Source organism: Bombina bombina, chromosome 6 (genome assembly GCF_027579735.1).
Source record: "Bombina bombina isolate aBomBom1 chromosome 6, aBomBom1.pri, whole genome shotgun sequence".
Taxonomy (NCBI): domain Eukaryota; kingdom Metazoa; phylum Chordata; class Amphibia; order Anura; family Bombinatoridae; genus Bombina; species Bombina bombina.
The window spans coordinates 495,817,724-495,884,956 of NC_069504.1; the positions used below are offsets into that span (position 1 = coordinate 495,817,724).

General features: G+C 40.6%; 1 protein-coding gene across 1 annotated transcript; it reads left to right on the forward strand.

The window, feature by feature from the left end:
• The first annotated feature begins 4,319 nt into the window (after positions 1–4,319).
• LOC128663158 (cytochrome c oxidase subunit 5A, mitochondrial) lies at positions 4,320–44,164 on the forward strand. Its single transcript, XM_053717352.1, has 5 exons — positions 4,320–4,571; positions 10,341–10,457; positions 22,505–22,626; positions 42,110–42,232; positions 43,999–44,164. The coding sequence occupies exons 1-4, from the start codon at positions 4,478–4,480 to the stop codon at positions 42,221–42,223; spliced, it is 447 nt and encodes a 148-aa protein (XP_053573327.1). The 5' UTR covers positions 4,320–4,477; the 3' UTR covers positions 42,224–42,232; positions 43,999–44,164.
• Positions 44,165–67,233: the final 23,069 nt, after the last annotated feature.

Genomic DNA, 67,233 nt, shown 5'->3' on the forward strand with positions numbered 1-67,233 from the left:
CTGAGGTGGTGGACAGCAATCAGCCCGATCGGATACGATCGGGTTGATTGACACCCCCTGCTAGCGGCCGATTGGACGCGAATCAGCAGGGGGCAGCATTGCACCAGCAGTTTACCAGATGTGCGGTGGACATGATACGATACACCGTATTATGTCCGTCCGCATCTTAATAAATTGACCCCTTAGACTCCACTAAGCCTATTACTGATAAGAGAGGGTCTGCATGTCCAGGTGCAGGATTGAGCATTGTGTGATTATGTTAAACGGAATATAGATGTTGTGCATTGTGTTATCCGGCATCCTGTAATTAATGTTTATGCATGAAGGGGGATTGTCCCTGAGAAAGAATAAAATATGTGTGCACAGTTTCATAAAATGTTATTCCTCTTGGTTTTACCTGAACTGGAGTTCTGTCTCTTGCTTTGCGTAAAGGGCTGGTGTTAGCTATCTGCTGGAGGGGCTTGGAGGGCAGGAGGCAGCTTTTGGCAGAGGTATCCAGTCAGGGGTACCAGGCGGTCCGTAACATATATATGTATATATATTGCAAAAGAGGGACTTGCACTCACACCTCAATAGACATCTGCCAGGGTGTCAGGAAAAATTGCTTTAATCCATGTAACATAGAATCCACACTCATTGGACTTGTACTAATAATAAAACTTTATTTAGGTAAATAAACTTTTATTATTAGTACAAGTCCAATGAGTGCAGTTTCTATGTTACATACAGTGCCTTCCACTAATATTGGCACCCTTGGTAAATATGAGCAAAGAAGGATGTGAAAAAGTGCCTTTATTGTTTAACCTTTTGATCTTTTGTTAACAAAAAATATACAAAAATGATCTGCTCTCATGGATATCAAACAATTGCAAACACAACACAGGTTAATAAAAAATAAAAAAAAATCTTTGTTAAATATATGTGTACCACAATTATTGGCACCCCTATGAATTAATATGAGAAAAATATATTTGAAGTATATTCCTCTTGATATTTTACATTTTTTAGTACACCTGGGTGACTAGGAACAGGAAATTGTTCAACCATGACTTCCTGTTTCACAGGGGTATAAATATGAGGTAACACATAGGCCAAATTCCCTTAGTCGTTCATCTTAATGGGAAAGACCAAGGAATATATCTGTGATGTGTGGCAAAAGTTCCAGTCAACTGGAAATGTTATGAATTATTCTGGAAGAGGACGCATGTATATATTGTCTTAACGCACTGTGAAGAGGATTGTTCGAGTGGCCAAAATATCTCCAAGGATCACAGCTGGAGAATTGCAGGTTAGTTGCATCTTTTAAACACCAGAGGTGGGTTTGGCGTACATAGAGAGGTAGCCATATGGAAAAGTACCTCATGCCCACGGTTAAATATGGTAGTGGTTCTTTAATGTTTTATAAAATAATAAAACTTTATTTAGGTAAATAAACTTTTATTATTAGTACAAGTCCAATGAGTGCAGTTTCTATGTTACATACAGTGCCTTCCACTAATATTGGCACCCTTGGTAAATATGAGCAAAGAAGGATGTGAAAAAGTGCCTTTATTGTTTAACCTTTTGATCTTTTGTTAACAAAAAATATACAAAAATGATCTGCTCTCATGGATATCAAACAATTGCAAACACAACACAGGTTAATAAAAAATAAAAAAAATCTTTGTTAAATATATGTGTACCACAATTATTGGCACCCCTATGAATTAATATGAGAAAAATATATTTGAAGTATATTCCTCTTGATATTTTACATTTTTTAGTACACCTGGGTGACTAGGAACAGGAAATTGTTCAACCATGACTTCCTGTTTCACAGGGGTATAAATATGAGGTAACACATAGGCCAAATTCCCTTAGTCGTTCATCTTAATGGGAAAGACCAAGGAATATATCTGTGATGTGTGGCAAAAGTTCCAGTCAACTGGAAATGTTATGAATTATTCTGGAAGAGGACGCATGTATATATTGTCTTAACGCACTGTGAAGAGGATTGTTCGAGTGGCCAAAATATCTCCAAGGATCACAGCTGGAGAATTGCAGGTTAGTTGCATCTTTTAAACACCAGAGGTGGGTTTGGCGTACATAGAGAGGTAGCCATATGGAAAAGTACCTCATGCCCACGGTTAAATATGGTAGTGGTTCTTTAATGTTTTGGGGCTGTTTTTCTGCCAGAGAACCTGGACAATTTGTTAGGATACATGGCATACTGTAACAAACAGTTAAGACCACACACAAATATGCTAACATTGCCCACGCTGACCCCCAGGTTTCAGTTTGATCTACTGAGAATACGGACCTTAATGAAGTCCTGGGGTTTCTTAGAGAACAAACTACGAGATTTTACCCCTGGGAATCACGATGGGAGACGAATCACCAACTGTACAAACCTCTTTCAGTACACTATAAGTGCTTACTTGAGGAACTGATCCCCCCCGAAAACGATACACATGGAGGCATGGGAGAGAGATCTACAACTGACATGCACGCCAGAAACATGGAACAGGGCAATTAGCCTAACAAAAAAAACTACTCACTGCATTACCCTCTACGAGCTGTATTTTAAAATAATCACAAGATGGCACCTATTGCCAACAAAACTACAGAAACTCTTCCCAGATCCCTCACCAATGTGCTGGAGAGGATGCGGAGAACTGGGGACCCCCCTTCATGTCTGGTGAACATGTCCAAAACTGGAAAGTTATTGGCGCAGAGTGGAAAAAGCCTGTAATGATTTAGACTTACTGGAAACACTAACCCCAGCCCTTGCAATATTACACTTATGGATAGACACACTCCCCAAACCCAAACAAAGTTTACTCCTATGCATTCTCACCTCCACCAAACTACTTATCGCTAGAAACTGGAAAAAGAGCCAACCCCTCAGATGGCAGGGAGTAGTGGACTGTGTAAACCATATTAAAAACATGAAAAACTATGTCTTTAGAGAGCACAAACAACTGACTGACTATTGTCTCATATGGGAACTGTGGGAATCACTTTGGATCCGTAAACTTCCATAGTCAGACCGACCAACTAGACTGAAGCAGTAGCCAGGGGAAGTGGTCCCCTTATTCCCTATTTCCCAAGCAGTTCCAGAATTTAGTTATCCCCTGATATGTGACCCTTAAACCCCCCTCCCCGCAAAGATGAGCCAGGTGCGGAGGCAGCTAGACAGCCTCTCTAAGTTAATACATTTAAGCAAAAGAGTGATTTGTCATCTCCCCCCCCCCCCCCCCCCCCCTAGAGTCTGTAATACTGAATTAACAAGGCACCCTAGTAAACAAAAAATGTAATTCAATGGTCATGACTTCAATGTCTATTGCAGAATAGTTAGAACGCCTAGTGAAAGAACATACTGTATGTAAACAAAAGGTGACCTCTGTAAAAACGAGGTTTTAAGGGCTGGGGTACTTTTCAACCTCCTCTCGCAAAGTTTATGTTCATCTGATTGCAGCACTATGTCTCTGTGTATTCTGTTTGCGTTGCATAAAATATATAGTATGTATATAACCTCAATAAAATTATTTTTTTTAAAAATTGACCTTCACTTTAATATCTGTTTGGCCTCTGTCTGGGGGGCCACCGCAGACCCTTTGGCATACCCCCTTGAACCCCCCAGGCGGAGGCAAAATAGTGACGAAAAAGATAGGCGATTACAGGGCCTATCTGATTGGTTATGAATCCTGTCACTCACTGGACACGGACCAATCAGATGTATGACGTCAGATTTGAGTTTTTGATGTATTGGAGTTCTCCACAGAACACACCGGGTGTCCGGTATTTTTAGGTCTCCTAGCAACCCTATCAGACCCCTCTCATAAAATCTGAGATTAAAGTTCTAAAATGTAAGGCAGAGAAAATTATTTAGAACGCTAAACTCAGATTTTACCCTGATATATGTGATATTAGACCAAGACACTAAATCATATAGAAAAAAGGAAAAGATGGTACATATGCAGGCTATACCTTTATTAGGAATATACCGTGTGTCACCTTTTACTTTCTACATAATTGTACCCAGAGGCCTAAAAAGGCAGGGTGGTCTCCTAGGTGTTGCACCGGACATTTATGATTGATATTTTAAAAACAATTGGGTGTGCTTGTGCGGATCCCAGCCTCTGCTGTCAGCCACCACAGTACCATCATATGAGTAAAGCCACTAATACTTGAAAAGTTGAAATTATTAACATTTCATTCACAGCACTAACAAGACAACTAATACATCCTCCAGAGCGTGGGGCTCGTCCATGGAAAGGACGCTCTAGTCTAACCTTGGCAAGTCTCTATGATACAGTTAAGTCACAGCACAAGGAGCCCGCCCCTCTTTCCCCTTGTGTGTCTCTTTCAGTGAACTGTGTTGGCGTGTGGTTGAGGGCGAGCGTGTAGTGTGCGCGTGCCTTTTGCTTCCGGTCTGCGTCCCCGGCTAACAGCTCACTTTCCCGTCACCACACAGAGACACCGGTACACCACCGCCATGTTGGGAGCTGCTCTTCTCCGGCGCTGCGCGTCCTCTGGTATCCGCAGTCTAGTTCGCTGCCGCCCGCAGCCTGCTCCTGTTTGCTCCCCAGGTGAGCCGCCAGTCTCATTGTATTATGCCCTTGAGCTGTAAGGGAGGGTAGGAGAATGACAGCGATGTGCCGGCTTCAATAGTGTTCCTAAGATCGTGTAGCTTGCTGCTTGGATTTTGGTTTTCCCATTAACCGACTCCTAGAGCTAGCAATGTTTTTTAAAATATCCGAGTCCTCCCCAGTATAACGCATACCGGTTGTGACCTCTCTGTCTCCTGGGAAGCACTACAACCCCGGCCTTGGCTGTGCCCTTGTAATGACCCGAGAGAGGCTTCACGTGAGGCCTACTCACTAGCTGTAGGTTGTAGTTCTGGACTAATCTAACAGCATATTAGGCGGAAGATTGCTGTGTGTAAGATAGATCATACTCGATAGTCGTCAGCATACACCTAGTAGCGTTAGTGAATGAGCTTTGCTATTCACTAGAGCTCTTGTATGTAAAAGTATTAATCAGCTGATGCCTTTAACCTCTTGTTATCAGAAAGCTGTTATCCATCATTCAGCGAAGTGGTTAAATACGAAAAGATCCCTACATTCCTTATGTCTTGATATATGCTGTAACACAGAAAACTCAGCATTGAAATGTGCATGGGTGCATTTAATTTTGAAACCTAAGAATTTTTGCAATATACTTCTATTGGCAAAAATGCGTCTAGTAATTATTACTGTTTTTCAGTAGCATATGCACGTATGCAGTGTGAGTCCCTGTATTAAAACACCTTCCCTCCACAGTGAGCCAGCAGTGGTGTGTACTGCTTCTGTAAAGACATTATTTGTGCCATAGAAGGCAGTGGCTTTGAGGTGGTGTGATATTTGAATGCAGGGGCCCTCAGAGTAATAACTTTTACTGGAATCTTTTTTTCTAATGGAAGTATATTTTAAAGATGCTTAAATGTCAAATTGAAATGCACCCATGCACACTACAATGTTGACCTTTCTACCCCTTTTAAAATGTATTCATACATTCATTTAGCATATCTAGTTATTGGCAGCAGTAGCAATGTCTTTCCTAAGTAAGTCCCATTATCTTTTGCTAAAAGGCAATGTAGGATGTGTTAAGACGTGAAGATCAAAATTAAACATTGATATATACATAGCATTCATTGTTTCAATCCTTACATGTACACGTACTTCGATAACCAAACTTTAATCTTTCTCTTGTTATTTGTTGAAGAGTACCTAAGTAGGCTTAGGAACGTGCATGTGTTTTGAGCGCTGGTTACAATGTTATACAACCTTGTATAATATTGTTGAATGTGATTTGTAGTTTAATGTTAAATATATGTAAATTACCTTGGTGTTGTCTAATATGACCTTGGAATGGTCTAAAATGAAATGTCACTAAAACTGTTTTGTTCCAGTCACCCTAGAGAGGTTAAAAAGCAAAATTGATTCATGCAAATTGTCCAAACAAGCTACATGATTTGCAGCATTTTTAAAACAAATGTTACAGAATTTGCTTTTGACCTCACTAGGATAATTGTTCACATAAAAACAAGGTGCTTAAAGGGACATGAAACACAATTCTTTTTTCTTTCATGATTTAGAAAAAAAACATGCAATTTTAAACAACTTTCTAATTTACTTCTATTAGCTAATTTGCTTCATTCTCTTGATATCCTTTGCTGCAAAGCATATCTAGATAGGCTTAGTAGCTGCCGATTGGTGGCTGCACATAGATGCCTCATGTGATTGGCTCCCCCATGTGCTTCACTATTTATTCAACATAGGATATATAAAGAATGAAGCAAAATAGCTAATAGAAGTAAATTGGAATGTTCTTTAAAATTTTATTCTCTACCTGAATCATGAAAGATTTTTGGGGGGTTTAGTGTCCCTTTAATGTCCCTTTAAGGCTTATTATACACATGCAATTACTAAAACTTTTTTTTATTAGTATTCATTTTAGTTTTAATGCAGTTTCTGTATACACATTAGGACCCACTCAATTCTGTAATGACCTTGTTTTGTGGTGGACCTAGGAGTTAAAGGGACAGTATACTGTAAAATAGTTTTTCCCTTAATGTGTTTACAATTGCTTTTTTTACCAACTGCAGAGTAAAAAATGTATGAAAATTAGCTTTTTAAGGTTTATTTCTGTATATTAAAGCTCTGATATTGTGTTTTGAAGCCACAGCCTAATAAAATAGGTTGAGCTTGTAGGTATAATCAGATCTCATTACTGTATCACATTGTGCACATATACCTGCTTCTTTATATTATATCTGTCCTTAAAGGATTACTTTATGTTATAATTTTTAAGACACACAACTAACATATTAAAGTTAATAAACATTAATTAAAACCTACTGACCTATATTTTCTCCAAAACAAAGTTTCATAACGTTCTAAAAGTTATATCTTTTATTCGCCGATGTCACGTTATCCTGCCCACTATTTTCAGCACTGCATGTTCAAAATACTTAAACCAATAACTTTGTGTTTAAAGCGCCATTTTGAAACCTAGGTATTGTAAACGGATTGGTACAGAGCAAAGGATACCCACGGAGTGGGTTTGGAAAACAATTAAATTTGCAGACAAGATTTCTGATATATGGTAGAGATATGTTAATGAAATGCTATTGATAAAAAGCGTATTTGGGGTAGTTAGTTAGTAACAGGCATAGAAAATATTTACTTACAGTGGCCCTTTAAAACAACCACCAATACTTTGAGAGAACAATGGAAAATCAACATTTTATTACCTTATCTCTGCTTTATCACACTGGGAGTGTAATTTCTTCTGCTGGCTGTGTTTACAAAGCTTATCTATAGCTGGTACGCGCGGCCACAAACTTTCAGAATAGGTGGGGATACCACATGCTAAATTAACAATTTCAAATGCCAATATAAGGGTAAAGGAGCTACTTGTAAACAATTTAATACACTGCAGCAGGTAAAGTGGATCATTGGGAACAAATTAAAGGGGAGAAAATTTTTGAGTAAACTGTCCCTTTAACTAGCAATATATACCTATTAGATGAAACTTCCAACTGCATTAAGTTGCTAATCACTTGCTACACTGCATCACATTACAGAAAAGATTTATTCCATAATGTGATGCAGCATACACCTGCTGATTGCCGCTTATAACAGTATATGTTTAAGAATACTTAAATTGTGTAAATCAGGAAATATAACATCTATGGGTGAAATGATGCCTAGCATTTTTTTTCTGAGTTTCAGCATGCTTATTTTTTTTTGTAGTTTGCAGCGTAGATGTTTAGTGCATGGATTCTTAAAGTGTAGCATTTATAACACATATCTGAAAATGGGGTCATCTTTTACTAGTGTTATTAATGTTAGGTTTTCTATACATTGCTGGCTGTGTAGAATTGTACTTCACAATATATCAGCAAGGGGATAGTATTTCTGCTTTTAACATTGCCAGTTGTACGTGTGTTAACAGAAGCAGCTGATGGAAACCCGGAAACAAGGTGACTTTGAGGAACTATAAAATGAAAGTGTGAGACTTGGTGATTGCTTTTGTGTTTTACTTCCTGGTTGCTTAGCAGTATCCTCATTGGCTTGTGCAATCAGTTCATTAATTTTATCTCTAGCTACGATTTGATTGGCTTTTCTGTTGGGAAATAGTTGTGATGTTAAAGGGACACTGAACCCAAATTTTTCTTTCATGATTCAGATACAGCATGCAATTTTATGCAACTTTCTAATTTACTCCTATTATTTTTTTTTTCATTCTCTTGCTATCTTTATTTGAAAAAGAAGGAATCTAAGTTTTGTTTTTTTTAGTTCAGTACTCTGGACAACACTTTTTTATTGGTGGCTGAATTTAACCACCAATCAGCAAGGGCAACTCATGTTGTTCACCAAAAATGGGCTGGCATCTAAACTTAAATTCTTGCATTTCAAATAAAGATACCAAGAGAGTAAATAATTTGATAATAGGAGTAAATTAGAAAGTTGTTTAAAATTCCATACTCTATCTGAATCACAAAAGAAAAAAAATGGGTTGTGTCCCTTTAAGAGATGACATGTTTCCTTTTAAGATTGTGAAATTATGGAAAATAGTGGGGGGGGGGGTGTTCTAGGCATGAACTTTTTTTTTTTTTTAAGTAATACATTTAAACCCCACTTTCTAATACCACAAAGGTTGCACACATTTACGTTCCTCCCGGAGATAATAGTGGGTCAGCAATATAAATTAATGTTAGATACAGAATTTAAGATTTATTGATTTATTTTTTTTGTGTCCCTTTTTCTCGTGTTCTTTTAATTTAAAATCTTATTACAAGAAAATAAAATGGGTATAAGCTTGGCTACACAGACCAATAAACCCACCTCTGCTGCCACACAATCCTATTAGAGACATCAGCATCATTTTCCTATGTGGTATTAAAAAGTGGGGTTTAATTTTATCTTTTTAAAATAGATGCTCCTGTCCAGAATAAAAGAGTTTTATGCATGTTCTAGAGAGACCATCTTTAGGGTGCACAGATGTTTCAGTAAAAACCAAAGGGAGTGTATGCTATGTGTGTATGTCATCAGCCTGCTTTATGATTTGAAGGTACCTTTTTAATGGGCGCACCGCCCATAAGATATTACTGACCACTCAACTAAAGCCAAATTAACCTTAAAAAGCTAATATTAAAATGTTTTGTTTCTTGCACAAATTATCAAATACATTTCTTAAATGATAAAATCAATATAAATTGTAAAATATCTTCATTTATTATTTTTATTTTAAATAGAGCTGTTTTTGTGATATTTTCTAGTTCATTTTTTATGGCTATGCTGCATCACTTTCAAGTGCTTCAACGTTTGGATATCCTGTTCCTTTACAGTAAAGTCATACTTAGACATTCATAATTTAGACAGAGCATACAGTTTTAAACAACGTTCCAATTTACTTCTATTGTTTAATTTGCTTCCTTCTTTTGCTATTCTTTGCTGAAAGGTTTATCTATGTAAGCTTAGAAGCAGCAAAGAACCTAGGTTCTAGCTGCTGATTGGTGGCTGCATATGTATACTGATTGTCATTGACTCAGCCATGTGTTTAGTTAGAAACCAGTAGTGCATTGCTGCTCCTTCAACAAATGATGCCAAGAGAATGAAACAAATGTGATAATAGAAGTAAACTGGAAAGTTTTTTTTAAAATTGTATGTTCTACCTAAATCATGAAAGAGAAATGTTGGGTTTCATTTCCCTTTAAATAAGCACACTTTATAATTATAGTATTTATAGCCTAATACTGGTATGTTGTTGTTACAAAAAATAAAAACATGATACAGCCTTTTCCTAATAGTTTTTATAAAAGTAAACTTTTTATAATTGAATTTTATTAGCACTGTCTATTTTGCTTTTAATTGGTTTATTGTACTAAACCTGAAGGTTTGAATAGTATGGCAACATATAATGACTAATAGGGGTTTATAAACCTATATATTGCTTTGTTGCTAGCTGTAACTTTTTAGAGTCAAGAAGTGGTGTAAAGTTTGTGTGGTTATATGTAAATTCCAAAAGCGAATTTAAAGTCTACATTTTATCAATCATCACATTCCAGATATGGCCAGAAGTAATGCAGCCGCTCTTATTCAGAGTGTATGCAATGCAAGTCTATCAGTTTATCCTCTTATGGCCAATTGAGGGTGGGAATAGCTACAATGCGTAATTCCGTTTTACAGCTTCATCTGTTTTTCTTGCCTTACCAGTCCTTTTTCTTGATGAAGATCAATGTTTTTATGTTGCCCTTAGCAAAGGAACTTGAGAGTAATATTTAATTAGTATCTCAATTCTTTATTGCACAGCTGCAGTAGCGGTTCGATGCTATTCCCATGCAAAACACGAGTCAGATGAAGAGTTTGATGCTCGCTGGGTGACTTACTTCAATAAACCAGACATTGATGCCTGGGAACTGAGAAAAGGTAAGATTAGGCTATATTAAGTTCATTACCTATTTTACATTGTGGCAATTTTCAAACGTGCTTGCTTTTTCAAATGCTTTATATATAATAGACTATTAAATCAAGGTAACTTTTTTTTTATTTATTTATTTTTTAAATATCTGCTCTAAGACTTAATAGTAAATCTAATGTCCATAATTTAAAACAATCCACCAAAGAATTTTAAGAACCCCCAGTTTCTTCCTTGCCCACATTCTAATGTAGGGCTGCACGATTAATCGCATATGCGACTAATCGCCGCGATTTTAAAACCGTGAGGAGTCGCGATTTTTTCCTACATAAAAAAATTTCTTTAGAAGTGGCTGTAATGCATTGATTTATTTGTGATTTCTTGCAAACCAGCTCCATCTAGTGGTTGCTTTTAGCACACATTTGTAAAATGGCTCTTTTTACTTTCACTTTCTGTTCTCATAAGCAGCCGATCAATCTAGAAATCTAAAAGCAGAGCCCATGCAGGAATGAAGAGCAGAGAAAGCCACTTACTTATATTTCCCCCTAGGGACGTCTGCAGTCTGAAACTTGGGGTATGTAAACATTATGGAACCTCCCACACAATTTCCTGCTCTCTGAGAAACGGCTCAAATGCATAGCCGATGCAGCTAACCCCACGGCTCCCAAAAAGGCTAAAACTGCAGTCTCCTCTGCTACTGGGTTAACTTAACTGCATCTACAAAGTATTTTATATCCGCAATGCACATCATTTCTGAAAGGAGCAGCCCCCCACCCCTACTGCTATATGCCTGTAATGGATTCCTGGACAGGAGCAGGGCTATAATATTTATATGTGGCTTACACTGCTTCATATGTTAATCATACCACTGTCCTCAGTTAGAATGACTGTCCAAGAAAACATGAGAATGTTGTGTGTCATAAGACCTAATAACTGGCTAGTGGCTACTATTTAATCACATCACAGGCAGCAAATTTTATTTTAACTATTTTGTGGTTTGTATTTTTATGCTCCAAGAGTGTATTGGACATTGAGAAACATGTACATTTGGATTCTGTACTGTTAAATAAACTTTATAATGCAAAATTAAGGTGTTATAGTCATTTATAAGAAAACCGCGATTAAATCGCAATCACTTTTTTTTGTCCATATAGTCCCTCCTAGGCTCCGCCCACCCCAGTCATTCTCTTTGCCGTTGCACAGGCAACATCTCCACGGAGATGGTGAAGAGTATGTGGTGATTAGTTGTAGTTTTTTATTCTACTATCAAGAGTTTGTTATTTTAAAATAGTGCTGGTATGTACTATTTACTCTGAAACAGAAAAAGATGAAGAATTCTGTTTGTGAGAGGAATATGATTTTAGCAGCAGTAACTAAAATCGTTTGCTGTTTCCACATAGGACTGTTGAGATGAAATAACTTCAGTTGGGGGAAACAGTTAGCAGACTTTTCTGCTTAAGGTATGACTAGCCATTTTTCTAACAAGACTGTAATGCTGGAAGGCTGTCATTCCCCTCATGGGGACCGGTAAGCCATTTTCTTAATCAAACAGAATAAAGGGCTTAATGTGGGCTATAAAACTGTTAGACATTTTTATGGGCAAGATCGATTGCTTTATTTGGGCTTTTTATAAAGATTGATGTTGATATTCACACTTATAAAATTTGGGGAACGTTTTTTAACGTCAGGCACTGGTTTAGACACCTTTTCAGTCAGGAAGGGCCTTCCCTGTAGTAGGCTGAGCCTCATTTTCGCGCCATTACTGCGCAGTTTCTTTTGAGAGCAGGACATGCAGCTGCATGTGTGTGGGTCTGAAAATATTTGAAAAGGTTCCTAGAAGGCTTCATTTGGTATCGTATACCCCCTGGGTTTGGTAAAGTCGCAGCAAAGGCTGTAGCTGGGACTGTAGAGGGGTTAAAACTTTAACCGGCTCCGGTTTCTTCATTTTAAGGGTTAAAGGTCTCAAATTTGGGGTGCAATGCTTTGAATGCTTTAAGACACTGTGGTGAAAATTAGGTTAAATTTGAACAATTCCTTCATAGTTTTTCACATATTCAGTAATAAAGTGTGCACTGTTTAAAATTTAAAGAGACAGTAACGGTTTTGTTTAAAAACGGTTTTTGTACTTTATTGATAAACATTCTGGAACTGAGAGCGATATTCAATACTCTCAGGGCTTGGCCTCAACTAGCAAAGGCCAGATTCATAAGATTCCAATCAGACAATATGACGACTATTGCTTACATCAACCATCAGGGGGGAACAAGGAGTTTCCTGGCGATGAGAGAAGTGACCAAAATCATAAAATGGGCGGAGGATCACTCCTGCCACCTATCTGCGATCCACATCCCAGGAGTGGAAAACTGAGGCGGATTATCCGAGTCGTCAGACATTCCATCCGGGGGAGTGGGAACTCCACTCAGAGATATTTGCCCAGTTGACTCAATTATGGGGCATTCCAGACATGGATCTGATGGCGTCTCGTCAGAACTTCAAGGTTCCCTGCTACGGGTCCAGATCCAGGGATCCCAAGGCGACTCTAGTGGATGCATTAGTAGCGCCTTGGACCTTCAACCTAGCTTATGCGTCTCCACTGTTTCCTCTCATTCCCAGGCTGGTAGCCAGGATCAAGCAGGAGAGGGCCTCAGTGATCTTGATAGCTCCTGCGTGGCCACGCAGGACTTGGTATGCAGGCCTGGTGAATATGTCATCGGCTCCACCATGGAAGCTACCTTTGAGACAGGATCTTCTAGTACAGGGTCCATTCGAACATCCAAATCTAGTTTCCCTCCAGCTAACGGCTTGGAAATTGAACGCTTGATTTCTTCTGTTATGTGTGATCAGTCCACGGGTCATCATTACTTCTGGGATATAACTCCTCCCCAACAGGAAATGCAAGAGGATTCACCCAGCAGAGCTGCATATAGCTCCTCCCCTCTACGTCAGTCCCAGTCATTCTCTTGCACCCAACGACTAGATAGGATGTGTGAGAGGACTATGGTGATTATACTTAGTTTTTATGACTTCAATCAAAAGTTTGTTATTTTAAAATAGCACCGGAGCGTGTTATTACTTCTCTGGCAGAGTTTGAGGAAGAATCTGACAGAGATTTTTTTACTATGATTTTAACCGGAGTCGTTAAGACCATATTGCTGTTCTCGACCATCTGAGGGAGGTAAAGGCTTCAGATCAGGGGACAGCGGGCAGATGAATCTGCATTGAGGTATGTGGCAGTTTTTATTTTCTGAATGGAATTGATGAGAAAAGCCTGCCATACCGTTAAAATGACATGTATGTATACACTTCAGTATTCTGGGGATGGTATTTCACCGGAACTACTGTGTTAAAGGTCACTAATCCTTTTAATAACTATTCTCATGTTAAACGTTTTTGCTGGAATGTAGAATCGTTTACATTGCTGAGGTACTGTGTGAATAAATGTTTGGGCATTATTTTCCACTTGGCAGTTTTTTGCTTTAATTGTGACAGTTTCGTTTCTCTTCACTGCTGTGTGGGAGAGGGAGGGGCCGTTTTTGGCGCTCTTTGCTACGCATCAAAAAATTCCAGTCAGCTACTTTTATATTTCCTGCATGATCCGGTTCATCTCTGACAGATCTCAGGGGTCTTCAAACTTCTTTGAAGGGAGGTAAATTCTCTCAGCAGAGCTGTGAGAATTCTTATAGTGACTGTGTATAAAAAACGTTGTTTTGTTTTCTTATGTACAAATTTAATTAGTGTTGTTTTTTACTAATGGGAACAAACCTTTGCTAAAAGTTGTGTTGTTTTAAAGTTTGATGCAATAACTGTTTTTTCAGTTCATTATTTCAACTGTCATTTAATCGTTAGTACCTCTTTGAGGCACAGTGCGTTTTTTTTGCTAAAAAAGATTATAACCAAGTTGTAAGTTTTTTTGCTAGTGTGTTAAACATGTCTGACTCAGAGGAAGATATCTGTGTCATTTGTTCCAATGCCAAGGTGGAGCCCAATAGAAATTTATGTACTAACTGTATTGATGCTACTTTAAATAAAAGTCAATCTGTACAATGTGAACAAATTTCACCAAACAGCGAGGGGAGAGTTATGCCGACTAACTCGCCTCACGCGACAGTACCTGCATCTCCCGCCCGGGAGGTGCGTGATATTTTGGCGCCTAGTACATCTGGGCGGCCATTACAGATAACATTACAAGATATGGCTACTGTTATGACTGAAGTTTTGTCTAAATTACCTGAACTAAGAGGCAAGCGTGATCACTCTGGGGTGAGAACAGAGTGCGCTGACAATGCTAGGGCCATGTCTGATACTGCGTCACAGCTCGCAGAGCATGAGGACGGAGAGCTTCATTCTGTGGGTGACGGTTCTGATCCAAACAGATTGGACTCAGATATTTCAAATTTTAAATTTAAATTGGAGAACCTCCGTGTACTACTAGGGGAGGTCTTAGCAGCTCTCAACGATTGTAACACTGTTGCAATACCAGAGAAACTGTGTAGGTTGGATAAATACTTTGCGGTACCGGCGAGTACTGACGTTTTTCCTATACCTAAGAGACTAACTGAAATTGTTACTAAGGAGTGGGATAGACCCGGTGTGCCGTTCTCACCCCCTCCAATATTTAGAAAGATGTTTCCAATAGACGCCACCACTCGGGACTTATGGCAAACGGTCCCCAAGGTGGAGGGAGCAGTTTCTACTTTAGCTAAGCGTACCACTATCCCGGTGGAGGATAGCTGTGCTTTCTCAGATCCAATGGATAAAAAATTAGAGGGTTACCTTAAGAAAATGTTTGTTCAACAAGGTTTTATATTGCAACCCCTTGCTTGTATCGCGCCGATTACGGCTGCGGCAGCATTTTGGATTGAGTCGCTTGAAGAGAACCTTAGTTCCTCTACGCTAGACGACATTACGGACAGGCTTAGAGTCCTTAAACTAGCTAATTCTTTCATTTCGGAGGCCGTAGTACATTTAACCAAACTTACGGCTAAGAACTCAGGATTCGCCATACAGGCACGCAGGGCACTGTGGCTAAAATCCTGGTCAGCTGATGTTACTTCTAAGTCCAAATTACTTAATATACCTTTCAAGGGGCAGTCCTTATTCGGGCCCGGTTTGAAAGAAATTATCGCTGACATTACGGGAGGTAAGGGCCACGCCCTACCTCAAGACAAGGCCAAAGCTAAGGCTAGACAGTCTAATTTTCGTCCCTTTCGGAATTTCAAAACAGGAGCAGCATCAACCTCCACTGCACCAAAACAGGAAGGAGCTGTTGCTCGTTACAGGCAAGGCTGGAAGCCTAACCAGTCCTGGAACAAAAGCAAGCAGGCCAGGAAACCTGCTGCTGCCCCAAAGACAGCATGAACCGAGAGCCCCCGATCCGGGACCGGATCTAGTAGGGGGCAGACTCTCTCTCTTCGCCCAGGCCTGGGCAAGAGATGTTCAGGATCCCTGGGCACTAGAGATCATATCTCAGGGATACCTTCTAGACTTCAAATTATCTCCCCCAAGAGGGAGATTTCATCTGTCAAGGTTGTCAACAAACCAGATAAAGAAAGAAGCGTTTCTACGCTGCGTACAAGATCTGTTAACAATGGGAGTGATCCATCCGGTTCCGTGGTCGGAACAAGGACAAGGGTTCTACTCAAACCTGTTTGTGGTTCCCAAAAAAGAGGGAACTTTCAGGCCAATCTTAGATTTAAAGACTCTAAACAAATTCCTAAGAGTTCCATCGTTCAAAATGGAAACTATTCGGACAATCTTACCCATGATCCAAGAGGGTCAGTACATGACCACAGTGGATTTAAAGGATGCTTACCTTCACATACCGATCCACAAAGATCATCACCGGTATCTAAGGTTTGCCTTCTTAGACAGGCACTACCAGTTTGTAGCTCTTCCATTCGGATTGGCTACGGCTCCAAGAATCTTCACAAAGGTTCTGGGTGCCCTTCTAGCGGTACTAAGACCGCGAGGGATTTCGGTAGCTCCGTACCTAGACGACATTCTAATACAAGCTTCAAGCTTTCAAACTGCCAAGTCTCATACAGAGTTAGTTCTGGCATTTCTAAGGTCGCATGGATGGAAAGTGAACGAAAAGAAGAGTTCTCTCTTTCCTCTCACAAGAGTTCCATTCTTGGGGACTCTTATAGATTCTGTAGAAATGAAGATTTACCTGACAGAAGACAGGTTAACAAAACTTCAAAATGCATGCCGCGTCCTTCATTCCATTCAACACCCGTCAGTAGCTCAATGCATGGAGGTGATCGGCTTAATGGTAGCGGCAATGGACATAGTACCTTTTGCACGCCTACACCTCAGACCGCTGCAATTATGCATGCTGAGTCAGTGGAATGGGGATTACTCAGATTTGTCCCCTACTCTGAATCTGAATCAAGAGACCAGAAATTCTCTTCTATGGTGGCTTCATCGGCCACACCTGTCCAGGGGGATGCCATTCAGCAGGCCAGACTGGACAATTGTAACAACAGACGCCAGCCTACTAGGTTGGGGTGCTGTCTGGAATTCTCTGAAGGCTCAGGGACTATGGAATCAGGAGGAGAGTCTCCTTCCAATAAACATTCTGGAATTGAGAGCAGTTCTCAATGCCCTTCTGGCTTGGCCCCAGTTAATAACTCGGGGGTTCATCAGGTTTCAGTCGGACAACATCACGACTGTAGCTTACATCAACCATCAGGGAGGGACAAGAAGCTCCCTAGCAATGATGGAAGTATCAAAGATAATTCGCTGGGCAGAGTCTCACTCTTGCCACCTGTCAGCAATCCACATCCCGGGAGTGGAGAACTGGGAGGCGGATTTCTTGAGTCGCCAGACTCTTCATCCGGGGGAGTGGGAACTTCATCCGGAGGTCTTTGCCCAAATACTTCGACGTTGGGGCAAACCAGAGATAGATCTCATGGCGTCTCGCCAGAACGCCAAACTTCCTCGCTACGGGTCCAGATCCAGGGATCCGGGAGCAGTTCTGATAGATGCTTTGACAGCACCTTGGAACTTCAGGATGGCTTATGTGTTTCCACCCTTCCCGCTGCTTCCTCGATTGATTGCCAAAATCAAACAGGAGAGAGCATCAGTAATTCTAATAGCACCTGCTTGGCCACGCAGGACTTGGTATGCAGATCTAGTGGACATGTCATCCTGTCCGCCTTGGTCTCTACCTCTAAGACAGGACCTTCTGATACAGGGTCCATTCAAACATCAAAATCTAACTTCTCTGAAGCTGACTGCTTGGAAATTGAACGCTTGATTTTATCAAAACGTGGTTTTTCTGAGTCGGTTATTGATACCCTGATTCAGGCTAGGAAGCCTGTTACCAGAAGGATTTACCATAAAATATGGCGGAAATACCTATACTGGTGCGAATCCAAAGGTTACTCCTGGAGTAAGGTTAGGATCGCTAGGATATTGTCTTTTCTACAAGAAGGTTTAGAAAAGGGTTTATCAGCTAGTTCATTAAAGGGACAGATTTCAGCTCTGTCTATCTTGTTACACAGACGTCTGTCAGAAAATCCAGACGTCCAGTCCTTTTGTCAGGCTTTAGCTAGGATCAAGCCTGTGTTTAAAGCTGTTGCTCCACCATGGAGTTTAAACTTAGTTCTTAACGTTTTACAGGGTGTTCCGTTTGAACCCCTTCATTCCATCGATATAAAAATGTTATCTTGGAAAGTTCTGTTTTTAATGGCTATTTCCTCGGCTCGAAGAGTCTCTGAGTTATCAGCCTTACATTGTGATTCCCCTTATCTGATTTTTCACTCAGACAAGGTAGTTCTGCGTACTAAACCTGGGTTCTTACCTAAGGTAGTCACTAACAGGAACATCAATCAAGAGATTGTTGTCCCATCCTTGTGTCCAAATCCTTCTTCAAAGAAGGAACGTCTTTTACACAATCTGGATGTAGTTCGTGCCCTCAAGTTCTACTTGCAGGCAACTAAAGATTTTCGCCAAACTTCTTCCTTGTTTGTCGTTTACTCTGGACAGAGGAGAGGTCAAAAAGCTTCTGCTACCTCTCTCTCTTTTTGGCTTCGTAGCATAATACGTTTAGCCTATGAGACTGCTGGACAGCAGCCTCCTGAAAGAATTACAGCTCACTCCACTAGAGCTGTGGCTTCCACTTGGGCCTTTAAGAATGAGGCCTCTGTTGAACAGATTTGCAAGGCTGCAACTTGGTCTTCGCTTCATACTTTTTCCAAATTTTACAAATTTGACACTTTTGCTTCTTCGGAGGCTATTTTTGGGAGAAAGGTTCTTCAGGCAGTGGTTCCTTCTGTATAATGAGCCTGCCTATCCCTCCCGTCATCCGTGTACTTTTGCTTTGGTATTGGTATCCCAGAAGTAATGATGACCCGTGGACTGATCACACATAACAGAAGAAAACATAATTTATGCTTACCTGATAAATTCCTTTCTTCTGTTGTGTGATCAGTGCACGGCCCGCCCTGTTTTAAGGCAGGTAAATATCTTTTAAATTATACTCCAGTCACCACTTCACCCTTGGTTACTCCTTTCTCGTTGTTTCTTGGTCGAATGACTGGGACTGACGTAGAGGGGAGGAGCTATATGCAGCTCTGCTGGGTGAATCCTCTTGCATTTCCTGTTGGGGAGGAGTTATATCCCAGAAGTAATGATGACCCGTGGACTGATCACACAACAGAAGAAAGGAATTTATCAGGTAAGCATAAATTATGTTTTTATCTAAGCGTGGGTTTTCGGATTCTGTAATAGATACTCTGGTACAAGCCAGAAAACCTGTAACTAGAAAAAATTACCATAAAATATGGAAAAGATATATCTGTTGGTGTGAATCCAAGGGATTCTCATGGAGTAAGATCAAAATTCCTAGGATCCTTTCCTTTCTCCAAGAAGTTTTGGATAAAGGATTATCAGCGAGTTCTCTAAAGGGACAGATTTCTGCTTTATCTGTCTTGTTACACAAACGACTGGCAGCTGTGCCTGATGTTCAAGCTTTTGTTCAGGCTTTGGTCAGGATCAAGCCTGTTTACAGACTTTTGACTCCTCCCTGGAGTCTGAATTTAGTTCTTTCAGTTCCTCTACATTCCATAGATATCAAAATGTTATCTTGGAAAGTTCTGTTTTTGGTTGCTATTTCTTCTGCTAGAAGAGTTTCTGAGTTATCTGCTCTGCAGTGTACTCCGCCCTATCTGGTGTTCCATTCAGATAAGGTTGTTTTGCGTACTAAACCTGGTTTCCTTCCAAAGGTTGTTTCCAACAAGAATATTAACCAGGAAATAGTTGTGCCTTCTTTGTGTCCGAATCCAGTTTCAAAGAAGGAACGTTTGTTACACAATTTAGATGTAGTTCGTGCTTTAAAGTTCTATTTAGAAGCAACAAAGGATTTCAGACAAACGTCTTCTCTGTTTGTCGTTTATTCTGGCAAGAGGAGAGGTCAAAAAGCTACTGCTACCTCTCTTTCCTTTTGGCTGAAAAGCATCATCCGATTGGCTTACGAGACTGCCGGACGGCAGCCTCCTGAACGCATCACAGCTCACTCTACTAGGGCTGTGGCTTCCACATGGGCCTTCAAGAACGAGGCTTCTGTTGATCAGATATGTAAGGCAGCGACTTGGTCTTCCCTGCACACTTTTGCCAAATTCTACAAATTTGATACTTTTGCTTCTTCGGAAGCTATTTTTGGGAGAGAGGTTTTGCAAGCCGTGGTGCCTTCTGTTTAGGTAACCTGATTGGCTCCCTCCCTTCATCCGTGTCCTAAAGCTTTGGTATTGGTTCCCACAAGTTATGGATGACGCCGTGGACCGGACACACCAATGTTGGAGAAAACAGAATTTATGCTTACCTGATAAATTACTTTCTCCAACGGTGTGTCCGGTCCACGGCCCGCCCTGGTTTTTTAATCAGGTTTGATGAATTTCTTTCTTTAACTACAGTCACCACGGCACCTTATGGTTTCTCCTGTTTTTTCTCCTGTCCGTCGGTCGAATGACTGGGGTGGGCGGAGCCTAGGAGGGACTATATGGACAGCTTTTGCTGTGCTCTTTGCCATTTCTTGTTGATGAAGAGAATATTCCCACAAGTTATGGATGACGCCGTGGACCGGACACACCGTTGGAGAAAGTAATTTATCAGGTAAGCATAAATTCAGTTTTTTTTTTTGTTCATATCGCCCAGGCCTATTCTAATGCCTTACTTAAAGGGACAGTGAACACCAGAATTTTTGTTGTTTAAAAAGAGATATCTTACCCATTCCCCAGTTTTGCATAGCCAACACAGTTATAATACACGTTGAACCTCTGTAATTATCTTGTATCTAAGATTCTGCTGACTGCCCCCTTATTTCAGTTCTTTTGACAGACATGCAGTTTAGCCAATCAGTGCTCACTCCTAGGTCACTTTACGTGCTTGAGCTCAATGTTATCTATATGAAACACTTGAACTAATGCTCTCTAGTGGTCAAAATGTATTAAGATTAGAGGCAGTCTTCAAGGTCTAAGAAATTGGCATATGAACCTCCTAGGTTTAGCTTTCAACTAAGAATACCAAGAGAACTAAGCAAAATTGGTGATAAAAGTAAATTGGGAAGTTGTTTAAAATTCCATGCCCTATTTAACTCATGAAAGTTTTTTTTGGACTTGTCTGTCCCTTTAATTATCTTAACCAGGACACGTGGCTGTGTGGTTCACTACAAATTTAGTGCTCTGGAGTTATGTTGGTGGTTGTGGCATAGTAAGAAAGGTGGTCAATTCTTGCTCTCAATCACCAGCAGACCCCAGTGGTTGGGAACTGTTCCACATGTGAGTGTAAAGAGAGTAGTAATGTGTATTCGCTAGAGCATAACTTCTAGGCCTATAATCAGGTTTTTAACCTTTGCAGTGCTGCTTACCCCGGCATTTATGCTGTAAGTGCCCCTATGGGTAGTGCAAACCTTATGATCATTAGTCAAATATAAGCCTGTGTTTCCTTAAATTTAAAGGCTTTTGCTGAATGAGTTTCTTTGAATTTTTCTTTTTTGTAACCTTTGTAAATAGTTGGGTTGTTCCAGATACAAGATATCGGCAGGGATTCATATCATATTATGTACATACACTAATATGCAGAGCAAAGATAAGTAAAACGTATGCATTTTAAATAAAATACATATTTACTACAGATTGTTTCAGGGGCTGCCATCCCCAGCTCCTTAGTTTGTTCTACTCTGGTCTTTCTGTACAATTAACTCATCTGGTGTGCATCTTTCAGGCAGCGGCAGTCAACATGGTTAGATTAATTATTTTGATAACTCATTGACAGACTTTTCCAGAAGCAACTTTAGTCTGACAGAATGCTCAATGGATGTTGTTAGCTGCATTGTATCCTGGGGATATTTATCTTCCATACGTAAATGAAGGATATTTGTACCTTACAGATAGAATAAATGTACTGCATCCTAATTAACTTTAAGAAGCACTTGATAGCTTGGACTATGTAGGATACATTTGCCAAATCATCTGTTCTTCTCTTGACTTTTATTTAAAAATTACACCAAACAAAACAGTGAACCCTAGTTTGACAGCTGAGTGGTTTGGTGGTGTTTAAAAAAAAAAAAAAAAAAACACTTCCCACACTTATTTCCATGTAAGCACTTTCTTTGTGTGTTTGTCAAGACTCCCATATAAGTAACAATAGAACACTAATGTATAAATGGCAAACCTATTTTTGTCCAATAAATAAGGTTTTCAATGAAACAACAAAGTTTGCTTTTGCTTTCTGCATTTAGTGTGCCAATTTAAATACTATTGAGTGATAAGTCATTTAAAACATGTATTTAGAAATCTGGTTACTTTGAGTTGATGGAATTGGTAAACTAAAGACTAAGGTTTAGTTTCCATTGTTTCATTGCTTTAAACTGGTGGTAACAATACGCATTTCCTTTATAGTCTATGGAGATGGTTTTTATGTTTCTGCTAGTTTACACAATTTAAAATGGCAATGGGAAACTAGGCCAAAGTAACTTTTGCTTGCATAGTTTGTCAACTTCTGCAAGTAGTATAGAATATTTCTAATTAATTGTTTGAATTTCCCCCCTCTACTCCAGGCATGAACACCCTGATCGGTTATGATCTGGTTCCAGAACCAAAAATTATTGATGCTGCCTTGAGGGCGTGCAGACGGTTAAATGACTTTGCAAGCGCTGTCCGTATTTTAGAAGCTGTAAAGGTTAGTGAGCCACCTCTTCCATGTCTTTTAAAAAAAAAAACATGATGCAGACAAGGTTCTGGAAGTCAGTACTGTGGCAAGACACAGCTAAATGTAATTTGAAAAACAAGGATTTTCTTTTAAAGGAACATTAAACACTTAAAGATTGTGATTTAAAGAATGTTTATTCTTAAAGGGATAGAATGTTAACATTGAAATGTGCATGGCTGCTTTTAAATAGAAGCATATTTGCCTATACTTCTATTAGCAAAAATGCTTCTAGCAAGTTATTACGTTTTTTTCAGCAGCATTCAGGCATGACATCTTTTCAGGAAGTCATCATTGGCTTCTGTGACACAAATTAAAGGAACATTAAAGGGACATTAAACACTTTGAGATGGTAATATAAAATGATACATTGTATATAATAAAACAACTCTGCAATATACTTTCATTATTTATTTTGTCCTCTTTGCCTGTAATCCATTCTGAAATTGTGAGCTTTTCAGTTCCTGTTAGAAATGGAAGTGCAGAACACTGTTAAATCCAGCACAACTATTGGCTGCACACTCTAGTGACCTATTTATAACTGACTCTAATTGGCCACAGCAGAGAAGGTAACACAAGTTACAACATGGCAGCTCCCAGTGTTTAATAGACACTAAAACTTTACACTTATTTCTCCAACATTGGTGTGTCCGGTCCACGGCGTCATCCTTACTTGTGGGAATATCTCTTCCCCAACAGGAAATGGCAAAGAGTCCCAGCAAAGCTGGCCATGTAGTCCCTCCTAGGCTCCGCCCACCCCAGTCATTCTCTTTGCCGTTGCACAGGCAACATCTCCACGGAGATGGTTAAGAGTATGTGGTGATTAGTTGTAGTTTTTTATTCTACTATCAAGAGTTTGTTATTTTAAAATAGTGCTGGTATGTACTATTTACTCTGAAACAGAAAAAGATGAAGATTTCTGTTTGTGACAGGAAGATGATTTTAGCAGACAGTAACTAAAATCGATTGCTGTTTCCACATAGGACTGTTGAGATGAAGTAACTTCAGTTGGGGGAAACAGTTAGCAGACTTTTCTGCTTAAGGTATGACTAGCCATATTTCTAACAAGACTGTGTAATGCTGGAAGGCTGTCATTTCCCCTCATGGGGACCGGTAAGCCATTTTCTTAGTCACAAACAGAATAAAGGGCTTAATATGGGCTATAAAACTGGTAGACACTTTTATGGGCTAAATCGATTGCTTTATTTGGACATTTTATACATGTTTATGCTGATAATTCACACTTATAAACTTGGGGAACGTTTTTTAACGTCAGGCACTATGTTAGACACCTTTTCCAGTCAGGAAGGGCCTTCCCAGTTGTAGGCTGAGCCTCATTTTCGCGCCATTACTACGCAGTTGTTTTTGAGTGCAAGACATGCAGATGCATGTGTGAGGACCTGAGAGTAGTTGGAAAAGTTCCTAGAAGGCGTCATTTGGTATCGTATTCCCCTCTGGGCTTGGTAAAGTCACAGCAAAGGCTGTAGCTGGGACTGTATAGGGGTTAAATCTGTAACCGACTCCGGTTTCGTTATTTTAAGGGTTAAAGCTCTGAAAATTGGTGTGCAATACTTTTAATGCTTTAAGACACTGTGGTGAAATTTTGGTAAATTTTGAACAATTCCTTCATATATTTTCACATATTCAGTAATAAAGTGTGCTCTGCTTAAAATTTAAAGAGACAGTAACGGTTTTGTTTTAAAACATTTTTTGTGCTTTGACAAGTTTAAGCCTGTTTAACATGTCTGTGCCTTCAGATAAGCTATGTTCTATATGTATGAAAGCCAATGTGTCTCCCCCTTCAAAATTGTGTGATAATTGTGCCATAGCGTCCAAACAAAGTAAGGACAGTACTGCCACAAATAATGAAATTGCCCAAGATGATTCCTCAAGTGAAGGGAGTAGACATGGTTCTACATCATCTCCTTCTGTGTCTACGCCAGTTTTGCCCACGCAGGAGGCCCCTAGTACTTCTAGCGTGCCAATGCTTATTACCATGCAACAATTGACGGCTGTAATGGATAACTCCATAGCAAATATTTTATCCAAAATGCCTGCATATCAGACAGAGCGCGATTGCTCTGTTTTAAACACTGAAGAGCAGGAGGGCGCTGATGATAATTGTTCTGTCATACCCTCACACCAATCTGAAGGGGCCATGAGGGAGGTTTTGTCAGATGGGGAAATTTCAGATTCAGAAAAAATTTCTCAACAGGCTGAACCTGATGTTGTGACATTTGAATTTAAATTAGAACATCTCCGCGCACTGCTTAAGGAGGTGTTATCTACTCTGGATGATTGTGACAACTTGGTCATTCCAGAAAAATTATGCAAGATGGACAAGTTTCTAGAGGTTCCGGTGCACCCCAACGCTTTTCCTATACCCAAGCGGGTGGCGGACATAGTGAATAAGGAGTGGGAGAAGCCCGGCATACCTTTTGTTCCCCCTCCTATATTTAAGAAATTATTTCCTATGGTCGACCCCAGAAAGGACTTATGGCAGACAGTCCCTAAGGTCGAGGGGGCAGTTTCTACTCTAAACAAACGCACTACTATTCCTATCGAAGATAGTTGTGCTTTCAAAGATCCTATGGATAAAAAATTGGAAGGTTTGCTTAAAAAGATGTTTGTACAGCAAGGTTACCTTCTACAACCCATTTCGTGCATTGTTCCTGTCACTACAGCAGCGTGGTTCTGGTTCGAGGAACTAGAAAAGTCGCTCAGTAGAGAGACTCCATATGAGGAGGTTATGGACAGAGTTCACGCACTTAAGTTGGCTAACTCTTTTATTTTAGATGCCGCTTTGCAATTAGCTAGATTAGCGGCGAAAAATTCAGGGTTTGCAATTGTGGCGCGCAGAGCGCTTTGGCTAAAGTCTTGGTCAGCGGATGTATCATCCAAGACAAAATTGCTTAACATCCCCTTCAAGGGTAAAACTCTCTTTGGACCAGAATTGAAAGAGATTATCTCAGACATCACTGGGGGAAAGGGCCACGCCCTCCCACAAGATAGGCCTTTCAAGGCCAAGAATAAGTCTAATTTTCGTTCCTTTCGTAATTTCAGGAACGGACCGGCCTCTAATTCTGCATCCTCTAAGCAAGAGGGTAATGCCTCACAGTCCAAACCAGCCTGGAAACCGATGCAAGGCTGGAACAAGGGTAAGCAGACCAAGAAGCCTGCTACCGCTAACAAAACAGCATGAAGGAGTAGCCCCCGATCCGGGACCGGATCTAGTGGGGGGCAGACTCTCTCTCTTTGCTCAGGCTTGGGCAAGAGATGTTCAGGATCCCTGGACGCTAGAAATAGTTTCTCAGGGTTATCTTCTGGAATTCAAGGAACTACCCCCAAGGGGACGGTTCCACATGTCTCACTTATCCTCAAACCAAATAAAGAGACAGGCGTTCTTACATTGTGTAGAAGACCTGCTAAAGATGGGAGTGATACACCCAGTTCCAATGACGGAACAAGGAATGGGATTTTACTCAAATCTGTTCGTAGTTCCCAAAAAAGAGGGAACCTTCAGACCAATTCTGGATTTAAAGATCCTAAACAAATTTCTCAGGGTACCATCGTTCAAAATGGAAACCATTCGAACGATTCTACCCACTATCCAGGAAGGTCAATTTATGACTACCGTGGATCTAAAGGATGCGTACCTACATATTCCTATCCACAAAGAACATCATCAGTTCCTAAGCTTTGCCTTTCTGGACAAACATTACCAGTTTGTGGCCCTCCCATTCGGATTAGCCACTGCTCCAAGGATTTTCACAAAGGTACTCGGGTCCCTTCTAGCGGTTCTAAGACCGAGGGGCATTGCAGTAGTACCATACTTGGACGACATTCTAATACAAGCGTCGTCCCTTTCAAAAGCAAAGGCTCATACAGACATCGTTCTGGCCTTTCTCAGATCTCACGGATGGAAGGTGAACATAGAAAAAAGTTCTCTGTCTCCGTCAACAAGAGTTCCCTTCCTGGGAACAATAATAGATTCCTTAGAAATGAGGATCTTTCTGACAGATGTCAGAAAGTCAAAACTTCTAAGCGCTTGTCAAGTTCTTCATTCTGTTCCACGTCCTTCCATAGCTCAGTGCATGGAAGTAGTAGGGTTGATGGTTGCAGCAATGGACATAGTTCCTTTTGCGCGAATTCATCTAAGACCATTACAACTGTGCATGCTGAAACAGTGGAATGGGGACTATACAGACTTGTCTCCAGTGATTCAAGTAGATCAGAAGACCAGAGATTCACTCCGTTGGTGGATATCCCTGGACCACCTATCCCAGGGAATGAGCTTCCGCAGACCAGAGTGGGTCATTGTCACGACCGACGCCAGTCTAGTGGGCTGGGGTGCGGTCTGGGAATCCCTGAAAGCTCAGGGACTAAGGTCTCGGGAAGAGTCTCTTCTCCCGATAAACATTCTGGAACTAAGAGCGATATTCAATGCTCTCAGGGCTTGGCCTCAGCTTGCAAAGGCCAGATTCATAAGATTCCAATCAGACAACATGACGACTGTTGCGTATATCAATCATCAGGGGGGAACAAAGAGTTCCCTGGCGATGAAAGAAGTAACCAAAATAATACAATGGGTGGAGAATCACTCCTGCCATCTATCTGCGATCCACATCCCAGGTGTGGAAAACTGGGAAGCGGATTATCTGAGTCGTCAGACATTCCATCCGGGGAAGTGGGAACTCCACCCGGAGATTTTTGCCCAGTTGACTCAATTATGGGGCATTCCAGACATGGATCTGATGGCGTCTCGTCAGAACTTCAAGGTTCCTTGCTACGGTTCCAGATCCAGGGATCCCAAGGCGACTCTAGTGGATGCACTAGTAGCGCCTTGGACCTTCAACCTAGCTTATGTGTTCCCACCGTTTCCTCTCATTCCCAGGCTGGTAGCCAGGATCAAACAGGAGAGGGTCTCGGTGATCTTGATAGCTCCTGCGTGGCCACGCAGGACTTGGTATGCAGACCTGGTGAATATGTCATCGGTTCCACCATGGAAGCTACCTTTGAGACAGGACCTTCTTGTTCAGGGTCCATTCGAACATCCAAATCTGGTCTCCCTCCAGCTGACGGCTTGGAGATTGAACGCTTGATTCTATCAAAGCGTGGGTTTTCAGATTCGGTGATTGATTCTCTGGTTCAGGCCAGAAAACCGGTAACTAGAAAGATTTACCATAAAATATGGAAAAGATATATCTGCTGGTGTGAATCCAAGGGATTCCCTTGGAATAAGGTACAAATTCCTAAGATTCTTTCCTTTCTACAAGAAGGTTTGGATAAAGGATTATCTGCGAGTTCTCTAAAGGGACAGATTTCTGCTTTATCTGTCTTACTACACGAACGATTGGCAGCTATGCCAGATGTTAAAGCATTTGTTCAGGCTCTGGTTAGGATCAAGCCTGTTTACAGACCTTTGACTCCTCCCTGGAGTTTAAATCTAGTTCTTTCAGTTCTTCAAAGGGTTCCGTTTGAACCTCTACATTCCATAGATATTAAGTTACTATCTTGGAAAGTTTTGTTTTTGGTTGCTATTTCTTCTGCTAGAAGAGTTTCAGAGTTATCTGCTCTGCAGTGTTCTCCGCCCTATCTGGTGTTCCATGCAGATAAGGTGGTTTTGCGTACTAAGCCTGGTTTCCTTCCAAAGGTTGTTTCTAACAAAAATATTAACCAGGAGATAGTTGTACCTTCTTTGTGTCCGAATCCAGTTTCAAAGAAGGAACGTTTGTTACACAATTTGGACGTAGTCCGTGCTCTAAAATTCTATTTAGAAGCTACAAAAGATTTCAGACAAACATCTTCTCTGTTTGTCGTCTATTCTGGTAAAAGGAGAGGTCAAAAAGCGACTTCTACCTCTCTTTCCTTTTGGCTTAAAAGCATCATCCGATTGGCTTACGAGACTGCCGGACGGCAGCCTCCTGAAAGAATCACAGCTCACTCCACTAGGGCTGTGGCTTCCACATGGGCCTTCAAGAACGAGGCTTCTGTTGATCAGATATGTAAGGCAGCGACTTGGTCTTCACTGCACACTTTTACCTAATTTTACAAATTTGATACTTTTGCTTCTTCTGAGGCTATTTTTGGGAGAAAGGTTTTGCAAGCCGTGGTGCCTTCCGTTTAGGTAACCTGATTTTCTCCCTCCCTTCATCCGTGTCCTAAAGCTTTGGTATTGGTTCCCACAAGTAAGGATGACGCCGTGGACCGGACACACCAATGTTGGAGAAAACAGAATTTATGCTTACCTGATAAATTACTTTCTCCAACGGTGTGTCCGGTCCACGGCCCGCCCTGGTTTTTTAATCAGGTTTGATTAATTATTTTCTCTAACTACAGTCACCACGGTACCATATGGTTTCTCCTATATTTTTCCTCCTGTCCGTCGGTCGAATGACTGGGGTGGGCGGAGCCTAGGAGGGACTAAATGGCCAGCTTTGCTGGGACTCTTTGCCATTTCCTGTTGGGGAAGAGATATTCCCACAAGTAAGGATGACGCCGTAGACCGGACACACCGTTGGAGAAAGTAATTTATCAGGTAAGCATAAATTCTGTTTTTGTCACTTTTTAAACAACTAATGAAACTTTAAAAAATACATCTACATGTTACTCATGGACTAATCTTTTCTTTGAATGCATCATTCTATCTAGCATGTATTTAGTGTTTAATGTCCCTTTAAACTTCTGTGTACAATTACAAAACAATAGTAACTACTCACCATATTACATTTCATTCTGTTCCCGTAGCTCTTTTCAAATCATTTCTTCTTTTTTGACAGCTTAAAGGGATACTAAATACATTTCATGCACCTCCCTCCTAATCATAGCTGCCATATTGGAACCTAGGCTACAATTGCAGGTATCTGAAGGAGGGTTGCTTAACATATGCAAATGTCAGCCCTGGAATGTAGTGAAAGACAGATTTCAATATGGTGGCACCCATGACTAGAGAGAGGCGGGAATAACAAATACAATGCTTATAAAATGTATTTAGTGTTTTGTGTACCTTTTTTAAAAAGGTTCAGATACTGAAGCTCCACCTCTTTATACTGGGCGCTGCCATCTTTGAGCTCAGGTATTGCCGCAGCCTGTGACAGAAGCAGTGCACACTCACAAATTGGAAATATTGCCTGTTTTTTGTTTTTAACAGCTGTATCATTTGCTTGGAGTTAGTTTGCTTTGCATTTTTACAGTCACTCAAAATATATTTAAAAATGTAAAGCTTTTGTATCATGCAAACTGAAATCACATTATACATTGTCAAAAAGTTGGCAACCTCATTTCTATTTAAATGCACATTGATTCTGTCTCAGTATGTGAGAATACTAGTGCTTCAAGATGACGGCGCCCAGCACAAAGAGGTGGAGCTTCACCGTCGGGCAACTTTGCAGTGGTTAAAGTAAGAACCTAGTTTTAAAGAGAGCTGGATCAACAGGAGGGAAAGCAATAGCATAGTGAGTAGTAACCATTCTAGGGTAGTAAGAAACCCACATATTTCATTTCAAATAACGTTCCAATTTATTTTTATTACATTTTAGTTCTTTTTGCATCCTTATTTATAAATTATACCGAGCTGCAAACATATGCATCTTCATTGGCTTTGCTGCTCCTTCATCAAAGAAGAACAAGAGAATGAAGCAAATTAGATAATAGAAGACAATTGGAAAGTTGTTTGAAATTGTATGTTCTATCTGAATCATGAGAGAGAAAGTTTGGGATTAGTGTCTCTTGGTCTTCTCTGATGTAATACACACCACCACTAGCATTCTGAGCAGGCATGGTGTTTGAGTCCTGATACTCTAGTCTAGTCACTCTAGTCTAGTCACACGTAGCGTTGTGTTTGTGCCGTTGAAACAGTAATACCTTTTTACTAGAAGCATTTTTGCTAATGGAAATATATTGCAAAAATGATTATATTTATAAATGAAATGCATTCATGCACATTTAAATTTGAGCCATGCATTAAAAATGTACATGTTTTAATCCATTTGAGCATGTTATTTGAAGACTATTGACCCTAAAAGCATGTCATTTTAAGACTGTCCCATTTAATGGTAGAAAAGAAACTTTGCAGAATACTTTTTTCTTCCGTTTTTAGAACTGTTGCAGACACAAGTTTACAAGTCTAATGTTGCTGTATTATACACCTATTGTTTGAACACTAACTATATCTGTTCATAATTGTTTTTAACAGAAGGGTTTCTTTTGTACTGAATTTACTGTGTTATGGATCCTGCAAGACTTAAGGGACACGATACCCAAATGTTAAAGCATTTGAAATTGCAGAATAAATATCACCTGAACATCTCTATGTAAAAAAGGAAGATATTTACCTCAACATTTCTTAAGTATTTACACTCCACTGTAAAGAATGCTACTCCCAGGACTTGCAAGGGGGTTTCCATGTGGCATGTGCTGGCACAGTCATGTTTTCCTATTCAGTTTAACCCCTTAATGACTGAGGACATCCTACAATTACGGTCATTAACGACTAAGGACGTGTCTGGCATGTCCTCGGGAATATGAGCGCTGGACGCGATTGCAGGAGCCCTGAAACATTGCTCACTGTATTAAGGTACCTGTTACCTATCTTTTGTGTGCCACCTGTGTGTTCTATTATAAGATTACTGAATAAAGTGTGTGATCATGTCAGAGGACGTATAGGACTGAGGAGGCGTATGCCATCATTGCGTCAGACGCCTTTATGTCTGACTCAGACCCTAATGGTGACCCTGCCAGGTGCTCAGATACATCACTAGATACAGTGTCAACTGATAGTGATGTATCTGTGGCTTCTAGTCCCCCTGCCAGGAGGAGACGTGTTGCTCCAGCTGGCATTGCTGTTGAAAGGTGGGTAATGCCTCATTGCCAGGGGCCAGATATCCCACCCTTCACTGCAAATATAGGCATCAATGTGGATGTTGCATGATTTAGCCCCCAACAGTTTATGGAGTGGTTTCTGGGCAATTATCTATTGGGGAACATTGTCGCCCAAACTAATTTATATGCCCATCAGTTCCATACTGCAAAGCCTGATTCATATTTGGCAAAACAGCAGTGGGCCCCCATCGATGTGCCAGAATTAAAAAAAACTCTGGGCATTGACTATGCTGATGGGCATCATAAAGAAACCCTCTATCCGCTCCTACTGGAGCAGTAGCCCCATCTGCTCTACCCCCATTTACTCCCAGTGTATGTCGAGGAAGAGGTATGAAATGATTCTACATTTCATGCACTTCAGCAACAACAGTCTGTGCCCCCTAGGGAGCATCCCCAATTTGACAGGCTGTATAAAATCCGCCCCCTGATTACCCACTTTGCTGCCAGGTTTGCAGAGACTTATACACCTGGAAGGAATATATGTGCGGATGAATCCCTTTTGGAAGTATAAAGGAAGGCTGGGATTCAAGCAGTATATTCCTTCCAAGCGCTCCAGGTATGTTGTTAAGGTGTATAACCTCTGTGAGGGTATATTCAGGCCTTCCGGGTTTACAAGGCAAAGGATATCCACCTTGACCCTCTAGGTTGCCCAGAACACATGGGAACCAGTGACAAGATTGTCTGGGACCTGATATCACCCCTGATGAACAAAAGGGTACCACTTGTATCTAGACAAATTTTATACAAGTGTCACTTTGTTCAAGCTACTGTATTATTTTGATAGAGTAGCTTGTGGTACAATTAGAAAGAACCCTGCATGTTTCCCAGGACAACTTGTACGCACGCGGCTACGAAGGGGGGAGACCCCAGCTCTGCGCCAAGAGGAGCTGTTGGCAGTTAAGTACAGAGACAAGGATGTGTACCTTCTTACCACCATACACACAGAGTTCTGTGGAGGTCTCTGTACGTGGCATTGCTGAGAGCACAATGAAGCCACTGTGGATCAAGGCTTATAACCGGCATATGGGTGGGGTTGATCTGGCAGATCAGCTGCTGCAGCCCTACCTAATTGTGCGGAAGATAAGGGCCTGGTACTAAAAAGGCTGCAATTTACTTAATGCAGATTGCAACCCACAATGCGTTTTTGTTGAAAAATAGCAAACCCCAGAATGAAACTGACTTTTTTACAGTTTCAGCTCCAGATCATTTCTGGGATTTTGTACCAAGATGCACCTGCGGCAAAGCAGAATCCTAAAAAAAAAAAAGCAGTCTGTACCAAGAGGGGGCAGAGAAATGACACCACCCTTTACTGTCCTGATTGCCCTGGGCAACCTGGACTCTGCATTGGGGACTGCTTCAAGCGGTATCACACTTTGGTCCATTTTTATTTTTTACATTTCTCGTTTTTTCTTTGTGTGTTGGTTTTTGTTTTTAGTTATGTTTACTGTTACTGAGTTTTTGTTTTTACTTTTACTGTGCCAGATTTTTAAATTTCATTGCTCTATTTTTTAGAAGTTCTAAAATTGGTGCTGTATTTTACCAAAACCCCTGTCAAACCTATGCATGGGGGGCATGTGTGTACTTAGGGGGCATTGCAGAAAAAAAACTGGAGTGTTTTCTTGCAATAACTTACAACAGGCTCTCCTAAAAAAAAATAGTCAAAAAGCAATGTGTGTAAAAATGAAAATTGAAAAATTACCACCATAAACTTCCTCAATTTCTTTTGGCTAAAACGGTTGCATCAAACCACTCCATATAAAATACCTTGGGGTTTCAAATATATACACTTTCATGGCAATAAATAAAACTGTGGTATACGATAGGCCTATCAGAAGAAATACTTTGACTTATAATTTTGAGTTGAAATTGAAACAATTGTAACTGAGCCTTCCCAAAATCCTGGCAAACCTATGCATGGGGGACATTGGTGTACGCAGGAGGGCTTGCAGAAAACAACCTGGAGTGTTTTCTTGCAATAATTTACAAGAGGCTCTCCTAATCGGTCAAAAATCCATGTGTGTAAAAATAAAAAAATTGCCACCATACTTTATCCAATTTTTTTGGCTAAAACATTTGCATCAAACACTCCATATACAATACCTTGGGAGGTCAACTTTTCAAATATATGCACGTTAACGACAAGCAAATTGGGGTATGTAAAAAGACCCCCAAAAAGAAGATATGCTAAAAAGATATGTTAAATGCACCCCCCCCCCCCAAACAACTCAACAAACCTATGCATAGGTGTTATCTCTGTACTCAGAAGATCTTGCTGTACACATATTGGGGTGTTCTTTGGCAGTAACACATAATAGGAACCGAGAATACATGCCTAAAGTACAATGTGTGTAAAAAAAAAAAAAAAATACCCAAAAGTTTGACAAAGACTGGTGGTTGAATTAGTGCATGGAAAGTGTTAAGAAAAAAAACAGCATTTCAAATACCCCAGGGGGTCTACTTTTCAAAAATATATGGTTTGATTGGAGTAAATTACATTGGCCGGCTTAAAAATGTCTCAAATAGGACATGGGTGCATGATGACCAGATGTGAAAATTCCACTTTGGGAAAACAGGAATGCACCCCCTAAAAATAAGGCCTTTTAACCCCCAGAGAACCCGACACACCTATACATGGGTGGTATCACTGTACTCGGAAGATGTTGTCGAACACATATTGGGGTGTTCTTTGGCAGTAACCCTTAAAGTTTTCAGTACATGTATTCTTACATTGCTATGTGTGTCAAAAAAACTTGGCATAGATTGGTGGTAAAATGGTTGCATGAAGAGAGTCAAATAACCTAAGTTTAATACATTAGGTTGTTTTCTTTTTAAAAATATATACATGTGAAGGGTTATTCAGGGATTTCTGACAGATATCAATGTTACAATGTAACTATCGCTAATTTTGGGGAAAAAAAATGGTTGGGAAATGGCAAAGTGCTACTTGTACTTATTGCCCCATCACTTGCAAAAAAAACATGTAAACATTGGGTATTTCCAAACTCAGGACAAAATTAAGAAACTATTTAGCACGGATGTTTTTTGGTGGTTGTAGATGTGTAACAGATTTTTGTGGTCAAACTAAGAAAAGTGGGGTGTTTCAATTTTTTTAATCATATTTTATATTTCTCTTGTTAAGTGTATCCAGTCCACGGATCATCCATTACTTGTGGGATATTCTCCTTCCCAACAGGAAGTTGCAAGAGGATCACCCACAGCAGAGCTGCTACATAGCTCCTCCCCTAACTGCCATATCCAGTCATTCTCTTGCAACTCTCAACAAAGATGGACGTAGTAAGAGGAGAGTGGTGTATTATAGTTAGTTTCTTAACTTCAATCAAAAGTTTGTTATTTTTAAATGGTACCGGAGTGTACTGTTTTATCAAAGGCAGCATTAGAAGAAGAATTTGCCTGTGATTTCTATGATCTTAGCTTAGCAGAAGTAACTAATATCCATTGCCGTTCTCACATATTCTGAGGAGTGAGGTAACTTCAGAGAGGGAATGGCGTGCAGGTTTTCCTGCAATAAGGTATGTGCAGTAAACATATTTCTAGGGATGGAACTTGCTAGAAAAATGCTGCTGATACCGGATTAATGTAAGTTAAGCCTAAATGCAGTGATTTAATAGTGACTGGTATCAGGCTTATTAACAGAGATACATACTCTTATAAAAGTGTAATATAAAACGTTTGCTGGCATGTTTAATCGTTTTTATATATGCTTTGGTGATAAAACTTATTGGGGCCTAGTTTTTTCCACATGGCTGGCTTTATTTTTGCTAGAAACAGTTTTCCTGAGGCTTTTCACTGTTATAGTATAAAAGTTACAGTTGGTGCAGTTAAAATTACAAACTGTGACATTCAGCTTCCCTCAGCAGTCCCCTGCATGCTATAGGACATCTCTGATGGGCTCAAAAGGCTTCAAAAGTAGGAGCTGTGGCAGTTTAAAAAACATATTTTTCGTTTTGTTAATCTGTTTTTTGTATTAAGGGGTTAATCATCCATTTGCAAGTGGGTGCAATGCTCTGCTAACTTGTTACATACACTGTAAAAACTTTGTTAGTGTAACTGCCTTTTTTCACTGTTATTTCAAATTTTGCCAAAATTTGTTTCTCTTAAAGGCACAGTAACGTTTTTTTATATTGCTTGTTAACTTTGTTTAAAGTGTTTTCCAAGCTTGCTAGTCTCATTGCTAGTCTGTACAAACATGTCTGACACAGAGGAAACTACTTGTTCATTATGTTTAAAAGCCATTGTGGAGCCCCTTAGGAGAATGTGTACTAAATGTATTGATTTCACCTTAAACAGTAAAGATCAGTCTTTATCTATAAAAGAATTGTCACCAGAGGGGTCTGTCGAGGGGGAAGTTATGCCGACTAACTCTCCCCACGTGTCGGACCCTTCGCCTCCCGCTCGAGGGACGCACGCTAATATGGCGCCAAGTACATCAGGGATGCCCATAGCGATTACTTTGCAGGACATGGCTGCAATCATGAATAATACCCTGTCACTGGTATTAGCCAGATTGCCTGAATTGAGAGGCAAGCGCGATAGCTCTGCGGTTAGACGAGATACAGAGCGAGTAGATGCTGTAAGAGCCATGTCTGATACTGCGTCACAATATGCAGAACCTGAGGACGGAGAGCTTCAGTCTGTGGGTGACGTCTCTGAATCGGGGAGACCTGATTCAGAGATTTCTAATTTTAAATTTAAGCTTGAGAACCTCCGTGTGTTACTTGGGGAGGTATTAGCTGCTCTGAATGACTGACACATTTGCAGTGCCAGAGAAATTGTGTAGGCTGGATAAATACTATGCAGTGCCGGTGAGTACTGATGGTTTTTCCAATCCCTAAAAGGCTTTCAGAAATTATTAGTAAGGAGTGGGATAGACCCGGTGTGCCCTTTTCCCCACCTCCTATATTTAGAAAAATGTTTCCAATAGATGCCACTACACAGGACTTATGGCAGACAGTCCCTAAGGTGGAGGGAGCAGTTTCTACTTTAGCAAAGCGTACCACTATCCCGGTTGAGGACAGTTGTGCTTTTTCAGATCCAATGGATAAAAAATTAGAGGGTTACCTTAAGAAAATGTTTATTCAACAAGGTTTTATTTTACAGCCCCTTGCATGCATTGCGCCTGTCACTTCTGCGGCGGCGTTCTGGTTTGAGGCCCTGGAAGAGGCCATCCATACAGCTCCATTGACTGAAATTATTTACAAGCTTAGAACACTTAAGCTAGCTAACTCATTTGTTTCTGATGCCATTGTTCATTTGACTAAACTAACGGCTAAGAATTCCGGATTCGCCATCCAGGCGCGTAGGGCGCTACGGCTTAAATCCTGGTCAGCTGATGTGACTTCAAAGTCTAAATTAATTAACATTCCTTTCAAGGGGCAGACCTTATTCGGGCCTGGTTTGAAAGAAATTATTGCTGACATTACTGGAGGTAAGGGTCATACCCTTTCTCAGGACAGGGCCAAATCAAGGGCCAAACAGTCTCATTTTCGTGCCTTTCAAAATTTCAAGGCAGGTGCAGGATCAGCTCCCTCTACTTCAAAACAAGAGGGAACTTTTCCTCAATCTAAGCAGGCCTGGAAACCTACTCAGTCCTGGAACAAGGGCAAGCAGGCCAGAAAGCCTGCTGCTGCCTCCAAGACAGCATGAAGGAGCGGCCCCCTATCCGACAACGGATCTAGTAGGGGGCAGACTCTCTCTCTTCGCCCAGGCGTGGGCAAGAGATGTTCAGGATCCCTGGGCGTTGGAGATCATATCTCAGGGATATCTTCTGGACTTCAAAGCTTCTCCCCCACAAGGGAGATTTCACCTTTCAAGATTATCTGCAAACCAGATAAAAGAAAGAGGCATTCCTAAGCTGCGTGCAAGACCTCCATGTAATGGGAGTGATCCATCCAGTTCCGCGGACGGAACAAGGACAGGGGTTTTATTCAAATCTGTTTGTGGTTCCCAAAAAAGAGGGAACCTTCAGACCAATTTTGGATCTAAAGATCCTAAACAAATTCCTCAGAGTTCCATCATTCAAGATGGAAACTATTCGAACCATTTTACCCATGATCCAAGAGGGTCAGTACATGACCACAGTGGACTTAAAGGATGCCTACCTTCACATTCCGATCCACAAGAATCCTCATCGGTTCCTGAGGTTTGCCTTTCTAGATAGGCATTACCAGTTTGTAGCTCTTCCATTCGGGTTGGCTACAGCCCCAAGAATTTTTACAAAGGTTCTGGGCTCACTTCTGGCGGTTCTAAGACCGCGAGGCATAGCGGTGGCTCCTTACCTAGACGACATCCTGATACAGGCGTCAAGCTTTCAAATTGCCAAGTCTCATACAGAGATCGTTCTGGCATTTCTGAGGTCGCATGGGTGGAAAGTGAACGAAGAAAAGAGTTCTCTATCTCCTCTCACAAGGGTTTCCTTCCTAGGGACTCTGATAGATTCTATAGAAATGAAAATTTACCTGACGGAGTCCAGGTTATCAAAACTTCTAAATTCTTGCCGTGTTCTTCACTCCATTCCGCGCCCCACGGTGGCTCAGTGCATGCAAGTAATCGGCTTAATGGTAGCGGCGATGGACATAGTGCCATTTGCGCGCCTGCATCTCAGACCGCTGCAATTATGCATGCTCAGTCAGTGGAATGGGGATTACACAGATTTGTCCCCTCTACTAAATCTGGATCAGGAAACCAGAGATTCTCTTCTCTGGTGGTTATCTCGGGTCCATCTGTCCAAAGATATGACCTTTCGCAGGCCAGATTGGACCATTGTAACAACAGACGCCAGCCTTCTAGGTTGGGGTGCAGTCTGGAACTCCCTGAAGGCTCAGGGTTCATGGACTCAGGAGGAGAAACTCCTCCCAATAAATATTCTGGAGTTAAGAGCAATATTCAATGCTCTTCTAGCTTGGCCTCAGCAACACTGAGGTTCATCAGATTTCAGTCGGACAACATCACGACTGTGGCTTACATCATCCATCAAGGGGGGACCAGGAGTTCCCTAGCGATGTCAGAAGTCTCCAAGATAATTCTCTGGGCAGAGACTCACTCTTGCCACCTATCAGCGATCCATATCCCAGGGGTAGAGAACTGGGAGGCGGATTTTCTAAGTCGTCAGACTTTTCATCCGGGGGAGTGGGAACTCCATCCGGAGGTGTTTGCTCAATTGGTTCTCCATTGGGGCAAACCAGAACTGGATCTCATTGAGTCTCGCCAGAACGCCAAGCTTCCTTGTTACGGATCCAGGTCCAGGGACCCAGAAGCGGCACTGATAGATGCTCTAGCAGCGCCTTGGTTCTTCAACCTGGCCTATGTGTTTCCACTGTTTCCTCTGCTCCCTCGTCTGATTGCCAAAATCAAACAGGAGAGAGCATCAGTGATATTGATAGCGCCTGCATGGCCATGCAGGACCTGGTATGCAGACCTAGTGGACATGTCATCCTTTCCACCATGGACTCTGCCTCTGAGACAAGACCTTCTAATACAAGGTCCTTTCAATCATCCGAATCTACTTTCTCTGAGACTGACTGCATGGAGATTGAACGCTTGATCCTATCAAAGCGTGGCTTCTCAGAGTCAGTAATTGATACCTTAATACAGGCACGAATGCCTGTCACCAGGAAAATTTACCACAAGATTTGGCGTAAATATCTTCATTGGTGTGAATCCAAGAATTACTCATGGAGTAGGGTTAGGATTCCTAGGATATTGTCCTTCCTCCAAGAGGGTTTGGACAAAGGACTATCAGCTAGTTCTTTAAAGGGACAGATTTCTGCTCTGTCTATTCTTTTACACAAGCGTCTGGCAGAAGTTCCAGACGTTCAGGCATTTTGTCAGGCTTTAGTTAGAATTAAGCCTGTGTTTAAACCTGTTGCTCCCCCATGGAGCTTAAACTTGATTCTTAAAGTTCTTCAAGGGGTTCCGTTTGAACCCCTTCATTCTATTGATATCAAACTTCTATCATGGAAAGTTCTTTTTCTGATGGCTATTTCCTCGGCTCGAAGAGTCTCGGAGTTATCTGCCTTACATTGTGATTCTCCTTATCTGATCTTTCATTCAGATAAAGTAGTTCTGCGTACAAAACCTGGGTTTTTACCTAAGGTGGTTTCTAACAAGAATATCAATCAAGAGATTGTTGTTCCATCATTATGCCCTAATCCTTCTTCAAAGAAGGAACGTCTTTTGCATAATCTAGACGTAGTTCGTGCATTGAAGTTTTACTTGCAGGCTACTAAAGATTTTCGCCAAACATCTCACCTGTTTGTTATTTACTCTGGACAGAGGAGAGGTCAGAAGGCCTCGGCAACCTCTCTTTCTTTTTGGCTTCGGAGTATAATCCGTTTAGCATATGAGACTGCTGGACAGCAGCCCCCTGAAAGAATTACAGCTCATTCTACTAGAGCTGTGGCTTCTACCTGGGCCTTTAAAAATGAGGCCTCTGTTGAACAGATTTGCAAGGCTGCGACTTGGTCTTCGCTTCATACCTTTTCAAAATTTTACAAATTTGATACTTTTGCTTCTTCGGAGGCTGTTTTTGGGAGAAAGGTTCTACAGGCAGTGGTTCCTTCCGTTTAAGTTCCTGCCTTGTCCCTCCCATCATCCGTGTACTTAAGCTTTGGTTTTGGTATTCCATAAGTAATGGATGATCCGTGGACTGGATACACTTAACAAGAGAAAACATAATTTATGCTTACCTGATAAATTTATTTCTCTTGTAGTGTATCCAGTCCACGGCCCGCCCTGTCCTTTTAAGGCAGGTCTAAATTTTAATTAAACTTGTTTCGGTCGAATGACTGGATATGGCAGTTAGGGGAGGAGCTATGTAGCAGCTCTGCTGTGGGTGATCCTCTTGCAACTTCCTGTTGGGAAGGAGAATATCCCACAAGTAATGGATGATCCGGGGACTGGATACACTACAAGAGAAATAAATTTATCAGGTAAGCATAAATTGTTTTTTTTTTTTATAGTAAATTATATGTTGTGAAGAAATTAGTATCTTTGGAAAGTTAATTTAATGGCGAGAAAAATTGTATATGTGTAGAAACGGTAAATGAGAAAGAGAGGAAAATTACAGCAAAACACAGCAGAAATGTAAAAACAGCCCTGGTCCTTAACGGTAAGAAAATTGAAAAACGGAAGTTTACTGTAGAGATGTTAAAGTGATATTCTCTTGTCAGCTTCTTTTTAGTTATACTGCATCACTTTAAAGTTATTTAGCAAATGAGTATTATGTCCCTTAACCCTTTGAGTGCTAATGACGGCTCTGAGCCGTCAGAGTTTCCCACTCTGGTGCTAATGACGGCTCAGTGCTAGCACTCTCCCACCTTGAGGGAGATCTGGGGCTCCCACCCGCTCCTATCCCGGCGATCGTGCCTGTAGAGTGACAGGCATCGCCGGGGCTTTCTGTTTTGCGTGGTGACGTCACGCACAATAACATGATGACGTTACCGCGCAAATTTATTTATACTTAACAATGTTAAGTATAGGCGCAGGGGGCATGCTGCATAGAAGGCTGTATCTCAGGCATCTAAGCAGCTACAGACCCCCGAGACCCACCATTGGAAAGGTAAACTAACCTTTCCAACAGTGTAAGTCTTGGGGGTCCAAAAAAAAAAAAAAGTTTTAAAAAAATTAAAAAATCTAAGCACCCAGGTGGGAAAGTGCTTAGCACTCAAAGGGTTAAAGGGATACTGAACACAAATTTTTTTCTGTCATAATTCAGATAGAGCATGCAATTTTAAGCAACTTTCTAATTTACTTATCAATTTTTCTTCGTTCTCTTGATATCTTTATTTGAAAAAGAAGGCATCTAAGCTAAGGAGCCATCAAATTTGTGATTCAGAACCATGGACAGCATTTGTTTATTGGTGCTGTCCAATCAGTAAGGACAACCCAGGTTGTTCACTAAAAATGGGCCGGCATCTAAACTTAAATTGTTGCTTTTCAAATAAACATACCCAGAGAATGAAGAAAATTTGATAATAGGAGTAAATTAGAAAGTTGCTTTTAATTGCATGCTCTATCTGAATCACACACAAAAAAATTGGGTTCAGTGTCCCTTTAAGCATTGTAACCTTTTGATGGGGAATTGAAAAAACTGGAAGTATGGGCAGGTTAATGGAAATGACACGTATCACTGATAAATGCAAACATTACATGCTGCATATTTTTAAGGGACATAGAAGTGAGAATTAAACTTATGATTCAGATTGTGTGCAATAAAAGAAAAATACTTTCCAGTTTACTTCTCTTAATCTTTGCTCCTTTCCACAAGAGCATACCTTGGTAGGCTCAAGTGCACGTCTTGAGCCTTATATGGCAGCAGTTTTTGCACCAGCTCATAACGTTACAAATATTTGTGCAACCCAGTTGTTCACATTAAAGGGAATCCGGCATATGAGTTTTCTATGACCCACACCTAGAGCTGCTCTTTATATGTATAGTATAGTAGTCTTAACCATTGCTTTAGAACATGGGGCATGAAAATCATATGATGATGGTTCTTTTTATGTTGTGACAGTATGATATATACACGTGATAATTTGTCATTCCTCTCTGTTAACAGGATAAGGCTGGACCACATAAGGAAATTTATCCCTATGTTATTCAAGAGCTTAGACCAACTTTAGATGAACTTGGTATCTCCACTCCTGAAGAACTGGGCTTAGATAAAGCATGAGCTTTTTAGGTAAGTCTACATCTGTGGAAACATGCATGAATGCCTTCCTATAAACATACTATATATCGTGTTTGTATTTATTTATTTTTTTTACGCTTATTTCAGTTTTTGTGGGCTGCAAACTATATCAGGCAAAATCCTCTTGCCAGTCAGCTGTTATCAAATTACTGGCCTTATATGAAGAGGCATTGAGGCTTGGTGTGCCTGTGTATCATTAGCAGTAGGGAAATTTCCTGCATTAAGATACATTCTGGCATATTCTTAACTTATTTTTTCCTGCGTATATTTCTGACACTGTATTAAAGGGACTGTCTAGTCTAAAACAAACTTTCATGATTTAGATAGGGCATGTCATTTTAAACAAATTTCCCATTTTCTTCTATCACCAATTTTGCTTTGTTCTCTTGGTATTCTTAGTTGAAAGCTAAATCTAGGAGGTTCATACACTAATTGTTAAGCCCTTAAAGGCTGCCTCTTAGCCAGGGCATTTTGACAGTTTGTCACCACTAGAGGGTGTTAATGTGTTTCATATAGATAACACTGCTCACGCACGTGGAGTTCTAGGAGCCAGCACTGATTGGCTAAAATGCAAGTCTGTCAAAAAAACTAAAATAAGGGGCAGTTTGCAGAGGCTTAGATACAAGGTAATTACAGAGTTAAAAAGTATATTAATATAACTGTTAGTTATGCAAAACCAGGGATTATCCATCTTTTAAAACAATATTCTGGTGTAGACTGTCCCTATGGGGTGATAATTCCCCCCCCTTTTTTTTTTTTTTTTTGGTGAATTTTGTGGCGACATATGTAGCCCCCCTACAATCTAGTTTTTGACAGATGTGTTTTCAGTCTTGGAGCCGGTATGGTTTTTCTGTTTTTTTTTATGAAAGGCATAAATGGGGGTGACATAAAGTTGTACCTCAATGCAAACACTGGTACTGATTGGTTAGTTTGATCTATGCAGCAGTGATACTTTGCCTGTGAGTTCTTGTTTACTAATTGTTAGTGAGGTATACGTAGTACCATTGTGAGGAACTAGAAGTCATTTTGGAGTGGCTTTAGATATTAAAGGGACAGTAAGCACTTTTTTACCAGCGTTATGACTGAGTAGCCATGTTGTCTGCACATTAAAGCCCCGATTGGCTCCTCCTAAAATAGTGGCTGTAGTTTGGCTATGGAAAAACTGTTGCAATAAAAAGGATATTAACTTATTTTAAAAACATTTAGACTTGGTTAGTATGTTCTTAAGCAACAAAATAGAAATGTCTTGTAATTACAAGGTGTTTTACTTTCCCTTTTTAAAATGAAGAGTGATTATGCTAGACGTAAATTCTCAACAATAAAATAAGCATAAGCATAAGTGCTGTGCTTGTGCCAGCTTTAGACGGTACCACTGGAATATTAATTATGTGAAGACAAAAGATACAGAATTTGCTTCATTCCAATTATATTTTTTGTTGAAGAGATACCTAGGTAGGCATCTGGAGCACTACATGGCAGCGGAATCTGTTGGCACTCTACAAATACCTGATAATAATATACAGAAATGGTGCTGCCATATAGTGCTACAGAAATTGGCTACCTCCTAAGCATACATCCCTGCTTTTCAACAAGATACCAAGAGAACAAAGAAAATGTTATAATAGAAGTACATTTGAAAGTTGTTTAAAATCGCATGTTTTATCTAAATCATGAAAAAAACAAATTGGGTTTCATATCCCTTTAACTGGTATGTAAAACACTGCTTTTCAGCTAATTTCATTTTGTTTCTTTCACAGGTGATCCATCCAAATGTTTTATGAACGAAGCTGCTTGATTGTACACAGCCATCCAGAAATGCAAAGACATTAATGTATTACTTTATTTGAAAAAGCAACGTGTTCTTTTATTAAGTCCCATTGTGTGTAATATTATGTCGGACCTAATAAAGGGATTTTGTTTAAACTTCCAGTTTAAGGTTTACTTTTTTTTTTTTTTTTTAATCCTTGAGTCATTCTAATCCATTACACCTCAATGGCATTTCAGTCTAATCTTGTTTTAACATTTACAAAGTAACTTTAAAGTTAGCGGCTATCAACTTAACCGTAAGCTGGCTAAAAATATCTTATTTATCCAACACATTTTCCTGTCAATAAGGTTACTTTTTATGACATTGCCTCCTTATGCTTCTGCTGTGGGTTTTTTCTTTCTTCATCTCTGCCTACTACAGATGTGTATTCTTTCCAAAGCATTATTTACATTGTCGTATTAGTTTGACACATGCTGCTCTGAAGCACTTATGTTAAATATATGAAAATGGTTCTAGTGCCCAGCAGGTGTGTGGTAATGGGAAATGATTTAGAAGCAGAAGATTGAGCTGTTGACTTGAAGTTAATACTACTAAAAGGAAGTCCATGTAGTGTGCACAATTGTCACTTTCGTCATGCCTCCTCTGGTAAGGCTAGTGCATTTTGTTTCCCTGCTGCCAGTATTTTCACTTGTACTTATGGTCATATTTTCACAGGAAGGCTGCCCAAACCTGTATGATGGCTAAAACTTGAAAAAAACTGAAGGTCATAGTATGAGTAAGTGGACAGTGCAGACAACAGTTCTGTATATTTGTTGGGACAATTTATTATTTTGATGCAACTGGAGACATTTTGTCTTAAGCTACTATATGTCATCTATTAAATTCTAGTGTTTCAGTAGCCTTTATGTGCAGAATATTGATACTAGTTCAGGGAGGGATTGCTTTTGTATGTTGGGGCTGGACTGACCAGGTTAGGCAGGATCAGACAGATGCCTGAGGAAAGTTCTTCTCAGTGTAAAGCATTATGGGCTAAAAGAAGCTGCACCCAGGTGGTAAATCTGCCTGGAGCACTATATGGCAGAAGTTTTGAAAGTGTTTGTTTTTATTTATATCCAACAATGTATACAGTCCACATCTTTGTGCCACGCAGGGAGAACTATTAAATAATGTACTAAGAAATGGGTAAATTCTAAACTAGATCAATATTAACAAAAAAAAATTATACTGCTGTAGACTTTTCAGCTTTCTATTACCGATTCAGTGGTTACCTTATATGGAGTATTTGTACACAATGTTGGGGTTTTTATATTTAATTTAAACATAACATTTAAACATTTACAATCATTAACTAAACTAAAACACATCGGAAGTAAAAAAAAAACAAAAAACAAGGGATGACCCCATCCCACCATCCCGTTCTCTCTCTCTCTCTCCCCTCCGACATGGGCTCTTAATAAACATCTCTATAATTAGTTATCCAGGAGTGTGGGAAAAGGTCAAGGGCTACTAATTCCATAAAAGAATTTGAAGACAAAAAAAGGCGCAAAAATACATTTTTGAACCAGCATTGGGTATGATTTGATAAATGGTAGCCAACCCGTTAAGAATTTTTTTATTCTTTTTTTCCGAGGTAGATTGTAAATTAAATGATTCATATATAATTTGAAATTGAATCTCTTTCAAAACCTGTGATAGTCCGGGGACAAAATTTAGATTTCCAATTTTTAACTATTCGATACCTAACTAGAATAATGGTATTCAAGATATTTTCCTGAAAGGCCCTATTTGAACCATATAACCAAAATATCTCTTCTAGTGATAACGAGATGGCTACCTTGTAATGTGTTTTTTTTGGTGGGCAATACCAAAACATATGGAGAACATCAGCTTTAGGTATCTTGCAACGGGGACAAGCCCTGCTTTTGGTAGGGTACAGCTTAGATAATTTAGCTGGGGATAAATAGTAATTAAGTTTTAGATGCGATTCTCTCCAGCTTGTTGAAATTTCACAATTCTTCAAAGCCGCAAAACTTTGTTTAATTTTGTCAGTATCTATTGATGGAAAAGTAGAGACCCAAATAAGGCCCAATTTATCAAGAATACTTGAACTTTGTTTCGAAAGCATAATGTCATAAATGAGGGAGATAGAGGCATTACCTGCAACAAATTTTTGGATGCATAAATTGATATCTGACCAAGCTCTTACTCCAACCGTGTCCCAATTTTGGGTATTAATATAATGCCGCACTTGAAAATAGGCAAAAAAATTGGATCTAGATAGGTGGAAATGTTGTAGAAGTGACTCGATAAAATCTGTCCTTTTTGTGGTAAAATTTGACAAATATATTTAAGGCCTTTTTCAGCCCATTCTCTAAACACTACTTGATTATTACCTGGGGAAAACTGTGGTTTACCAGTAATTGATAAAAATTCAGAAAATGTAAAGTCTACCTCCAACATTGCACACCATTTCTGCCATGCCGAAACAACATTTTTAATCGAGGTCAAACGGCACAAATTAAATGGGAGTTTTTGATAGGGACAATGCAATATTGCTTTCAGTGTATATGGAAAGATATGAGTTTCCATCTGAAGAGAATAAACTAATTCAGTTTCTGCAATCCAATCTAATGCAATTTTAATCAAAGCGGCCCAATTATATAACTTAAAATTTGGAAGAGCAAGACAGGCTACCTCAATTTTTTGCATTAGTCTATTTAAAGATATATGCGGTTTCTTTTTATTCCAGATAAATTTTGAAAGCCAAGAACAAAGTTTTCGTAAATCCCTATTAAGAATAAACAACGGAAGATTCTGAAGCGGATAAAGGAAACATGGGAAAATAATTGTTTTAATTAAGTTAATACGGGCCGAGATAGCAAAAATGGGGTCCACAATTCCAAATCACTTTTAATCTTCTGAAAGAGGGGAGAAAAATTAAGTCTATACCAATTTTTCGGATTCTTATTTAATACTATACCTAGATATGTAATTGCTTCAACAACCCTAAATGGGTGCTCTTGGGAACTAGTCCTTAATGTATTGACCCACATAAGCTCACTTTATTAAAATTGATTTTATATCCATAGAAAGAGCTAAAGGCATTGAAGAGACACAGGTATTGAATAGCGAGAGATATTTAAAAAAAGTAGTACGTTATCCGCATAGAGAAGAGTCTTTAAAGAGTATGAACCCATATTAATTCCTTTCAACATATTTCTTAGACGAACAGCCAGTGGTTCCAGAGCCAGATTAAATAGGAGGGTTGACAGGGGACAGCCCTGTCTTGTCCCCCTCCCAAGTGTAATTTTTTGTGAAAAAAGCCCATTGACAAGAAGGTACGAAATTGGGTTAAAATAGATTTCTCTTGTTAAGTGTATCCAGTCCACGGATCATCCATTACTTATGGAATATATTCTCCTTCCCAACAGGAAGTTGCAAGAGTCCACCCACAGCAAAGCTGCTATATAGCTCCTCCCCTAACTGCCATATTCAGTCATTCTCTTGCAAGCCTCAACATAGATAGGAGGTCGTGAGAGTCTGTGGTGCTTTCTACTTAGTTTATTCTTCAATCAAAAGTTTGTTATTTTTAAATGGCACCGGAGTGTGCTGTTTATCTCAGGCAGTATTTGGAAGAAGAATCTGCCTGCGTTTTTCTATGATCTTAGCAGACGTAACTAAGATCCATTTGCTGTTCTCACACATTCTGAGGAGTGAGGTACTTCAGAGGGGGAATGGCGTGCAGGTTTTCCTGCAGATAAGGTATGTGCAGTACAATATTTTTCTAGGAATGGAATTGACTAAGAAAATACTGCTGATACCGAAGTAATGTAAGTAAAGCCTTAAATGCAGCGATAGCGACTGGTATCAGGCTTATTAATAGAGATACATACTCTTATAAAAATGTGTTTTAAAACGTTTGCTGGCATGTTTAATCGTTTTTTAACGTACATTGGTGATAACACTGTAATGTTGGTATAGCCTTAAATGCAGTAAAAGCGACTGGTATCAGGCTTATTAATAGAGATACATACTCTTGTAAAAATGTGTTTTAAAACGTTTGCTGGCATGTTTAATCGTTTTTTAACATATGTTTGGTGATAAAACTTATTGGGGCCTAAGTTTTTTTCCACATGGCTGGCTTAAATTTTGCATAGAAACAGTTAACTGAAGCTTCCCACTGTTGGCTGTGGCAGTTTGTTGTGTCTGTTTTTAAAAACGTCTGTCGTTTTTTTGATCTGTTTTTTGCATTAAGGGGTTAATCATCCATTTGCAAGTGGGTGCAATGCTCTGTTACCTTATTACATGTACTGTAAAAATTTCGTTTGTTTTACTGCCTTTTTTTCACTGTTTTTCAAATTTTGACAAAATTTGTTTCTCTTAAAGGCACAGTAACGTTTTATATATTTGCTTATTAACTTGATTTAAAGTGTTTTCCAAGCTTACTAGTCTCATTATTAGTCTGTTCTAACATGTCTGACATAGAGGAAGCTCTGTGTTCATTATGTTTTAAAGCCATGGTGGAACCCCATCTTAGAATGTGTACCAGATGTACTGATTTCATGTTAAACAATAAAGATCATTTTTTGTCTTTAAAAACATTATCACCAGAGGATTCTGTCGTGGGGGTAGTTATGCCGACTAACTCTCCCCACGTGTCAGACCTTTTTGACTCGCGCTCAAATGGCGCCAAGTACATCAAGGGCACCCATAGCGTTTCTTTTCCCAGGGGATTCTGTCGAGGGGAAAGTTATGCCGACTAACTCTCCCCACGTGTCAGACCCTTCGACTCCCGCTTCAGGGACTCGCGCTCAAATGGCGCCAAGTACATCAAGGGCGCCCATAGCGTTTATTTTACAAGACATGGCAAAGGTGGTGAATAATATTCTGGCAGCAGTATTAGTCAGACTACCTGAAATTAAAGGAAAGCAGTTAGCTCTGGGGGTAGATACAGAGCATACAGACGCTTTAAGAACCATGTATGATACTACCTCACAATATGCTTAGTCTGTGGGTGATTTTTTTTTTTGACTCAGGGAAGATGATTTAACCTGATTCTGATATTTCTACATTTAAAATTTATGCTTGAGAACCTCCACTTGTTGCTCAGGGAGGCTTTGGCTGCTCTGAATGAATGTGTACAATCGCAGGGCCAGAGAAATTGTGTAGACTGGATAAATAATATGCAGTGCCGGTGTGTACTGATGTTTTTCCAATACCTAAAGAGGTTTACTAAAAATTTTTTAATAAGGAATGGGATAGACCAGGTGTGCCGTTCTCTTCCCCTCCTATTTTTTAGAAGAATGTTTTCTAATAGTTACCACCACACGGGACTTCTGGCAGACAGTTCCTAAGGTGGAGAGAAGAGTTTCTACTCTAGCTAAGCGTACCACTACCTCTGACGAGGACAGTTGTGCTTTTTAGATCCAATGGATAAAAAATGTTTATTCAACAGGGTTTTATCCTGCAGCCCCTTGCATACATTGCTTCTGTCACTGCTGCTGCGGCGTTCTGGGTTGAGTCTCTTGATGAGGCTTTACAGTTAAGCGACTCCATTGGATGAATATATTTGACAAGCTTATGCTAGCCAATTCCTTTGTTTTCTGATGCCTTGTTCATTTGACTAGACTAACGGCTAAGAATTCTGTTTTTTACTATACTGGCGCGCAGAGCGCTATGGCTTATATCATGGTCAGCTGTCGTGACTTTAATAAATAAGCTACTTAACTTCCCTTCAAGGGGCAGACCCTATTCGGGCCTGGTTTGAAGGAGATTATTGCTTATATCACTGGAGGAAAAGTTCATGCCCTTCCTCAGGATAGGTCCAAATCAAGGGCCAAAAAAAAAAAACAAGTCTAATTTCTCCAACATAGGTGTGTCCGGTCCACGGCGTCATCCTTACTTGTGGGATATTCTCTTCCCCAACAGGAAATGGCAAAGAGCCCAGCAAAGCTGGTCACATGATCCCTCCTAGGCTCCGCCTTCCCCAGTCATTCTCTTTGCCGTTGCACAGGCAACATCTCCACGGAGATGGTTAAGAGTTTTTTGGTGTTTATATGTAGTTTTATTCTTCAATCAAGAGCAAGAAGAGTTTCCGAGTTATCTGCTCTGCAGTGTTCTCCTCCTTATCTGGTGTTCCATGCAGATAAGGTGGTTTTGCGTACTAAACCTGGTTTTCTTCCGAAGGTTGTTTCTAACAAAAATATTAACCAGGAGATAGTTGTGCCTTCTTTGTGTCCGAATCCAGTTTCAAAGAAGGAACGTTTGTTGCACAATTTGGATGTAGTTCGTGCTCTAAAATTCTATTTAGAGGCTACAAAGGATTTCAGACAAACATCTTCCTTGTTTGTTGTTTATTCTGGTAAAAGGAGAGGTCAAAAAGCAACTTCTACCTCTCTCTTTTTGGCTTAAAAGCATCATCCGATTGGCTTATGAGACTGCCGGACGGCAGCCTCCTGAAAGAATCACAGCTCACTCCACTAGGGCTGTGGCTTCCACATGGGCCTTCAAGAACGAGGCTTCTGTTGATCAGATATGTAAGGCAGCGACTTGGTCTTCACTGCACACTTTTACCAAATTTTACAAATTTGATACTTTTGCTTCTTCGGAGGCTATTTTTGGGAGAAAGGTTTTGCAAGCCGTGGTGCCTTCCATCTAGGTGACCTGATTTGCTCCCTCCCATCATCCGTGTCCTAAAGCTTTGGTATTGGTTCCCACAAGTAAGGATGACTCCGTGGACCGGACACACCTATGTTGGAGAAAACAGAATTTATGCTTACCTGATAAATTACTTTCTCCAACGGTGTGTCCGGTCCACGGCCCGCCCTGGTTTTTTAATCCGGTCTGATGAATTATTTTCTCTAACTAGTCACCACGGTATCATATGATTTCTCCTATGCATATTCCTCCTTTACGTCGGTCGAATGACTGGGGAAGGCGGAGCCTAGGAGGGATCATGTGACCAGCTTTGCTGGGCTCTTTGCCATTTCCTGTTGGGGAAGAGAATATCCCACAAGTAAGGATGACGCCGTGGACCGGACACACCGTTGGTGAAAGTAATTTATCAGGTAAGCATAAATTCTGTTTTTCGTGCCTTTTAAAAACTTCAGGGCAGGTGTGGCATCCTCTTCCTCTAAGGCAAAACAAGAGGGAATTTTTGCTCAGTCCAAGGCGGTCTGGAGACAATCGGACCTGGAACAAAGATAAGCAGGCCAAGGAGCCTGCTGCTGCCTCTAAGGCAGCATGAAGGAACGGACCCCTATCCGGTAACGGATCCTATAGGGGGCAGACTTTCATTCTTCGCCCAGGCGTGGGCAAGAGATGCCCAGGATCCCTAGGCATTGGAATTTATATCCCAGAGATATCTTCTGGATTTAAGATTCCCCCCCCCCCAAAAAAGGGGAGATTTCGCCTTTCACAATTATCTGCAAACCAGATAAAGGAGGCATTCTTACATTGTGTACGAGATCCATCCAGTTCCAAGAGAGGAACAGGGACAGAGTTTTTACTGAAATCTGTTTGTGGTTCCCAAGGAGAGGGAACCTTCAGACCTATTTTGGATCTAAAGATCTTAAACAAATTCCTCAGAATTCCGTCATTTAAGATGGAAACTATTCGTACCATCTTAACTATGATCCAGGAGAGTCAATAGAGGACTACAATGGATTTGAAGGATGCTTATCCTCACATTGTGATGCATAAAGATCACCATCGTTTTTCAGGTTTGCCTTTCTAGACAGGCATTACCAGTTTGTAGCTCTTTCCTTTGGGATATCTACAGCCCCAAGAATCTTTATGGAGGTTCTGGGGTCGCTTTGGCGGTCGGGGCATAGAAGTGGCCCCTTATTTAGACGACATCCTGATACAGGCGTCAAACATCCAAATTGCCCAGTCTCATACGGACGTAGTACTGGCATTTCTGAGATCACATGGGTGGAAAGTGAACAAGGAAAGAGTTCTCTATCCCCAATCTCAAGGGTTTCCCTCCTAGGGACTCTGATAGATTCTGTAGAAATGAAAATTTACCTGACGGAGTCCAGGTTGTCAAAGTTTCTAAATTTCTGCCGTGTTTTTTCATCCCATCCGTGCCCTTCGGTGGCTCAGTACATGAATGAAATCGGCTTAATGGTAGCGGCAAGGGACATAGTACCGTTTGCACGTCTACATTTCAGACCGCTGCAACTATGCATGCTCAGTCAGAGGAACGGGGATTACACAGATTTGTCCCCCTGTTAAACCTGGACCAAGAGACCAGAGATTCTCTTCTCTGGTGACTGTCGGGTCCATCTGTCCAAGGGTATGACCTTCCGCAGGTCAGATGGGACAATTGTTACAATAGATGCCAGCCTTTTAGGTTGGGATGCAGTCTGGAACTCCCTGAAGGCTCAGGGATAGTGGACTTAGGAGGAGACCCTCCTTCTAATAAATATTCTGGAACTGGGAGTGATATTCCATGCTCTTCAGACTTGGCCTCAGTTAGCAACTCTGAGGTACATCATACTCAGTCGGACAATATACACGACTGTGGCTTACATCAGCCATCAAGGGGGAACAGAAGTGCCCTAGCGATGTTAGAAGTCTTACAATAATTCACTGGACAGAGACTCACTCTTGTCTATCAGCTATCCATATCCCAGGTGTTGAGAACTGGGAGGTGGATTTTCTAAGTCGTCAGACTTTTCTTCCGGGGGAGTGGGATTTCCTCCGGAGGTCAAGACCAAGCAGGAGAGGGCTTTGGTGTTTTTGACAGCGCCTGCGTAGCCACGCAGGACCTGGTGTGCAGATCTGGTGGACATGTCATCCTTTCCATCACGGTCTCTGCTTCTGAGACAGGTCCCTCTACCTCAGGGTCCTTTCAACCATCTAAATAGAATCAATCTGAGATGGACTGCCTGGAGACTGAACGCTTGATGTTATCAAAGCATGGCTTCTCCGAGTCAGTCATTGATACCTTAATACAGACATGAAAGCCTGTCTCTAGGAAAATTGAACATAGATATGGTGTAAATATCTGATTGTTATGAATCCAAGGGTTACTCATGGAGTAAAGTCTGGATTCCCAGGATATTATCTTTTCTCCAAGATGTTTTTGAGAAAAGGGTTGTCAGCTAATTCCTTAAAAGGGGACAGATTTTTACTCTGTCTATTTTTTTGCACAAGCGTCTGGCAGGTATTCTAGACGTTCAGGCATTTGGTCAGGCTTTGGTTAGATCCAAGCCTGTGTTTAAAACTGTTGCTCCGCCATGGAGCTTAAACCTGATTCTTAAGGTTCTTCAAGAAGTTCAGTTTGAACCTTTTTTGTTCCATAGATATCAATCTTTATCTTGGAAAGTTCCTTTTGGGTAGCTAATTCCTCGACTCGTAGAGTCTCCAAGTTATCTGTGTTACAATGTGATTCTCCTTATCTGGTCCTTCGTACGGATAAGGTAGTCCTGCGTACCAACCTGGGTTTTTTCCTAAGGTGGTATCTAACAAGTACATCACTCAAGAGATAGTTGTTCCATGCTTGTATCCTAATCCTTCCTCAAAGAAGGAACCTCTATTACACAATATTGGACGTGGTTTGTGCTTTAAAGTTTTACTTACAAGCTACTACAGTTTTCATCAAACGTTCACCTTGTTGTCTATTCTGGACAGAGGAGAGGTCAAAAGACTTCAGCAGCCTCTCTGTCTTTTTGGTTAAAAAGCATAATTCATTTAGCTTATGAGACTGCTGGACAGCAGCCTCCTGAAGGGATTACAGCTCATTCTACTAGAGCTGTGGTTTTCACTTGGGCCTTTTTTAAATGTGGCTTCTGTTGAACAGATTTACAAGACGGAGTCTTGGTCTGCGCTTCATACTTTTCAAATTTAACAAATTTGATACCTTGCTTCTTCGGAGGCTATTTTTGGGAGAAAGGGTTTTTTACAGGCAGTGGTAACTTCCGTTTAAGTACCTGCCTTGTCCCTCCCATCATCCGTGTACTTTAGCTTTGGTATTGGTATTCCATAAGTAATGGATGATCCGTGGACTGGATACACTTAACAAGAGAAAACATAATTTATGCTTACCTGATAAATTTATTTCTCTTGTAGTGTATCCAGTCCACGGCCCGCCCTGTCACTTTAAGGCAGGTAATTTTTTCATTTGAACTACAGTCACCACTGCACCCTATGGTTTTTCCTTTCTCTGCATGTTTTCGGTCGAATGACTGAATATGGCAGTTAGGGGAGGAGCTATATAGCAGCTTTGCTGTGGGTGGACTCTTGCAACTTCCTGTTGGGAAGGAGAATATATTCCATAAGTAATGGATGATCCGTGGACTGGATACACTACAAGAGAAATAAATTTATCAGGTAAGCATAAATTATGTTTTTATGAATAAATTGGTTCTTAAAACCAAAATTCTCTAAAGTTTTAAACAAATTACCCCATGAAATAGCGTCAAATGCCTTTTCGGCATCTAAAGAAATGATAGCGGCATCCAAAAGAAGTTCAGAAAGGTAACTACTTTGCGAATATTTTTTGAAGAAGTCCTGGACTTCATGAAGCCGGTCTGATACGGATGAATAAAGTTACTCAATGGGGAGGAAAGTCTAGCCGCAATAATGGCCATTAAAATTTTATAATCTGTATTAAGGACAGATATGGGCCTATAGGAGGCTGGGTCCTCCAAGTTCTTCCCCTTCTTAGGAATCATAGAAATATTAGCGGCAGAGAAATTAGATGATATAGGACTATCAGCAAAGAAATAATTATTAAACAATTTTTCAAGTATTGGAATAATTTCAACGGCTAATATTATATAAAATTCTGCTGGCAAGCAATCCAGCCACGCAGCTTTATTTACCTGAATCTTATCTATCATTTTGCCAATTTCTTCAACCGCTATAGGTGCATTAAGCGATGTTAGCTCTTCTTCTTGAATTTGAGGGAGCTTTATTTTGGACCAAAATCTGTCTATTATAAATATTTATATCCAGACCAGTATATAGCTTTTGATAATATGAGAATACCTTATTAATATCTTTAGTATCAGTATATCAAATATAATTTTCTTTAATAACAGGGATTTAGTTCTTTTTTTCTATTGTTCACTAACTTGGCTAAATATTTAGCCGAGCAATCATGAAAACCTCTAAAGCGTATTTATTTTAGCTTCTTCTTCTTGAGGTCTTTGCTCTAAGAATAAGTCTCTCTCTTCTAGAATCCACATATTTATTCCAGCTCACATTTTGACCTATCTTCACAGAATCTTCTATAAGATTTTCTAACTTGGTTGGACATCTGAATTTCCTGAATCCTACTCTTCTTTTTCCTACTTATCAAATAAGCCTTAATTTCCCCTCTTAGGACTGTCTTTGCAGCTTCCCAAAAAACCTATTTTATTAAAATGCGCAATATTATGAGTACAATAATCCTTCCATTTCTTCCTAAGACAGCAGGAAAATCTAACACTATTCAAAAAATAACAAGGAAAAAATGATTGTTTTTTTCTATAGGGATAATTAAGGAGGGAACAGCAAGAGATATTATTGCATGGTCAGACACCAAGATATCACTAATTCCTGCCTCCATCTGTAAGATAGAGAGGGATTTGGAAACTAAAGAGGTCAATTCTATAAAAGGTTCTATGAGCTCTGGATGCACATGTGTATATACTAAAGAGTCAGGGTTTTTAGTCCTCCATATATCTAATAATTTAAGTTTAGAACAAATTTTTTTTTATTTTATTTTCTTTATATTTTTTGTTAAAGAATCTAACTCGGGTGCTAAAGTCATATTAAAATCCCCAGCCATAATAAGATTCTCCCCTATAAAGGGGAAAACCTTTAATTTTATCCTCTCCCAGAAATCTTTATTGTTTTTATTTGGACCATATACATTACAAAGTATAAGTTTAGCCTGCTTAATTTGTATTTGAAGTATAATATATCTAGCTTCTGGGTCCTTTATATGTATAATTTTATAGTCTAGTTCTTTATTTAGAAGAAACACAACTCTACATTTCCTGTTTACACATGGCGTAGCTATGACCTCTCCCACCCATTTTCATTTTAATTTTGCAACTTCTGTATCATTAAGATGATAGATATCAGGTCTATCTTTTGACAGAGTTTTAATTATAAGTTTTCGTTTCATAGGAGAAGCTATTCCCCCCACATTCTATGATAAAATTTTAAGACTTTGGTTTAGCGAAACCATTCAAAAAAAAGAAAAGAATATATCTTTGATTTAGGGAAACCCTCTTCCTCTTTTCCCCTCTTTTTCTCTTCCCCTTCTTCCTTAATTCCCATTCCTTTCCCTTTTTTTCTCTTTCTCTCCCTTTCTTAAAAAACCCCCCAAAAAAAACACAAAATAAACCAAATACATACTAAAGTTCACCTTTATGCTTTCCATCGATATAACTTTGAAATAAAATATAAGCTGCATCTACACAAGGAAAATAAAAAAACATGGGACCCTATCTTGTCACTCTGTCATAAAGCGTTTTAACTACATTGAACTATTATTTAGAGGCAATATAATCTTTAATTTCAGAAACATCATTAAACACCAATTTAGATCCCTCGTCCTCTGCTATAACCTTAGCCGGGTAGAATATGTCAATTGCTCAAAAAGAATATTAGAAACAAATACTTATTTTGTAACTATTTTGTAGCAGTGCAGCCTCTAATTAGCACAAATTATTGCTAGCCAAGTAGATAAGGTCCTTAGACAATCCAAAAAGCTATTGCCAGATCCTTAGGGAACCAGTTCTCAGTATTCTATTTAGATTTAACCAGAACCCACTTATAACGGCGTTCAGTAATCCAAATATTTGATATTTCCTTTGAGACTTAGAGTCAATAGCCAGGACATTAGTCAAAATGATTAACCATAACTCTACAGTCGGCACCTTTTGCTGAAAAATGCTAATCCAAAACAGATATCTGCATTTATAATTGCCAGCTTCGTTCCCTGGTCAAGCTGCAATCACTACAAAGTTCACCCAGTAGCAGAGTTTAAAGCAGCGGATAGCAATTATTCCAAACCAAAAGAAAACATAAAAAGATATACTTGCAACCAATATCGACCTGCAATGGGATAATTGAAGTCCCGGACAGCGATCCCTGGAACAGGTGAATTAAGGCAGGAGACTGGATTTACCATACAGCTTGACTGTGACAGCAACAACTTAGCCTTGGCAAAGTCAGTCTGACCATCACGGATCCCTCCGCGAAATGCTGTTCCAGCCCAGGCAGCAGCATACAAGCTTCCAGTCACGATTTCCTGTGCAAGCTGCTCTCTGCTGATCCTCTTAGTCCGGGAACAGGTCTCAACTGTTTGGTCCCAGGATTTAAAAAATCAGGTAGGGAGCATATTCTAGTCGCCTCTCTGGTATTATGCCTCTGTATATTGACCACGAACAAGCAGTATATCCCGTAGTCTATTCAGACAGTGTAGACTTCCAGTTATCAGCAGGCATCTGCTGAATTGTGCACCTCAACACTGATCAACCCTCGGTAGACACGGGGGGTAAGTGGTGAGAAGCTGGGGTAGGAAATTCACAGGCGTCTGGTTACCACGCCGACAAGGAGCATGCTATATTGGAAAGCTCCACCCCTAACCTGAAAGAATGTTATCTATTTGCAAAAGCACAAGATGACAGTACTATTTCCTGTCATGTTGTGCTCTAGATACTTACCTAGGTATCTTGTCAACAAAGAATATCCTTGTAACAAATCAAATTTGATTATAGAAGTAAATTGGAAAAAAAATTTGAAAATTGTATGCTCTGAATCACAAACTATTTTTGGTGTTTCATAAACCTGGAGTTATAATACTTCACCATACACAACCTACTTTTGACAAATGTAATACTATTAGAAGTCTTCCTGTCATATCACTATACCTCTACTGAAATACTATGCATTTTCTCCAATGCTAGAGGAGATCTCATACCTTTTTATGGGCTCAATTTATCAAGGGTCGGCGGACAGGTGCCTACAATATGCGCCCCTGTCCGCCGCAGCTCACGATTGGAGGAAGCCAGTTTAGTCATTGCTGTGCTAAGTACAGCATGAGAAGCAGACAGGGATAGACTATTTTGCTTTGCTGAAGAAAAAGGTAAGTATTTGTAAAAATATGCTGCAATGTAAAATTTCATGAATGAAAGTGCCCCTTTTTTTAATAGTATTTTTAAAAACCGGGCACTCGTACATTTCACTTTAACCTATGGCTACATTAAATGTGAGAATTTTGAAGGATTCAAAACTATACCATTATTTTATGTATGACATGAGAAATATACAGCAAAGTGAGAACTGAATATTTTTACTAATATTTTAATAAAGTTGCAAACTATTTTTCTTCTAAACTCTACTGTAAAAGGAAGGGGGAGTTATACCCATTTAATAGGCCATTTAAGTATATGTATATAACTTTGCTCTGCACATCAGCGTCTGAGCAAATGCACAATTATTCATGTCAGGTGATCCCTATTACCACAAATATACATTCCACAGCACCAGTGAGGTGCTTTGGAATGTATATTGCTGCTTTATATAAGTAATGGAATCAGAATCCCGGGGTCTACGCGTGCACCGGATTCTGAGTATACTGCTGTATTTGCTTTTGCATTTGATTGTTACCACAGAGATCACCTGGCTATTAAAAGCTATATAAAGGCATGTTTCTCCAACATAGGTGTGTCCGGTCCACGGCGTCATCCTTACTTGTGGGATATTCTCTTCCCCAACAGGAAATGGCAAAGAGCCCAGCAAAGCTGGTCACATGATCCCCCCTAGGCTCCGCCTTCCCCAGTCATTCTCTTTGCCGTTGCACAGGCAACATCTCCACGGAGATGGTTAAGAGTTTTTTGGTGTTTAAATGTAGTTTTATTCTTCAATCAAGAGTTTGTTATTTTAAAATAGTGCTGGTATGTACTATTTACTCTGAAACAGAAAATAGATGAAGATTTCTGTTTGTAAGAGGAAGATGATTTTAGCAACCGTTACTAAAATCGATGGCTGTTTCCACACAGGACTGTTGAGATGAAGTAACTTCAGTTGGGGGAAACAGTGTGCAGACTTTGCTGCTTGAAGTATGACACATTTCTAACAAGACTTGGTAATGCTGGAAGCTGTCATTTTCCCTATGGGATCCGGTAAGCCATTTTATTAATAAGAATAAAGGGCTTCACAAGGGCTTTAAAGACTGGTAGACATTTTTCTGGGCTAAAACGATTACTTTATAAGCATCTTTAATAGTTTATAGCTTTGAGGAGTTATTTTAATCTTGAGAATTATGTTTAAAAAACGGCAGGCACTGTATTGGACACCCTTTTCACTGGGGGCCTTTTCTAATCATAGACAGAGCCTCATTTTCGCGCCACTAATGCGCAGTTGTTTTTGGGAAGCAAGGCATGCAGATGCATGTGTGAGGAGCTCAGATACACAGAAAAAGCTTACAGAAGGCGTCATTTGGTATCGTATTCCCCTCTGGGCTTGGTTGGGTCTCAGCAAAGCAGATACCAGGGACTGTATAGGGGTTAAATATAAAAACGGCTCCGGTTCCGTTATTTTAAGAGTTAAAGCTTTCAAATTTGGTGTGCAATACTTTTAAGGCTTTAAGACACTGTGGTGTAATTTTGGTGAATTTTGATCAATTCCTTCATACTTTTTCACATATTCAGTAATAAAGTGTGTTCAGTTTAAAATTTAAAGTGACAGTAACGGTTTTATTTTAAAACGTTTTTTGTACTTTGTTATCAAGTTTATGCCTGTTTAACATGTCTGAACTATCAGATAGACTATGTTCTGTATGTGAGGAAGCCAAGGTTCCTTCTCATTTAAATAGATGTGATGCATGTGACAAACAATTTAGAGAAAATGATGCCCAAGATGATTCCTCAAGTGAGGGGAGTAAGCATGGTACTGCATCATCCCCTCCTGTGTCTACACCAGTCTTGCCCACACAGGAGGCCCCTAGTACATCTAGTGCGCCAATAATTCTTACTATGCAACAATTAACGGCTGTAATGGATAATTCTATTAAAAACATTTTAGCCAAAATGCCCACTTATCAGCGAAAGCGCGACTGCTCTGTTTTAGATACTGAAGAGCATGAGGACGCTGATGATAATGGTTCTGACATGCCCTTACACCAGTCTGAAGGGGCCAGGGAGGTTTTGTCTGAGGGAGAAATTTCAGATTCAGGAAAAATTTCTCAACAAGCTGAACCTGATGTTATTACATTCAAATTTAAATTGGAACATCTCCGCGCTCTGTTTAAGGAGGTGTTATCTACTCTGGATGATTGTGACAATTTGGTCATTCCAGAGAAATTATGTAAGATGGACAAGTTCCTAGAGGTCCCGGTGCCCCCCGAAGCTTTTCCTATACCCAAGCGGGTGGCGGACATTGTAAACAAAGAATGGGAAAGGCCCGGCATACCTTTTGTCCCTCCCCCTATTTCTCCAACATAGGTGTGTCCGGTCCACGGCGTCATCCTTACTTGTGGGATATTCTCTTCCCCAACAGGAAATGGCAAAGAGCCCAGCAAAGCTGGTCACATGATCCCTCCTAGGCTCCGCCTACCCCAGTCATTCTCTTTGCCGTTGTACAGGCAACATCTCCACGGAGATGGCTTAGAGTTTTTTAGTGTTTAACTGTAGTTTTTATTATTCAATCAAGAGTTTGTTATTTTGAAATAGTGCTGGTATGTACTATTTACTCAGAAACAGAAAAGAGATGAAGAATTCTGTTTGTATGAGGAAAATGATTTTAGCAACCGTCACTAAAATCCATGGCTGTTCCACACAGGACTGTTGAGAGCAATTAACTTCAGTTGGGGGAACAGTGTGCAGTCTCTTGCTGCTTGAGGTATGACACATTCTAACAAGACGATGTAATGCTGGAAGCTGTCATTTTCCCTATGGGATCCGGTAAGCCATGTTTATTACGATTGTAAATAAGGGCTTCACAAGGGCTTATTAAGACTGTAGACTTTTTCTGGGCTAAATCGATTCATTATTAACACATATTTAGCCTTGAGGAATCATTTTATCTGGGTATTTTGATATAATAATATCGGCAGGCACTGTTTTAGACACCTTATTCTTTAGGGGCTTTCCCAAAGCATAAGCAGAGCCTCATTTTCGCGCCGGTGTTGCGCACTTGTTTTTGAGAGGCATGGCATGCAGTCGCATGTGAGAGGAGCTCTGATACTTAGAAAAGACTTTCTGAAGGCGTCATTTGGTATCGTATTCCCCTTTGGGCTTGGTTGGGTCTCAGCAAAGCAGATACCAGGGACTGTAAAGGGGTTAAAGTTCAAAACGGCTCCGGTTCCGTTATTTTAAGGGTTAAAGCTTCCAAATTTGGTGTGCAATATTTTTAAGGCTTTAAGACACTGTGGTGAAAATTTGGTGAATTTTGAACAATTCCTTCATGTTTTTTCGCAATTGCAGTAATAAAGTGTGTTCAGTTTAAAATTTAAAGTGACAGTAACGGTTTTATTTTAAAACGTTTTTTGTACTTTGTTATCAAGTTTATGCCTGTTTAACATGTCTGAACTACCAGATAGACTGTGTTCTGAATGTGGGGAAGCCACAATTCCTATTCATTTAAATAAATGTGATTTATGTGATAATGACAATGATGCCCAAGATGATTCCTCAAGTGAGGGGAGTAAGCATGGTACTGCATCATTCCCTCCTTCGTCTACACGAGTCTTGCCCACTCAGGAGGCCCCTAGTACATCTAGCGCGCCAATACTCCTTACTATGCAACAATTAACGGCTGTAATGGATAATTCTGTCAAAAACATTTTAGCCAAAATGAACACTTATCAGCGTAAGCGCGGCTGCTCTGTTTTAGATACTGAAGAGCATGACGACGCTGATAATAATATTTCCGAAGGGCCCCTAACCCAGTCTGATGGGGCCAGGGAGGTTTTGTCTGAGGGAGAAATTACTGATTCAGGGAACATTTCTCAACAGGCTGAACCTGATGTGATTGCATTTAAATTTAAGTTGGAACATCTCCGCATTCTGCTTAAGGAGGTATTATCCACTTTGGATGATTGTGACAAGTTGGTCATCCCAGAGAAACTATGTAAAATGGACAAGTTCCTAGAGGTGCCGGGGCTCCCAGAGGCTTTTCCTATACCCAAGCGGGTGGCGGACATTGTTAATAAGGAATGGGAAAGGCCCGGTATTCCTTTCGTCCCTCCCCCCATATTTAAAAAATTGTTTCCTATGGTCGACCCCAGAAAGGACTTATGGCAGACAGTCCCCAAGGTCGAGGGAGCGGTTTCCACTTTAAACAAACGCACCACTATACCCATAGAGGATAGTTGTGCTTTCAAAGATCCTATGGATAAAAAATTAGAAGGTTTGCTTAAAAAGATGTTTGTTCAGCAAGGTTACCTTCTACAACCAATTTCATGCATTGTCCCTGTCGCTACAGCCGCATGTTTCTGGTTCGATGATCTGATAAAGGCGGTCGATAGTGATTCTCCTCCCTTTGAGGAGATTATGGACAGAATCAATGCTCTCAAATTGGCTAATTCTTTCACCCTAGACGCCACTTTGCAATTGGCTAGGTTAGCGGCTAAGAATTCTGGGTTTGCTATTGTGGCGCGCAGAGCGCTTTGGTTGAAATCTTGGTCGGCTGATGCGTCTTCCAAGAACAAGCTACTTAACATTCCTTTCAAGGGGGAAAACGCTGTTTGGCCCTGACTTGAAAGAGATTATCTCTGATATCACTGGGGGTAAGGGCCACGCCCTTCCTCAGGATCGGCCTTTCAAGGCAAAAAATAAACCTAATTTTCGTCCCTTTCGTAGAAACGGACCAGCCCAAGGTGCTACGTCCTCTAAGCAAGAGGGTAATACTTCTCAAGCCAAGCCAGCTTGGAGACCAATGCAAGGCTGGAACAAGGGAAAGCAGGCCAAGAAACCTGCCACTGCTACCAAGACAGCATGAAATGTTGGCCCCCGATCCGGGATCGGATCTGGTGGGGGGCAGACTCTCTCTCTTCGCTCAGGCTTGGGCAAGAGATGTTCTGGATCCTTGGGCGCTAGAAATAGTCTCCCAAGGTTACCTTCTGGAATTCAAGGGACTTCCCCCAAGGGGGAGGTTCCACAGGTCTCAGTTGTCTTCAGACCACATAAAAAGACAGGCATTCTTACATTGTGTAGAAGACCTGTTAAAAATGGGAGTGATTCATCCTGTTCCATTAAGAGAACAAGGGATGGGGTTCTACTCCAATCTGTTCATAGTTCCCAAAAAAGAGGGAACGTTCAGACCAATCTTAGATCTCAAGATCTTAAACAAGTTTCTCAAGGTTCCATCGTTCAAGATGGAAACCATTCGAACTATTCTTCCTTCCATCCAGGAAGGTCAATTCTTGACCACGGTGGATTTAAAGGATGCGTATCTACATATTCCTATCCACAAGGAACATCATCGGTTCCTAAGGTTCGCATTCCTGGACAAACATTACCAGTTCGTGGCGCTTCCTTTCGGATTAGCCACTGCTCCAAGGATTTTCACAAAGGTACTAGGGTCCCTTCTAGCTGTGCTAAGACCAAGGGGCATTGCTGTAGTACCTTACTTGGACGACATTCTGATTTAAGCGTCGTCCCTTCCTCAAGCAAAGGCTCACACGGACATTGTCCTGGCCTTTCTCAGATCTCACGGATGGAAAGTGAACGTGGAAAGGAGTTCTCTATCCCCGTCAACAAGGGTTCCCTTCTTGGGAACAATAATAGACTCCTTAGAAATGAGGATTTTTCTGACAGAGGCCAGAAAAACAAAACTTCTAGACTCTTGTCGGATACTTCATTCCGTTCCTCTTCCTTCCATAGCTCAGTGCATGGAAGTGATCGGGTTGATGGTAGCGGCAATGGACATAGTTCCTTTTGCGCGCATTCATCTAAGACCATTACAACTGTGCATGCTCAGTCAGTGGAATGGGGACTATACAGACTTGTCTCCGAAGATACAAGTAAATCAGAGGACCAGAGACTCACTCCGTTGGTGGCTGTCCCTGGACAACCTGTCACAAGGGATGACATTCCGCAGACCAGAGTGGGTCATTGTCACGACCGACGCCAGTCTGATGGGCTGGGGCGCGGTCTGGGGATCCCTGAAAGCTCAGGGTCTTTGGTCTCGGGAAGAATCTCTTCTACCGATAAATATTCTGGAACTGAGAGCGATATTCAATGCTCTCAAGGCTTGGCCTCAGCTAGCGAGGGCCAAGTTCATACGGTTTCAATCAGACAACATGACAACTGTTGCGTACGTCAACCATCAGGGGGGAACAAGGAGTTCCCTAGCGATGGAAGAAGTGACCAAAATCATTCTATGGGCGGAGTCTCACTCCTGCCACCTGTCTGCTATCCACATCCCAGGAGTGGAAAATTGGGAAGCGGATTTTCTGAGTCGTCAGACATTGCATCCGGGGGAGTGGGAACTCCATCCGGAAATCTTTGCCCAAGTCACTCAGCTGTGGGGCATTCCAGACATGGATCTGATGGCCTCTCGTCAGAACTTCAAAGTTCCTTGCTACGGGTCCAGATCCAGGGATCCCAAGGCGGCTCTAGTGGATGCACTAGTAGCACCTTGGACCTTCAAACTAGCTTATGTGTTCCCGCCGTTTCCTCTCATCCCCAGGCTGGTAGCCAGGATCAATCAGGAGAGGGCGTCGGTGATCTTGATAGCTCCTGCGTGGCCACGCAGGACTTGGTATGCAGATCTGGTGAATATGTCATCGGCTCCACCTTGGAAGCTACCTTTGAGACGAGACCTTCTTGTTCAGGGTCCGTTCGAACATCCGAATCTGGTTTCACTCCAGCTGACTGCTTGGAGATTGAACGCTTGATTTTATCGAAGCGTGGGTTCTCAGATTCTGTTATCGATACTCTTGTTCAGGCCAGAAAGCCTGTAACTAGAAAGATTTACCACAAAATTTGGAAAAAATATATCTGTTGGTGTGAATCTAAAGGATTCCCTTGGGACAAGGTTAAGATTCCTAGGATTCTATCCTTCCTTCAAGAAGGATTGGAAAAAGGATTATCTGCTAGTTCCCTGAAGGGACAGATTTCTGCCTTGTCGGTGTTACTTCACAAAAAACTGGCTGCTGTGCCAGATGTTCAAGCCTTTGTTCAGGCTCTGGTTAGAATTAAGCCTGTTTACAAAACTTTGACTCCTCCTTGGAGTCTCAATTTAGTTCTTTCAGTTCTTCAGGGGGTTCCGTTTGAACCCTTGCATTCCGTTGATATTAAGTTATTATCTTGGAAAGTTTTGTTTTTAGTTGCAATTTCTTCTGCCAGAAGAGTTTCAGAATTATCTGCTCTGCAGTGTTCTCCTCCTTATCTGGTGTTCCATGCAGATAAGGTGGTTTTACGTACTAAACCTGGTTTTCTTCCAAAAGTTGTTTCTAACAAAAACATTAACCAGGAGATTATCGTACCTTCTCTGTGTCCGAAACCAGTTTCAAAGAAGGAACGTTTGTTGCACAATTTGGATGTTGTTCGCGCTCTAAAATTCTATTTAGATGCTACAAAGGATTTTAGACAAACATCTTCCTTGTTTGTTGTTTATTCCGGTAAAAGGAGAGGTCAAAAAGCAACTTCTACCTCTCTCTCTTTTTGGATTAAAAGCATCATCAGATTGGCTTACGAGACTGCCGGACGGCAGCCTCCCGAAAGAATCACAGCTCATTCCACTAGGGCTGTGGCTTCCACATGGGCCTTCAAGAACGAGGCTTCTGTTGATCAGATATGTAGGGCAGCGACTTGGTCTTCACTGCACACTTTTACCAAATTTTACAAGTTTGATACTTTTGCTTCTTCTGAGGCTATTTTTGGGAGAAAGGTTTTGCAAGCCGTGGTGCCTTCCATTTAGGTGACCTGATTTGCTCCCTCCCTTCATCCGTGTCCTAAAGCTTTGGTATTGGTTCCCACAAGTAAGGATGACGCCGTGGACCGGACACACCTATGTTGGAGAAAACAGAATTTATGTTTACCTGATAAATTACTTTCTCCAACGGTGTGTCCGGTCCACGGCCCGCCCTGTTTTTTTTAATCAGGTCTGATAATTTATTTTCTTTAACTACAGTCACCACGGTACCATATGGTTTCTCCTATGCAAATATTCCTCCTTAACGTCGGTCGAATGACTGGGGTAGGCGGAGCCTAGGAGGGATCATGTGACCAGCTTTGCTGGGCTCTTTGCCATTTCCTGTTGGGGAAGAGAATATCCCACAAGTAAGGATGACGCCGTGGACCGGACACACCGTTGGAGAAAGTAATTTATCAGGTAAACATAAATTCTGTTTTTTAAGAAATTGTTTCCTATGGTCGACCCCAGAAAGGACTTATGGCAGACAGTCCCTAAGGTCGAGGGGGCGGTTTCTACTCTAAACAAACGCACTACTATCCCTATAGAAGATAGTTGTGCTTTCAAAGATCCTATGGATAAAAAATTAGAAGGTTTGCTTAAAAAGATGTTTGTTCAGCAAGGTTACCTTCTACAACCAATTTCATGCATTGTTCCTGTCACTACAGCAGCGTGTTTCTGGTTCGATGAACTAGAAAAGTCGCTAGATAAAGAATCTTCTTATGAGGAGATTATGGACAGAATTCACGCTCTTAAATTGGCTAACTCTTTTACTTTAGACGCCACTTTGCAATTAGCTAGATTAGCGGCGAAAAATTCAGGGTTTGCTATTGTGGCGCGCAGAGCGCTTTGGCTAAAGTCTTGGTCAGCGGATGCGTCCTCCAAGAACAAATTGCTTAACATACCTTTCAAGGGGAAAACGCTGTTTGGCCCTGACTTGAAAGAGATTATTTCAGATATCACTGGGGGAAAGGGCCACGCCCTTCCTCAGGATAGGTCTTTCAAGGCTAAAAATAAACCTAATTTTCGTCCCTTTCGCAGAAACGGACCAGCCTCAAATTCTACATCCTCTAAGCAAGAGGGTAATACTTCTCAAACCAAGCCAGCCTGGAGGCCAATGCAAGGCTGGAACAAGGGTAAGCAGGCCAAGAAACCTGCCACTGCTACCAAGACAGCATGAGATGTTGGCCCCCGATCCGGGACCGGATCTGGTGGGGGGCAGACTTTCTCTCTTCGCTCAGGCTTGGGCAAGAGATGTTCTGGATCCTTGGGCACTAGAAATAGTCTCCCAAGGTTATCTTCTGGAATTCAAGGAGCTACCCCCAAGGGGAAGGTTCCACAGGTCTCAATTGTCTTCAGA

What these genes read in the sequence shown, in the direction of transcription:
- LOC128663158 (XM_053717352.1), top strand. Translation starts at nt 4,478, where the DNA reads ATGTTGGGAGCTGCTCTTCTCCGGCGCTGCGCGTCCTCTGGTATCCGC. An exon ending in TGCTCCTGTTTGCTCCCCAG is followed by an intron (nt 4,572 to 10,340) that starts GTGAGCCGCCAG and finishes TTTATTGCACAG; the next exon opens with CTGCAGTAGCGGTTCGATGC. An exon ending in TGCCTGGGAACTGAGAAAAG is followed by an intron (nt 10,458 to 22,504) that starts GTAAGATTAGGC and finishes CCTCTACTCCAG; the next exon opens with GCATGAACACCCTGATCGGT.